General features: G+C 39.5%; 3 protein-coding genes across 3 annotated transcripts; 2 read left to right on the forward strand and 1 right to left on the reverse strand.

Annotated features, from left to right (window-relative positions):
* Positions 1-25,517: 25,517 nt before the first annotated feature.
* Positions 25,518-26,432, forward strand: LOC142446531 (olfactory receptor 4C11-like). The gene has a single exon (XM_075548280.1). The coding sequence runs from the start codon at positions 25,518-25,520 to the stop codon at positions 26,430-26,432; it is 915 nt and encodes a 304-aa protein (XP_075404395.1).
* A 14,900-nt stretch (positions 26,433-41,332) lies between these two features.
* Positions 41,333-42,247, forward strand: LOC142446532 (olfactory receptor 4C11-like). Its single transcript, XM_075548281.1, has one exon. The coding sequence runs from the start codon at positions 41,333-41,335 to the stop codon at positions 42,245-42,247; it is 915 nt and encodes a 304-aa protein (XP_075404396.1).
* Positions 42,248-64,945: 22,698 nt separating this feature from the next.
* On the reverse strand, positions 64,946-65,949 carry LOC142446533 (olfactory receptor 4C15-like). The gene has a single exon (XM_075548282.1). It carries the CDS (start codon positions 65,918-65,920, stop codon positions 64,946-64,948), a length of 975 nt encoding a protein of 324 aa, XP_075404397.1. The 5' UTR covers positions 65,921-65,949.
* Positions 65,950-72,089: the final 6,140 nt, after the last annotated feature.

The raw sequence follows: 72,089 nt of genomic DNA on the forward strand, positions 1-72,089 counted from the left end.
CCAAATCCTTATATATCTTTTTTTTTCATTTTCTTTCTTTCTTTTCTTTTTTAAAAAAAACACAATCATTTCACTCGGGGCTCATACAACTCATCACAATTCATACATACACCCATTGTATGTCACACATATTTGTACATTTGTTGTCATCATCATTCTCAAAACATTTGCTTTCTACTTGAGCCCTTTGTATCAGTTCCTCATTTTCCCTCCTTCCTCCCAGCTCCCCTCTTCCTCATGTACCCTTTATAATTTGTAAATTATTATTATTTTATTATATCTTATGCTTTTCGATGTCTCCCCTCACCCACTTTTCTGTTGTCCATCCACCCGGGAGGAGGTCATATGTAGAACCTTGTAATCGGTTCCCTCTTTTCACATCACCTTCCCTCCACCCTCCTGGTATCACCACACTCACCACTGGTCCTGAAGGGATCATCTGGCCTGGATTCCCTGTGTTTTCAGTTACTATCTGTACCAGTGTACATCCTCTGGTCTAGGCAGATTTGTAAGGTAGAATTTGGATCATGATATTGGGCGGGGGGGGGGGGTAGTATTTAAGAACTAGAACAGAGTTGTATGTTTCATCATTGCTACATTGCATTCTGTCATGTCTCCTCCCTGCAACCCTTCTGTAAAGGGATGTTCCCTTGCCTACAGATGGGCTTTGGGTCCCCAATCAACAATTCCCCTCCTTCACAATGGTATGATCTTTTTATTCTTTGATGCCTGGTACCTGATACCATCCACACCACGTGATCACACAGGCTGGTGTGCCTCTTTCCATGTGGGCTTTGTTGCTTCTCAACTACATGGTCACTTGTTTACCTTCAAGCTTTTAAGGTCCCAGGCAATATATCTTTTGATAGCTGGGCACCATCACGTTTCTTCACCACATTTGTTTATGTTCACATTTGTCTTCAGAGAGCATGTTGGGAAGGTGAGCCCCTTGAGGCTGGATAGGGCTTGATAAAGGGCAACATAACCGAGAGAAATCACTGAAACCCAAATGAAGGCTGAACAAGATATTGGGACAAGAGGAAAGTAAAAGGAAATAGAGGAGAACTCAGAGGCCAAGGGCATTTATAGAGGTCTAAATATAGGCATGTCCATATATTTATCTATGATAATTGGGAAATAGCTCTACATGCATATATTTATAGGTTTAGTATCTTTTATTTCTTATCAGTGAAACTTTTATCATATTTCATTGTGGTATTGAAAGCTTCATAGCTTCATTTGATTAAAATTTTGGCAAATCAGGCACACCAGTGAAGCTTCTTGGTGGCTTACAGTAGCCAAAATTCAATTATTTAACACTAGTTTTCTAATTATTTTAAAAGGTAATCCATGATATTATCTGTAAAAATGTATTAGTTGTATGTTTATTTGTCATAATAGGGATGAAGTAAACAAAATACAAAACCATTTATGTAATCGAAGCAGTGCAATTTCTGTTGCTAGAACCATTTTGTATGTGTGTGAACAATAGCACCCATGGCATCAGATATACCGAGCTTTTGCATAAGATGACAAAAGACCAACTAAAATACTAATGAAACTAATAAACTATGTTTTTTTTCAGCCAATATACTTTATATTAAATTTTCAAATCCCAAGCATTAATACACAATTAAAAATCAATCGTTATTTGTTTTCTGCTAGTTGGTCTGTTGCTGTTTGGGGGATAGTTGGTCTTATGGGGTTTTTAATTTGTCATAATATGACCAATAGGGTTTTGAATTTTTCATAATAAGACCACCAAAATGAACCAGAGTTATGCCTATGCCAGGGACAAGCAGATGGATTATGGGCCCCCACTAAAATCTAGCCCCAATCCAAGAACAGAGAATTCTGATAACATGGTTCTGCTTGATAAGCACCTTCATGAAATGATCACTGAAGATAAGGGTGCTACAGCAAAATGTGGGGAAGAAAGCAGATGGTGCCAGGCTATCAATTAGAATAGTATCTGTGGTCTTAAAAGCTTGTATTCAAACAAGCAGTCATCTAAGCAAGGAGTCGACTAATTCCACATGGAAGAAGCACATCAACTTGTGTGATCCAAAGACAAAAATAACAAAATTCAAATATGACAAACGGAAAGATATCAGAGGCTCAATTGCGAACAGCTAATTTGTAGAAGGTTCTGGAGGACAGTGGAAGTTCAAAGCTCATCTGCAGAGTATCTAGCCTGATTAAGCCACTGGCAGATCACCCCCCACACACACACACACGAGAGTCTTCTAGGTGTGAGTATTTCATGCTTGTTCAATGATAAGAATTGCTTCCTTGGCCTTTTAAATATCCACAACAGTCTTTTCTTTCTTACCCACTATTTGTATTTTTATCTTTCTATTATTATTTTTTTATCCTTACCACTTAATTTTTTCCTGTTTTTTTTTTTTTTACTATTTCTGTAAAGTTTTCCAGTTTGCGAAGCACAGAGGAGTAGAGGAATAGAGATAAGAACCGATGAAAGAGTTTATAGAGGGAGTTGGGGGCAGTTGGAGACAGGGAAAGTGAGGGGGTTGAGAGAGCAAACAATGTATGTGGGAGGGGGAGAAAGCATTCTCTAGAGCTGATGATTATCCTGCAACAATTTTTAAAAGTGATTTAACTAAGAGATGGGTGAGGGTGGGGGATGGAGTGGGGAGAAAACATTCTAAAATTGAATGTGGGAATGATTGTACATCTCTTCTTGTTATGGTTAAACTATTAAATTGTGTGATATGTGGATTAAATGCCCATAAAAACATTTTAACAAAAAACAATTAATAGCTTTACTTTAAAGTTAAAATTTGGCAACATTGGTTATACAAAGTAGGGACCCATATCCTTCTATTTTTGCCAAAGTTGTTGCTACACCTTTCTTACAGAGACAAACCCTGGAATTAATGGGTCTAACCAACTGCCACAGCAGAAAACCCATCCACTTAGGCTGAAAGTGACCAAAAAAGAAGACAAAATATCATCCACCTTTGGGAATTCTGCAAGTAGGAAACAGGAGAAAGGAGCTACATATTCTGTCATCCAAGAGCATCAGAGGACCATCCCAGGAACAACATGGAGAACAACTAGAATGTTCACAGGGCCACAGGAAACAGGGCATTCTTAGTTTCCAAGGGTAGAGTTAAAGTCTCCTATATTCCACTGAGTGAGATCTTCACTGGGTCAGCTGCACACTATGAAGCTGCCCTTCTATGAGTCAGCGAGATGAGGCTACTGCCAAAAACTGAGATGGCGGGCCTGCCACATCCCACATGCCTGCGACAGTATTAGGGTGAGCTGTCACACAACTAGAGTCTGGGCGAATACTAACTCACTGCTTTAGAGTCAATTTCAACTCCTAGCGACCCTGTAGGATAGGGTAGAACTACCTACCCTGTGTCCTATTAAAATAGCAATCATGTATAGCAGTGGTTCTCAGCCTTCCTAAAGCTGCGCCCCGTTAACACACTTTGTCATGTTGTGGTGATGCCACCGCCATAAAATTATTTTTGTTGCCGAGGGGTAGTGGGGAGGACATGAGTCACTCAGGGTTCAGTGTAGCAATAAGGAAACACAACTTTCCTCTTGTTCTTAAACGCTTCCCTCCCCCAACTATCATGGTCCCAATTCTACCTTGCAAACCTGGTTAGACCAGAGGATGCACAGTGGTGCAGATGGGAACTGGAAACACAGGGAATCCAGGACAGATGACCCCTTGAGGACCAGCAGTGAGAGTGGTGATACTGGGAGGGAAGGGGGGTTAGAAAGGGGGAACCGATCACAAGAATCTACATATAACCGCCTCCCTGGGGGATGGGCAACAGAAAAGTGGGTGAAGGGATACGCCGGGCAGTGTAAGATAAGATAAAATAATAATTTATAAATTATTTAGGGTTCATGAGGGAGGGGGAGCAGGGAGGGAGGGGGAGGGGGAAAAGGAAAATGAGGAGCTGATTCTAGGAACCCAAGTAGAACGCAATTTTGAGAATGATGAGGGCAACGAATGTACAAGTGTGCTTTACACAATTAATGTATGAATGGATTGTGATAAGAGTTGTATGAGGTTCAATATAATAATTAAAAATTATTTTCATTGCTACTTCATAACTGTAATTTTTCCACTGTTATGAATCTGACGACCCCTGTGAAAGGGTCCTTTGACACCTGAAGGGGTCGCATGCACAGGTAGAGAACTACTGTTTTATAGGAATAGAAAGCCAGGTCTTTCTCCTACTAAGCTGCAGGTGTTTTCAAATTGATGTCCTTGCTGCAGCCTAATGCACAAGTACTAAGTGACCAGGGCTCTGGAGGATGGGAAGGGGCAGATAACTCAACACCAAAGAAGCCAAATTGCCATTCTAGAGAACTTTAAAAGCAGTATGAAAACCAGGACGGATCTGGCTCATTCCAAAATCAAAAAAGTTGGTCAACAATTAGAGGCCACATGATGGGGCCATTATTACATTGTACCAGAGAGCAGAGGACTATTTTGAAGTATTGAAAGCTCATTAATTTGCTCTGTTAAATTCTGGACTTGTTTGGCGCCCCTTCTCACATTCAGTTAATCCCATTTATATTGGAAATATTTCTCACTGTATTTCAAGATTTTGTTTTCAGATGAAGAAGAATCTTGTCCCATCTTGGAGTATGCAAGATGTTACATCTTTCCCACTTGATGTGATTCAGGAGATGAGATTTTACACTGGGAGTAAATGTTAAACATTTGGGATATTGTGGTGGTTTGAGTGTGTTTGGCATGTGGCAAGGACATGAACTTTGATGGCCAAAGTATAGAATGTTATGGGTTGAATTGTAAACCTTAAACATGTGTTCTAAATCCTAGCTTCTATTTCATTGTATATTTATATAATCTGATTTAGTGGCGGTTGTCTTCATTGTGTGAATGAGTAAGATTAGTTAACTCAATCTATTTTAAGTAATCAGGGAAATTACACAAGTAAACCGGAGAAGAGGAGCTAAGGAAGGCCATATGAAGACAGTCCAAAAGCAGCACACTCGGAAGAGATGACGAGGACATTCCTCCAGAGCCAACCGGGATGAAAATACATTCACTTAGAGCCACCACTCCCATATGGACTCTACATTCCTGTCCTGTAGGAAAACAAATGTGCTCCTTCAAGTCACTCACTGTGGTATTTCCATTACAGAAGCACGAGACAATCAAGAAACCAGCAAAAGGATAAAAATCCTAGAAATAGGCATAACTAGGAATATAAAAGATTTCTACAAAGAAATGACAAGAAGTCAAGAAATGCATGCAAATTTAAATCCATCTATGCTCAAGGTCAGGAAGGATTAAAACTTTGAAAAATCTATAGATAGAATAGAATAGATAAAATACTAGAAGATAGCAAATAAATCTATATATAGAATGCAAACCCCAAGAACATTCCCTAATGAAACGAAAGAACTATTTCCCAACATCATATGGAAGGGAAAGAGGTCCTGACTGGCTAAAGTCATATGGAAGAGAAAGAAAACAAAATAGGAATTTTCAGATTTCTAGATTTCCAAACGTATTATACAGCCAGAGTGATCAAAATCATCTGGTACTGGTTAGATGGCACATACAGAGACCAGTGGAATAGAATTGAACACTATGGAGCAATTCCATCACCTACTGGCATCTGATCCTTGATAGAGTCGGTGTGCATTTAGTAGGGAAACTAGAGTCTCCTTAAGAAATGGAGCTGGGAACTCTGGTTCCCATTTGCTGACAAATGGGCATGCAATGCAACAAAATTAACTCAAAATAGTCCCAAAACTAAATTAAAATTATGGTACTCATGAGAGATAACATAGGTGCAAAACAATATATTGTATTCTTTTACATCAATTGCCTTTTAAACACAATTGAATATGTATACATATATGGATCTCTTCCAGGCATTTAGGCAAGTAGCTACCTTCCAAATTTCCTGCCATAGATAAGTGATTGTTTCCTGTGCTTCATCAGCTAATTGAAACATTTCATTTGGAATTCAATGACTTCTTGCAACCTTGTTTTTGCCTAATGCTTTCAGGGCATATTGAACGTCTTCCTTCAGTACCACTCATTCTTGCTTATAAGTTACTTCTGGAAAAGGTTGAATGTCTTCTATTTATTTTTGGTTATAGTGACTCTATTTTTTCCACATCTTCTTTGGATGCTTCATTATTTTGTCCCTAGAATTTTTCAATATATTTCAGGCTTGCTTTTTTTTCAGTTTTCTTTTTTAGTTATTTCAGTTAAGGATGCACTGAGCTTGTTTTTTTTCCTTTTTGGTTTTCTACTTCTAAGTCATTGCACATTTCATGATATTTGACTTTGTCTTCTTGAGCTGTCTTTTGAAATTTTTCTTTCAGCTCTTTTATCTCATTTTTTCTTCCTTGTAGTTACTCTATGAATAAGAGGAAGTTTCATCTTCTGACATGCATTTTGACCTCTTTAAAGCATTGAAGAGCAAGGATGTCACTGTAAGAATGAAACTGTGCCTGACTCAAGCCATGGCATTTTCACATGCATCAGATGCATGTGAAAATTGCATGGTGAATCAAGAAGGCAGAAGAAAAAATTATGTATTTGAATTATGAGGTTGGCAAAGAATACTGAACATACTGTGAATTGCTAAAAGAACAAACAAATCTGTCTTGGAAGAAATAGTCAGAATGCTTCTTAGAAGCAAAGTTGGAGAGACTTCTTCTCACATCCTTTAGCCATGTTATCAGCAGAGAACATCCTTCTTGGTAAAGCAGAGGGTCAGTTAAAAGAGGCATTCTCTTCAGAGATGACTGGGCACAGTGATGACAGCAATGGACTCCAACATGAGAACAGTTGTGAGGATGGCCCAGGAAGGATCAGTGTGTCCTGCTGTCATGTGCAGGGTTACCATGAATTGGAACTGATGCCAGGGAACCTGCCCACACCTGTACCCTATATTCTCCACAGCTACTTGAGTGCTTCATACAATATCCCTTCATGGAGCTGACTACGCTCTGCTAGATCATATTATGGGAGAATCTGGGCTTAGCCAAAATTACATCAAACCTAAGTATCTCATATAGAATAAATATTGTATGGCCATACTATTATAAAAAGTCAACCTTGGACACACATAGAGAATGCTCTTGGATAGTTCTCAGGACTGGAGGGGAGAAAAGGGGAGTCATTTTCTAGATAGACACGTGTTTTCCCTGATGGGAAAAATAATACTGCATGAGAGTGAAGTCGGCACAATTTGATCAAGGTAGAAGAAGACACGAAAATACAGAAGAAGAAAAACAACAATGTTAGTAAATGTTAAAACAAATAGAATTTTGGAAGAATAGTAGTGACAATAAAATATATATGGGAGCTGACTTGGGTGGTATGTATGGGCTTCAAAAATATCATGGAAACTTGAATTAAAAGATACTGAAAGTTGTGTATAGGAAAGCATATATAACTGGACAGATGTATCCCCCTCCCCCTCTGATCTGAGACGCAATCTGTGGTTCCAGATAGAATGGGAGAAAAATGGAGGACAAATTTCAAGTCCTGCAAATGGTCAGGCCTATGAGATTGATAGAAACTAATGAAATCTCCAGCACTACCATGATAGCCCTGTTTATTTCAGCCACATCGACAGGTAGGTTTACAAAATAAACAATATCACCTGTGATAAATGCATCCATGGAATAATCAATGATTGGGTGAAAATAGTTACATTTACCTCAAAATAAAGATAAGAAGGCAATGAGGTAGGGAGATGAAGATAGATCAATAGAAGCAGAATAAAATTAATAGAAATAATGAGAATATTGACATGTTGTGAAAATTGTAACCACTGTGCCAAAACAATTGGTATTAAATAAGAACCTAATTTAATGTGAAAACTTTCAAACACAACACAAGAAAAAACATCTTTTAAAGCCCCTCCAAATGTAAATGAGACCAGCATTGTTGGTCTGCTAACTGCAAGGTCAGCATTTGAAACCATAAGCACCTTTCCAGGAGAAAGATGTGGCTCTCTACTCCTATAAACACTCAGAGTCTCAGAAACTCACAGGGGCAATTCTCCCCTGCCCTATAGGGTCATCATGAAACAGCATCAACGCAATGCCAGTGATTTTGGCTGAGTTTTAGTCTCCTTTCTATACAATAATAAAATAAAATCCACGAAAGTTCAATCCTATGCTTGGAAGAAATGTGTCAGAGAAGTAAAATGCAAGTGTTTTCTACCAGAGTCAGAGTAAAATGGCGATGTATGTGAGTACTCTCAATTATGTCCTCAGTCACTAATATTCACTAATATACAAGTTATGAAATGTGATGCATGACAATGGAAGGTCTAAATCTAGTTACAGGGGACTTAAGCGGATCTACTCCCACTGTTCCAAGTCTAGGAATAATATCAGAGAGCCCATATTGTGAAGTGGATTCTAACATCTGTGGACAGGCTGAAATGTGACACCTGTTATTCTATCTCCCTTGTGACCCCTTTTAATGTATTTCATGTTTTTACTCATTTCTCCTTTCTTTTATACTGTGATTTTTTCCCAGTTTTATTTAGTCATTATTTCTGGGTCTTTTTTTATTTTTGTCGTGTTCTGTATGTTTTCTGTGTAGGGAAGTCGGGGTGGTGGATCTATGAAAGCTCAAATCGATTCATAATCACGTGGTGGCATGAAAGGGGAGGTTGGAAGAAATGGAGAGACCACAGCAATGGGTACAAGAAAAGGAGAATCTCCCGATGTTGCTGGTGGTGACGGTTGCACAACCCTCCTTACTATGATTAAACTATTGACTAGTATGATATGTTCATTATATCCCCATAAAACTAGAAACAGAAAAACAGAACATAAGCACAGGCTGAGATCCTAAATCCACAGATAGGAGCTGAGGGGATACAAAGTCCTATGAGCAGGCGATAGGAGGACCAGGGATAGGACATAAGCTGGCACAATTTGCCCAATAACATGATGAACATTTGCTCATTCCAGCCTATTGGGGACAGGCTCTACAAGACTCCCAACAGGGAACCTGGAGGGCAAACTAAACTGTAGCTCAGGTTGTTATAGCAGAGGCATCCCCAGTAGGAGTCTGAACACAAAGCAATAGGGAGGGAGGAAAGGGAGAATGCAGCATTCAGAGTAAGGCCTGTGGCGGCACAGTGAGGACCCAGATGGACCTGCACCACGAACAAAAAAAACTGCAAAAGGCTTACAGGCAACACACAGGGAAACGTCAGGGGAACTGTCAAAGCAGGGCACCTGAGGAGAACCTAGGGACTGGTGTTCACAACGAAAGACATGCCGAGATCTCCCTTCCTGCCCCAGGAAACCCCACCTCAACCACATGTGCTCCCTCTCCTTGCATTGTCTTCCAGTGACCAAGCACCCCAAACTCTTGAAGCCACCCGGAAAAAAAAAAAAAACTAAAACTAAAATTAATAGTGCCCTCTAGTGGAGAGATATGTACCTGTGCTTCATTGAATATGTAGAGGCATTTGACTGTGTGAATCAAAACAAACTATGGATGATATTGGGCAGGATGAGAATTTCAGAACCTTCACTGAGCTGATGTGAATCCTGTACCTAGGACAATAGCCAGCCCTTCATGGTTTAACATTCAGAAAGGTGTATCTTTTTCAACCTACATGCTGAGAATCTAATTTGAGAAGTTCAATTATCTTGAGACCTTGACATTGTGATTGGAGGTAGACTTATTAACAGGCTCTAGTATGCAGAGGCCATCAGCTGGCTTGGGGAAAGCAAGGAGGACTCGAAGAACTGGTTGATGAAAATCAAAGATTTCCACCTTCAGTTTGGATTAAACTCAGGTAAGGAAAACCACCTTCCTCACAACTGACTGCATTTAACGACGATATCATGAAAAACAGAAAAATGGAAATTGTCCCTATTTTAATTTTATTTGGATCCACAATCAGTGGTCTTTGGAACAGCAGTCAAAAATCAAACAATGTATTGCTTTGGGCAAATGAGGTTCATCACACCTCTTTAAAGTCTTTAGAGCAGCGATGTCATGTTATGGACTAAGGTGTACCTCTCCCAAGCCAGGGTATTCATGATCACCTCACAGACATGTGAAGGCTGGTCATGCATGAAGAGACTGAAGTAAGACTGGTACAATTGCATTCTGTGTTGGCAAAAATTATTGAAGGTTCCACAGAATGCCGAAAGAATAAACAAATCTGTCTTGGAGGAAGTACAGCCAGAATACTTGTCGGAGACAAGCCTTTGAACATGTTCTCAGAGGGGACCAGACGCTGAAAAACATCACATAAGGCAAAGTACTAGGACACTGACAGAGGAAGACCTTCAAAGAGATTGGTTGACACAGTGACTGGAACCATAGGCTCAGACGTGAGAACAATGGTGCGGTTGGCACAGGACCAGGCAGCGATTCATTGTGTGGTGAGTAGGGTTGCTAGGAATTGGAACTGACTTATTTCCATGTGTGTCAAGGGGGTGTTCTCTCACCATACTTCTTCCATCTGTGTGTTGAGCGAACCATCAATGAAGCTGGACTCTGTGAAGAAGAATGTGGCATTGGGATGGGAGGAAGGCTTATTAACAACCCTGGCATAGAGATGACACAAATTGATTGCTGACCGTGAGGAGGGATTGAAGTGCTTGTTTATGAGGATCAAAGATTGTAGGCTTCAGTAAGGATTACAATTCCATGTAAGGAAGACCAAAATCCTCACAACTGGACCAATAGGGAGCTTCATGTTAAATGGAGAAAAGGTTGAAGTCGTCAAGGATTTTGTCTTCCTTGAATGTTCATATCAATGCTCATGGAAAAAATAGTCGAGAGATAAAAAAGCATACGGCATTACATAAATCTGCTGCATAAGACCTCTTTAGAATATTCAAGAGCAAGAATGTTAACTTAAAGACTGAAGTATGCTTAACCAATCCCTAGTGTTCTCCAGTGTGTCATATGCTTGTGTAAATTGGTCCTGGAATAAGGAAGACCATAAAAGAAGAGATGCATTTGAATGGTGGCGCTGGAAAAGAATATTGAAATATCATGGACTGCTAAGAGGACTGACTGATCTACATTGGAACAATAAGATCAGAGTGCTGCTTAGAAGCAAGAATGGAAAGACTTTGTCTTCCACACTTTGGACACATTGTCAGGATAGACCGGTCCCTGAAGAAGCACATCATGTTTAGAAGAGTAAAAGGGCTGAGCAAAAGAGGAAGGCCCTCGGGAGACGAGTTGACACAATGGCTGCATCACTGGACTCTGGCATAGGAACAATGGTGATTATGATGCAGGATCATGCAGTGTCTTGTTCTGTTGTGCATCAGGTCACTATGCATAGGAACCCACTTGATGACACATAACACCGATTTTATGTACAAAATAAATGGTTCCCAAGCAGAGATACTGAGATGACTCTGGCCGGGTGTGATCCTGTCTCAGAAATCTCATAGATGGAACACAGTGACCCTTAAGTGTTCTGAGAGCTTTGCCTTGCTGACGTCATCCCCAAGTTTGCATGTGGGCATGGGGGTCTCAGCTGCTGGACCTCCAGGGCATCCAACCTAACACTTGTTCCACGTTAAATACAAAATTTAAAGCTAAAATAGAGCCAAATATCCCAAGATCAAGCAAAATTATGAACTATACAAATTCATAAGAGAAGATAGACCAATAGAAAGAAAAATATGAAGGAAATTTCTCTTATACAGGTAGACTAACATAAGGAGTTGGTCATTTCAGACTAAGAGGCTAAGTGAGAAAACGCTTTTGGAAGATTAGAACAATTGAATTGGAAGGAAAGAAGAGAACTAAAGGAAGACAGGTAGCTTCCTACTGACACACTTCATACAATTCTACAATGGAGACCTGAAAATCCTAGAGAATCACAGGTAGATAGATGATAATCTTGAGCATCAAACAGGAAGATGAATAATTGGATGACAAACCAATTAGAGAGATACAGAATGAAGACAAATATTTCAATTACATGTCTACAACTCTATTTTTCTAAGGAGACGTGAAGCATAATGTGATTTTAACAGATAAAGTGACAGCAACAAAGTAAGGAGTCTCTGGGTAGGGCAAGGCAATTGATTAATACTTACCTATTAATAGTTTCCTGACCTTTTGGATAAGGTCCCATGAAGTACTCACCTACTAATTGAGTGATACACTTGAGGCCTTGGAAGGCAGACTTGACAAAATGCTTCTGAAGGGTCTAATGAGAAACCCGAGGCATCAATTCCAATCTGCACACAAGAGCGACCTCAAAGGTACTAGGGGGAATGTTTGTCAAAGAAGACCACTGAACTGCCTTCAAGACAGGAAACTAAGTACATGATCCCCAGAGGCTCTTTGAAGACCTGAAGTGAACTGACCGTGCTCACCCACTATACCTCCTGCTGTGGAGTTGATTCTGACTAACTTTGAGTACTCATTAAGTATTATTAATTGTAATCTGAGTGATTGGATTACCTAATGACTTCAGTTTCTGCCATGTAAATACCAAGATGTTATTAAATGCAATGAATCATGGAAACATTCAATTATGGAAAATAGGGTTAGATAATATTATTTTAGATGTTTTTAATTTTCAATAAACTTGTCTCACATATGTAATTTTAAGATGGACTACTGTCCTACTTTAAACCTTGTACATATTTTAGAATGATGAAAGTGAGGCTTCTGAAGGATAATTCAGAAACTGGCAAAATTCAAAGTCACTAGTAATGATAAAAATTTGAATCAAGAGATGATTGTATTATTATCAAAATGCCTATTAGTATAAAAAAAGAATAAAATCCAAGTGATTAACAACAGCATCTTTTTGCAGGGCAAAGGATAAAGAACAGAGAGTGAGATAAACAAGGCTGAGAATATAATATTGATTTTCTTTTTTCAAAACTATAGGAACTAACTAGAATACCAAATTAATTAGAAACATCCTACTCTGTGTTATATTAAAGTTTGATCTATACATATTTTAAAGATCCAGGGACTAATCTCGATAATGACTACATTCATTTGCCAAAGTTGAAATGGAAGATATCTCATTTATTTTCATTTAGTCAACAAATATTTTTGAGTTTCTGGGTCAAGCTGTCCTGGACACTAGTGATACATCAGTGATAAAAATTACTTGCCTAACGGTGTAGGCTAGGAGAAGATGCGGAAAAATAAAATAAGTGAACTAGAGGGAAATAGGGGCTGTGGGAAACGAAGAGTGGGTTGTCTCATTATGAAAGCCAGGAAGCAGCATGGGAGATTGATTAAAACAAACAACCATATTGTTCACATGTGTCTGAATTTGAATGATCTCTATCAATAATAATACACATAGAATAACTTTGAATTTAGGAGACAAGTCAATAAGATTCAAATCATCAAAAAAATGGAATGAAATCCTTATAAGGCATCTCCTTTTTTTGCCCCTGTGATATCTGTCTATGTCCTCTTCATCCTGTGGTCGGTTCATTCACCTACAACTTGAGTATTTGTCTTACTAAGAATGTGGTCTCTCAAAAGAGCCCCTTGACTGAAATCAGACAGTCATAACGCTTGCCTTATGAAATCTACCTCCCTTCCTTTTTTATACACGATGGCATGGTCACCACATCTAAAGGAATCTATCCACAAACAGAAAATAGTCAGGTTTTATCCACAAGAAAGTCACTGAGTGACTCAGAGCTGTCGCTGACAGTAATGGGTCCATGTTAATTGGAAGACTTATGGGTTCCAAAAGCACCTACAGTTGAGTTCTAAGAATGATTTCGTCTCTGCCTTTTATGAACCATGATTGTTTTTCCATCATAATGACTGGGGACACCTCCGGTTGTTATTCAGCTGATTCTGATTCATAAAGACTTTTGAGGACATGAAGAATGGCACCATGATGCTTCAAAGTTAAAAAATTATATCAAAGCAGCCACATCTTTATTTCATGGAGCAATGGTTTGAGTTACACCTGATGCTCTTTCAATTTGCCAAGCAATAAGTCAAGCACTCAATCCCTGTGCCATTTGTTGTGCCTACTCTGAGATGATTCGCAGTAACTGCCTGAAGTGAATTTTTGAGGATTCTGAGGCACATTCTAGCTTTGAGGAAAAGCAGACTACAATGTATTGGTTAAACCCGCAGTTGACATGGTGTGAACCAGGATGAGTTACACGAGAAATGTACCCCTTGCCTGGACGCTGCATTAACTACAAAGAAAAGATAAGAGAAAATACGCTTCAAGAGATACTTGGAGAGAATACTTATCCTCACAAATATTACTTTTAAAGTCTAATCTAAAATAGGAATATAAGATGAATTAAATCATTCTCCATAGAACATAAAGACCTTAGCTAGTCTTGAACTAAGAAAATAATAAGAACATAATGTTTCGCTTGTTGTTGTTATTCGCTAGAAAAGTAAAACTGAAGTTGATAAAAATAATAGCAGCTACTTCAGCATATTGGTCTAATGACTAAGTGAAATATTTCTATTAAATTAATTGCTCAGTGCCTACTATATAGGGAACAGTTTATGTTAGGTCTTTTCTTTTTAATGATCGCAAACTCATTTTTTGAGAGTTTAAGTTTGGAAACTTAACAAAGTTGGATCTAGGATTTTTTGACTCTAAACCAAAATCTATTTTACTGGATCCATACAAAAATATTTGAGACTCTATCTCTTCTAGTGAGAACACCAAAGTAAGACTCCGCCCACTTTTCAAGGTTAAAACTTTCCTTTGTTCATAGATAATGAGACACCACGCGAAAAGAAATTACAAACTATTTTACTAACACACACATACAAATAGACCTCAACCATCTAGGTAAGAAAGAGAAACAAGATGCTGACTACAAACCAGTCTTAAGTGACAATTTACTTAGCAAATCTGGATCCCATTAAACAATTTCCATATATTTTTGTTCATTGACATTGGCTACATTTTTCACAGTATATCAACTTTTTTCTTTTGTGGGTTTTCTTAATATAGTATTCACAAATCACACACCTCCATGGTTAAATCCCTTTTGAAATGAGTTGTGTATACATAATCACAATCAGTTCCAATGTGAATATAAACCATTCGTAAGGCTTTATTAATTAGTAACCAATCGTTCAAACAGTATAGTCAAATATGATCAAGTACAGCTCCTCAACATACCTGTTTCAAAATCGTATGTCTTTATTATAAATTAATTCCAAAATAACATACCTGACGACCTCACAGATTATGTCAAGGGTCAATATGGAAATGTGTCAATGTAACTTATAAGTGTAAAAACAAAAACTATCACAATTGAAGGAGCATGGTGATGTAGTGATCATACATTGGGTTGATTTCCGCATGATTGGTGGTTCGAAACTGGGCTTCCTACCATAAACAGTTACCATCGAGGGAATCCACAGAATGTCAAGCCGAGTCGGCACTGACTGAACAGCAGTGAGTTTGGTTTTTCTGGACCCACCTTATTAGAGAGTGTGTTTGAAATCACCAACTTAGTTTCCTTGGGAGTGTGGTCTCAGCATTATCCATAATCTCTGATAGCTATGTTGAAACAAGAAGTAGCTCCCTTTTTATGCTGTTCTCTTAAAGATGAGCTTCCAGATTTCCACTCCATTAAAAAAACAGGAGGCTAGGGTCACAAAACTAGCAGAGACAAGAGACGGCTAAAAATGTGCAGAAGTGATTAGCATGTCCATTTAACATCTGACAATAAATGCAAAAATCATACTTCCATGGAAACAGCCACATGGGCAGGATGCTTTCTTTGTGGCCACCTCTAGCCAACTCATAATAGGGAGAGGACTGAGTGACCATGTGCTGAACGGCAATCAAACACCAGTCACCTGAATAAAACAACCCTGTCTCAGAACTGGGGGGTAACCCTCTGGGTCACTTGAATCCCTTTGTTCTGAGCTTAGCTAACCAAGTGGGAACTTCCCTTTTCACATTTGGTCATTGAGTGTCTGTAGCTCTGACTTTGGCATAGTTCACATGTCTTCCGCTGCATCCTGCGTCTGGCTCACCTCCATCCAATGCCTGGTTCTTGGGACTTGAGCTGGTGGACTATCAATTGAACTGATGTACCAACATCCCATTCGTTGACAGGACACAGCTTAATACGGCATGATTGAGAATGCTGCAGACTGATATCTGAACTACAGATCTGAGACTGTACCACTCCCACAGCTGCATGAGACATTGCCTCGATGGTCCGTGAGTTGTTTCAGATATAATGAATTGTAGCACTTTAGGAAAAGGGAAGGAATATTCAGAGATGGAGTGTTGATTGATATCGCATATGATGGAGTAGAAGAGAATTTTGGAAAAGTTGGACATTTAAGATATCTTTTGTCTACAGCTCACAGGCTCCAATCTTGGGCAGATCCTTCTAACATTGTCTTTTGACAGGCTTAGGAGTGTACTTAAAATCAGACAGCCCTATTATCTGTCAGACCAATGAAACCAAGTTACTTACTTTGTATGTGTCAGGGACGGTAAACTGAAGAAAGTGACAAATAAAGTGAGAACATTCATGCATGACTTGTGAGTCTTAAATGGGTTCATATAGTTGCTGCTTTTTAAAGTCTGGCCCAAACCTGTGGTAACTATGTCATTTAGAATAGTGAATGGTAGTAATACAAGTTTTATTAATCACTCTTATACAAATGTCAGGTTTGGAGAAAAGGGTTGACATGGTGAGATATTGTAGGAAAGCGGGAAATAATGAGTTCCTACAAATATTTATTTCTGTACTGATTTCTGTTTGGAGAAACACTTACAAAACTATGACCTCTCAGCTTAATTCACTCGTTTATTACCTATTCTGAAGGAATAGGATGGATGCCTTGACCATTGCTATTGAGGATATCAGGAGAGGGTCAAAGGGCATATGGCAGAGGGAAGGGTTTCCTCTCCTGGTCCAGGGTCTTTCAGCTAGTAATCCTTGTACTCCCCTTGTACATTGTCAACCGTGCTCTGCCCAGGGCTTGCCATGCTCCATTAAGCTGCACCATGACTCCCAGTGTCCTGACTACACCTGGACATTTATCCTCAGCCTCTTCCAGCTGCACCCAAGAGGTTGTTTCCCTACATCCTTCATCTTTGCGCATACACACTACCCCTGATACAGCCCTGCTGGTGAGCTAGTGAGCTGCTGAGCTGAGTCCCTGCCCTCCATCCGTGCAAACTCTGTGCCAGCACAGGTCTGTCTACATTCTGGGGACACTGCTCCTGCTTCCTTAGCATACATGGCAGTGTCTGCAGGGCTATGGCACCCCTCACTGAGATCTGATTTTTCTTGCTTTGGAGAAGGGTCTCCCATCTCAAGTTCCTCTTTTGGTTACTCTTCCTCAATCACAAAATAGTTTACACCCTTGATTGAAGTACAATTACAAGCAATAAATTGTGTATATTTAATCAGAGTAGCTCTCTCTCTCTTTCTTTCCACCCCTCCCACACCTGTCCGTGCCTGTATTCTAGAACTCTTTTAACTCTGTCATGCTTTTCAATATGAAGTATAAATCCTTTTGCACCTACCAAATGGTGAAGGACATTTGATTAAATTTTCATTTGTTTTTCATCGTTCTATTTTATTTTCTACAATTGACCTATCCACTTTCATAATGACAGTTCATTGTTGTTGAAGGCGTTTAATGGTCTAGAATACAGTGGGCAAGATCACTGACTTAGTTGCAAATCACTGATCAACTATCTGTATTCCTTGTTTTCATAACTATTATTGAGCTTCTGCATCTCTCTCTGATATTTCTGTGGTCCCTCTACAGAAACAGAACTACGCCCAGTGCAAAGCCAGTGTTTCCTCAGGGCTACACATGTTTCCCTCCTGCTTTCAAAGCAGGGGTTCACCGGAAGCTCATTGTTTCTGCACAGCAGCTCTGACCTCTAGAGGCACAGGGTCCAGAGTCCACTATGTGTAGAAGGAGAAAGCCAATTTACACCCTGTAATAAACTTTGTAAACCAGAAAATTCCCCAGAGGCTGAAGGACTAACATGGACAATTGAGTAGTGTTATTTGGTCAGGATCATTTAAGAAATTGCATTTGGGCAAATAAATTCTTGTATTATTTTGTTTAAAAATCTGATATTCTTTTCTCGATTTATACTTGTCTCTTCCAGTGGAAAATGCCTTTCATGTATGGAGATAAAGGAGATCGATACTACGGTTAATATAGACAACAGTGCTCATTTACCTGAGTAATTTGCAGCTCACGTGAAGCCTACTTAGAAATGTTGTGCAGTTTTTTATTTACCATGTGTTGGAATTCATCCTGCTAGTTTTCGGGAATGCATAGAGATATGATATTTCATAATTGGAACAATAACTAGACACATTCTGGTACAATATTTAATTTGATTCTAGATAGGCACCTTCCTTGCTTTACCTTTTCATTTTCATCCAGCTCTGTGTCTTTCTCCCTGTTCTGCCTACTGAGACTGGTTAGAAACTGTACACTATCCATAGACAGAAAGCATCTATTAGGTTTTATTTACCCGAGTGATGCAGATCTATAGCCAATAACAACGGACTTGTGTTAAATTATGGACTTATGTGTTCCAAGCAAATCTGGAGTGGAAGTTCTGATCATGACCTGGTTTCTGCCTTTCCTGAGTCTCAATGGTCTTCTCTGAGTTCATTAGTTGAATGGGATTGTCTCCCACTGCGGTTCAATGGAGATCAAGTCTGGGCAGAGACAGGCTTCTGCACAGAGCCCTTCAGCACAAAGGAAGCTAGGTGAAGGACAGAATCAACTCATTTCCTTATCAAGGGAAGAAACCATGGACATTGAGATAATAAAATGGCCTGGGGGGAGAAGACAAGCTGTTCATACAACCCCACAATGACTGCAAAGACTCTTGAGTCTGGGGTCTCAGACAAGAGCACAGCATGAAATCTGGGATGCTGGGGTACCTGAATGCACATATCTGAAAAGAGGAGGATACACCGCAGAGGACTAATGGATAACAGAAGACTTGCCAGAACACCAGCCCATGGTGGGCGGTCTGTCATTAGCAGAATGTAAAGTCCAGCTGCCAGTTTGCCAGATCTTGTAGACAGGCTGCGGGTCCTTTGAATTTCTTCTCCAAAATATTCCTCTTTCTGTGTCAACCTTTTCTCTGACTCATGTCTGAATATTGACCCTTGCCTAAAATCTTTCTTGCTAACAGGAAAAGGACCACGGAGTTGAGAGGCTTGAAAAATTGAGCGTCTTCTTGGTACAGCAACCCAAAAGGACAGAGTGAAGCTGCACTGTTTTGGTGCCAAAGTGATGGTCTTTACGGAGCAGGCTGCCCATCTGTCTGCCACATGAAGCAGCCGAGAGCTTAAACACTGCATCAGCGCCCTAAAAGTTACATTTTCAATTAAAATACCTTCCATAAGTTCGAATAGGCTAGAGTCACATAGAGAATACAACCTAAGATCTCAAAATGGTGTCAAATATTTATTCATGTGGTGAGATGCATGCCATAAAAATCTAGGCATGTTTGAAAATATTTCCTTCCTGGGCAAGGATGCCTTTTTTTACAGGCTGTAGATATGAATTGGTATATGTCATATGACCAATCAATAGATCTGTGTTAGTCAAATTTACGTAGTAATCAAGTCAGATTCCGTTTCTTTCCCTAAGGTGTCTAATACACATGAACTTGAAGGGTAATTTTCTGTCTTTTGGGTGTGGTGGCCTTCCCATAACAATCACCTGTGAGAACGGAAGGAGGGAGAGTCAAAGGACCTGTCATTTGAGCTAAGAAGGGAACTGCTGGCTGACCACATTTTGAACAAAACGATATCAAAGTGGCAGGTGTAAAACTGTTCACCGGTTGAATACAAGCCAAAGGTGTCAGAGATTGGAAAGTAGATTGAATGCTCTTCTAAAGAGAAACTCATTCAATATACTTGGTGATTGCAATTTTGTTGAAGGTATAAAAAGAATTCAATTTAAGCAATAGCGAATGAAATAAGCACTCATATTCAGACAGATCTGCACTCTGCCTATGTTTTCAAAAGTTCAGACTCCACCTTGGCTCTCATAAACTCTTCTGGCTACTTTTCACTTATCTAAAACAGTTATCAACTTCTGACATACCACATAATTATTCCCCCATTTCAAAAAATGTATTCATCTGCCTCAAGTAAATTATGAGGCAGATAATTAGTTTCTATGTAGCTCACTAATGTATTACTTTTGTCACAAAACCACAGTAAATATCTGTTCAGTAAATGAATATGTCTAATACCTTTGCTTATTCAAACTTAACTGTATCTATAAAGCAGTAAAACTCAAGTTTGTAAAGATAAACCTATCATCTTATTACAGAGTTATCAATGAGATATGTCCCTTGATTCTGAAAATCACTATAGTTTACATTTTTAATATATTGAGAATATTTCAAATAAGGGAAATACACAAGTTATGTCCCTATATCTAAATAAAAATTTTTAAGTTCCTATATATATACAAAAATAAAGATCTTGTGCTCTTTTTTGTCTCCATTCTTTCTCCTATTCCCTATGAAAATAAAATGTGTTATTATTGAAATTTTATTCAAAAAGCACTATAGGCATAATAAAATAGTTTCTTGCTTCACTTTGCATTTTATTGGTTGAGTGTAAAACTTGTCAGTTTCTGAATTATTCACTACCCAGCTCACATTGGTGAGATAAAAAATTAAAATTATATGCGAATCTATCTTAACATGCCTTCATCTCTTCTGAATTCCTGTCATGGAACATTTCCATGATCAGCTCCGCCCCACATTTCCATGTTGTCAGGCCCTCTCAGGTCTATCTGACTCATAGGGACCATGTGCAGCAGAAGGAGCCACACCCTCACCATTGTCCTGATGCTTGAGCTCCCTGCTGAAGCCACAGTGTCAACCCCTGTGGTCAAAGGTCTTCCTCTTATTGCTGCCCTTCTACTTTACCGAGCCTGTGTCCTTTTCTGGGGACTGACCTCTCCTGAGCACGCGTTCAAAGTTCATGAGACACAGTTCTGCTTCCTATTTAATTCATGGCGAAGTTGAGGCTCTTAGATGTTAAGTGACTCCCAAAGCCTTCCTCATAATTCTCCTTCCCTGCATGCACCAATAATCAGCCATATGTTCGGCATGATTTCCTGGAAGACATTTGAATCTGCTGATTGTCACTTGTTCCTTCAACTAAAGTGAAAAAGAGGTTTTGCAATCAGATATGCATGACACCCCACTTCCTTCATTGCTGTCTCTCATCTCTCTACCTCATTCTCACCTCGAAAATCACTTCATCCTCACTGTGTCAGGCATGAGGGTACTTGGGAGATGATTCTTAGGCCACAGCTTCCAAAGAGAAAAGTGATTTTGCAATATAATTTGTTCCATTGTTCATAATTATAATTATATTTAAACAAATCAAAAGTCCAGCTATGTTCCACTATAAGTTGTATTGTCTCAGTGCCTTTGAGTCAGTTCCAACTCATAGCAACCCTTTGTACAACAGCTCAAAGCACTGCCCGTCCTGTGTCACCCACACAAGTGTGGCTATGTTTGAACACACTATTGCTATGAGTGAGAACGCATGTATCTTGTAATTAAGACAAAGTATTCAAAATAAAACCAAATAATCCCACTGCTACCTAGTGGATTCCAACTCATGAATAAGACAAGTATTTAATAATTCCTAATCTTTGTCCTTTTTCATCCATCTTTCTTTCTGCACTGCCTTAGAATTTAGTTGGAATTATAAAGGGGAGAACATAATATTACTATTGCTAAAAATAATAAATGATAACTATTTCCAATTACCTACAACAGAGGAAATTGAAAACCAAAGAGGTTAACAAACATCCTTAATGAAGTGTACACAGTACAGAGTAGTGATCAGAATTCCCATCTACCACACAGATTTCATGATGTGAGCCTTTATTTGGCTTGGAAATGTTCATACTTCTAGAAGAAATGGGTTTAAGCCATCTTAAGGAGAAGAGATTGATGTTTTCTCACAAGGGCTCAGTGAGTTGGAGATTACCTAATTGGCCCCAGATTTGCTTTTGTCCTTGGACTAACTAACTGGTAGCTCATTGGACTGTCCTTTGGGATTGTGCTGAGGATCTTGGCATCTTTACAGCTCCCAAGGCTGAAAGCCTGCCATGGACATTTATAAACTAGTCTACAAATTGGCATGAGTACTGAGCACAGTATTTGTAAAGTGAAATATCACTCCTGTCCTTCTTAAATAACCTTTGGAAGGGAACTGGCCTTAGAAGTGTCTCTCTCTCTCAGTGTACTGAAATTGCTGCTCCATAAAGAATTTTGTCAAGAACCAGACACAAACAATTTACCTTCGCCCCATCTTCCATAAACCACACAGTGTTATGAACCCTTTGCCTCAGAAGCTGATTCTGGGGAAACCAGGTAAAGTTGGCAGATGCAGCCTCCTCTCTTCATAAAGCCTCCTCTCCATCACCTCCTGGAGGCGCATCAATGGCTTCTACTTCCTGATTTCAGGTGAGAGTCCCATGATTCACTGCCTAAGTAATTATAGCCAATGGCATGAAACACAATATCATATTGAAAGGCAGTCATGTGAACATAGGAAAAGAGGTAAGTGCTTAACCCGGTCTAAAAATTGTTCTTAACAATTCCTTTCCACGACAGATAAGGTGGCAGTTGTATTCAGTGGGAATTGTGCTCAGTGTGTACGGTGCTGCTAGGGAGTGCTTCCACCAGCAAGGGTGAAGGTAGACCAGGATGCCTACGCCTTCCCTGCCCTCAGAGCCTCTCCACCTTCTCCGTCAAAATCTCTCCTGCTCACACCAGGAGGAACAAACTCCACGATGATGTGAAAGTCAGCCTGGCAGAAATTGCAATTCTTACGGTCTCTGTTTTACAGAGTTTGAAGTTCAGTGGTGATTTTATATTTACTCACTTGTCCCAGATTTTCAAGACTCATGACAGCCCTTGCCCATGACTTCAATGGCACCTACTAGTAGATTTCAACGCAAATGAAATATGAAAACAAAAAAGAAAAACTCTGTGTTGCCATTGGGAGTCCCACTGCTCTCAGTAACTTTCTTTGTGCATCTTTTCTGTGTTTCTTTATGCGTCCCGTCCCCAGAGTCTTCTTCCTGCCCAGCCATTCTCTCACTGTCACTTCTCTCCTTCTTTACTTCCTTCCAGTCTCTACCTTTCCCCTTCATTCATCCATATTTTGCATGTAGCTCATTTTCTGCATTGGCATTTTTGTCCCACCATGAATTCACTATGTTAATCTTGGAGACAGGAAGATACTTTATGTGTTAATTGGTATCTTTCTTTGGTGTTATGGGACTTCATTTTTGGAGAACATAATTTACCTATGTGGTCATGACATGATGATTTATAAGAACTATGAGGTAAGGGGGTTGATTGCTGAAAAGCAAGGCTACCTGGAAGCATCCAATGCCCATTACAGCCTGACTGTACTTGGCAAAGCTCTACCACAGATCAATCTTAGCACATAAAGAAAACAAGACGAATGGCAGTATCTACACACCTGTCCAAAAAGTATGTAAGAAAATAGAATTTAATAAGTGACAGGCTGCCTACATTAAGCTCATGGAATGAAAAAGCATATATTATCAATACCTTATTCATTTCACAGCATAGTCAATAAAAGTGTTAGAAACCTGAGTTTAAGAAATTGAGGTAGATGGCTATTTGGGAATAGCAGGAGACTTTTGTGAACAAGGATAGAACTCAGAGAAGATATAATTAATACTATATTAATATTTCAATATAGCCTAAAATCAAAATGAGGGATAGTAAGCAAGTATTAATAACATGTTCCCATATTATGACATCCCACAGTAAAGGGTGGTAGGATAGTGTAACACTCAAGAGAATTAGAAAACATCGGTTGAACTCAAAGATATTCATTCAGCAAGGTTTGTCTACTTAGTTTCAGATGCCAAATATTCTCTCTGCTTATTTCACATAAAGAAAAAGAGAACTGTATAACTTGGCTGTTTGGTTTCTTGAGAGAACAGATTTTATGACAGCCATCCCTGTGTTTACCTGAAGCATTGCCTGTTTCCCTCTTTCTACTTTCTGACTGCATCTACTTAGTCCTGATTTGACACGTAGTGCATAAAACCAAGTAATACTTAATTCACTTCATCATTTTTCCATCAGCAGTAATTGAGATTTACACTTGTAGCTGCTGCATTCTATAACTGCTATTATCACACAGAGTTGGAGTTTTCTTCCTCTGCCATATTGTCAAGAAATAAGTTTAATTAGTTTCCTATAGCTCTCTTAGACTACTTTTGGAGTTACTGACCTTGAAATAATAATGTCAGTCTTTGAAGTTCAATGTATCCTTATTCAAAACCTTAATTCTAGAGAGCATTCTGGGAAATTTCAGATTCTCACCTTGAAATCTATAATTTTATTTCTGCCTCGGTTTTTTCAAAAAATAAGACTGGTATCAATGAGTGTTTTTAGACTTCTAATTTCCGTGAATTATAATGCAGGTAAAACTAAGAGTCAAAAGTTGGAGAAATACATTTTTTCTAAAAGTATAACAGAAACAAGACACTGAGAGTCCGGATATAACTCGCACATATTTTTATATGATAACCTCACTAAATAATCTTCAATTTAATATTGGAAGTAATGTGTTTTTTCAACTATCAATCCACACATATTTCATGTATCTGAATAAAACAACAATGAAGAACATTTCCCCTGAGCTGCCTCTGACACATATGACCCCTTAGGACAGAGCAGAACTGCTGCACAGGGATTTCAGGCTGTTCTTTTAGAGAAGCAGGCTCCCAGAGCTTTCTTTCACAGAGCAGTTGATGGGTTTCACCACCCATCATCCATAGCAGCCTAGTACTTAACCACTCCGACCCCCAGGGCTTCTTACATAACTTATTAAAGTGTCCACTTGAACTTAAGTTTTAGACAAAGAAAGCATTTCAAGTCATTAAAGTGGTTTCTTCAGGGTCATACAGCGATTCTCAGAATTCATCAACAGCACACTTCACACTCTCCTGCCCTTCTGCACAGAATATTGTGATACTGTAATGAAGACCCTGAGCCAATGCTTGTATGTAAAGTCTATGCATAGGCATCAACAATGAAAAGGCCTAGTGATTCCTTCTTTTTATTAGCTGCTATCAAGTTGCCTCTGAATCAATGAGTGTAATGTTTGTAATCCATAGGAGTGTCATTGATTTTTTTTATAGTAGATCATGAAAACTTTCTTCCTATTTCATCTATATTTAGAAAAGATATTGAAACATGCTCAAAATCATTGCTGCAAACAATCCTCCATGGACAGATGACTGGGAGCTACAAATGTGTTGTTTTGACTGAGAATCAATCAGATCATCTAGACCAAAGGAGAAATTCTCCAAGGACCTACTGCTACAGAGGAGAAACCTAAAGTTGTTTTCTGGTCCAAGTAAGCAGTCATTACCAAGTCATCGCTCTCATGCTTTTCTTTGCAGATAGACCATTTATCAGCTGCATCCATTTATCTAAATTATGACCATGGAGCTGAACAACAGCGTCACTGAGTTCATTCTACTTGGATTGACGCAGGATGCCCTGAAGGAGAAATTTGTGTTTGTTGTCTTCTTGTTTCTCTATCTTGCCACTCTACTGGCTAACTCATTTATTGTGATGACCGTCAGATACAGTCGGATGCTAGGGGGTCCCATGTATTTCTTCCTTTCCCACTTATCCTTTGCTGATGCCTGCCTTGCCACAACCATAGGCCCCAGACTGGTTGTAGATGCTCTCTCTAAGAAGAAAGTCATCTCCTTCAATGCATGCATGACTCAACTTTTTTCAGGCCATTTTTTTGGGTGCCTGGAGATCTTGGTGCTCATACTTATGTCCTTTGATCGCTATGTGGCAATTTGTAAGCCCCTGAGATACACAACCATCATGAACCAACGAGCCTGTGGTACAATGATGTATTTGGCCTGGGTGGGAGCTTGGATCCACTCATTAATACAGATGATGTTAGTTTTGCAATTACCCTTCTGTGGCCCCAATGTTATTGACCACTATCTCTGTGAATTAAATCCTTTGTTGAAACTTGCCTGCGCAGACACCTATGCTATAAATCTACTCATAGTGTTTAATAGTGGGGCAATTTGCATGATTAGTTTCATAATCCTGATTATCTCCTATATTTTCATCTTACACTCTTTGAGGAACAAGAGTGCAGAAGGAAGAAAGAAAGCGCTCTCCACCTGCACCTCCCACATCATCGTTGTCATCTTATTCTTTGTTCCATGTATCTTCACATACACTCGCCCTCCAATCACATTTCCTGTGGACAAGACAGTGGCTGTATTTTACACCATTTGCACACCCTTGCTCAACCCTCTTATTTACACTCTGAGGAATGCAGATGTGAAAAATGCCATGAGAAAACAATGGTGCAACCAGATGTGAGGAAAGAACAGAAGACTCTACTTGATCAATCTCCAACAATTCAAACTAAAATTGATTCACAGAGAAGGGAAGCTGTTCCATCCTGACGGGGACAGTGTAAGCTTCTGCTAGAAGTAGGTTTTGGTGAGGAAAGATGTAAAGAGAAAACAGATTTTTCATTTTATTCTGAGTCAATGCTATAGAAAGCAACAGAAAATCAAGTCCAGAAACATTTGTGGGGTCACAAACTCATTTCACCCTTGTGCTCTCTATATTGATATTCCTGTCCTTTTGCACTTTTTGAAATATACACACACACACACACACACACACATACTGTCAACTCACTCTTTTTTTAAGTTATTCTGGTTTGATCTTCTTTTCTCCATGCTTAATAAATTGTCTCTGTTTTTACTAGCTTATTTTGTTGGCAAGCTAGTCCTGGCAGTAATATCTGTGGTCTTTTCTGGTTGAAGAATCAATAAAATAAGATTACCATAAGGATGTGATATAAACAAAAGTACTAGCTATTTAAGCCACATGTGATGCTGTTGAATCATCCTTAAGATAAGACAAAGAAAGAATGGTAAAAAGTATGCTTTCACTTATCTCTTGGATACATACAGGAAGATAAGCCATGGTCTCATAGTGAAGTAAGGACAATACTAGTGCTCATACCTACAAACAGTATTCAGCTAATATTTCTTGCTATGTGTTTTAATATCTTTTCTTATTAATCATGTTAATATTTATTCACCTAACAATTTTGTTCCAGCTAAGTCTTTGTGGTTGTGAATTAAATCAATTAACACCGACCAAATCCTTTGTTTGGTGAACTGGTTACAATTTTATAAAATTGTGAGAGTTACATTAAAATAATTAGCATATGTATAACTAGCATGGATAATTACAATAATAATAAGCATATGTTTGGAGACATGTAATTCCAAAAATAGAACAACAACTGAAATATACAGGGAGAAAAAAACACATATTACAATAAACCACTTAGAGAGAAAATAGCCATAGGAATGAGACTCTTAACTTGGAAATGTGGACTAAGTATACCAAAGAAGCAAAATGCCCCATTAGTACGAGAGGTGGTCCCAATCCACGGGTACTTTTCACTGATTCGTAGCTTATCTACCTGCTCAGTTCATTTTTGTGTGAAGAGCAATATTTCTTCATAAGACTACAGAAGAACATAACCAATAATTTCACTTGTCAAATCTTAGGCATATCAAGGAAATATCAAATGGTATTGGGTTTCCTATAAGATATTTCTCTTTGGAGACCAGTTATTGATCAAAATCAAAACAAGCTTTTTGGTGCTCTTGAAATTTCCAAGGACTTCTAGAAAAACAGACAGCTCTGTCTTACAGGAAGTACAACCAGCGTACTCCTTAGAGGCTAGAATGGTGAATCTTCATCTTAGAGACTGTGGATATGTTATCAGGAGAGATCAGTCTGGAAATGAAATTCATGATTAACAAAGTAGAGGGTCAATGAAAAGGAAGAACACTATCACCAAGACGGGCTGACACATAGAGGGCTCAAGCATGATCATTGTGAAGATGCAACATGGCTGCATGGTGCTTTGTTCTGTGTTCTTAGTAAGAGAGAAGCAGGAACCAATGCAATAGCACCCAACGGCATCAATAACAGCAACGCATGTCTTTCAACTTGAAGGTGGTATTTGCATTCTCTAAACTTTTTCCTGAAGTATACTGTACTCTTCCATTTACACCACAACAGTTTTAATATCCCCACGGGATTTCAATCATATTCCCTTTAACTTTTTTTGTTTTGAGTTTTGAAATCAAAAAAGAAGTTTAACAGACCAGGAACAAGGTTGTAAGGTGGAAGGTATACCTTTTTCTAGCAAAATTTTATAGGACAACCCTTAATAACCCAAAGTATAATCAGGGACATTATCACATGCAAAAAAATTCCTTGACGCATTTCTTTCTGGAGCTTTTTTCACCAATGCTAATTGTCAAAAAATATTTTTGTCATAAGAAGCTTCACGATTGTCCTGTGTACTTTGAAGAAATCTGTCAAGATTATGCCTTTGGGATGCCTCGGAATGGCTATCAGAGCTGTATAAACAGACCTCTGTTTAAATGGCCCAGCCTGCCTAGTTCAAAGACACGGTTTTGATTGGACTTAGTTTTGAAAACACCTGTATGAGACTAAGAAAGGTGCATTATTGAGCCAACTGATTACTGAGACACACTTGAAGCTACTTTGTTTGGAATAAATCTGTGTTTATATGAATTGAAACCCTAGTAGTAATACTTTGTTTTAGTTAACCTCAGGGTGTGTGTGTGTGTGTGTGTGTGTGTGTGTGTGTGTGTGTGTGTGTTTTTCTAGGAGGATCCAAAAGTTCATGGAATACTTCCAGTATCATTAATTAATTTTGTCTCCTTGTTTTTGAAACCTCCATAGATTGTGTATATACATATGTGTGTATATATATATGTATATGTGTATATATATATTGCATATACCTATATAAATCAATATCACTTTGAACATTGAGAATTGTTGCATACGTCTTCCTTGGATGTGACTTCACTAGTAGACCTTCAGAAGTTGATACTTTGGTAAATTATTTTTAAGGAAAAATCTGGAAAACCTCCCAATGGTTTTATAGACAGTAAGTTTTATAGACAGTGAGAAAGGAATATTCTGGCACATATCATACTGAATCCACAAGTACCTTGACATGCCACAAGTTTAGCATTGCTATCCATTGGTATAGGTTACCAGGGTAATGAAACAGAAGGAAAGCAGGAGGAAAGATGGGGGCAAGCAGAAAAGGGGGATGGAAGAATTACTAATTGAGAGGAAGTACTAATACTTTCTATGGTACACAGACATGTAGCAAAGATAATGACAAGTTTGGGAACGTCTTCTGGGCAGAAGGACATTGATGAACTAGACATTTTACTTATTGATTAAGATTTGTAAGACTCCTCTGAACACATATACTTTTAGGGTACCAAAGGTCAGCGTAAACGTTCCATTGCAGAGCTAACGACGATGACTTCTAGGAAGAAGAAAGGTCCTGGGACAGATTTGGTGATGGTTGGACAACTTTTTGTTCTGTTCAAAATCATCTTATTGGGAGTTAAAACAGATATCATATCATTCCGTAGTTCAATCCTTATGACTGTGATTTAAGGATTGAAATGGATGTATGTGAATTGTGTGTCAGTGAAACTACTATTTATAAACAACCTAATTTTATAAACAACTCTTAAAATTGAAATCAATGGTCATAAAGGCTATCAATCAAGTTTCTATAATAATGACTATCATAATTATCTCTCCACTTCAAACCTCCTACTGTGGGCTCAACCTTCTTATTTGTCACAACCCCTTAATACAGTCATGTTGTGGTGATCCCCCAACAATAAAATTATTTTTTTGATACTTCATAACTATAATTTTGCTACTGTTATGAATTGGGAGACCCCTGTGAAAAGGTCAACTGACCCCAAAATGTGTCTCGGCCCCCAGCTTGAGGAAAGCTGTCCAGCAGGAACACCAGATTTCTGTATTGAATAACCTACTTGAGTTAGTTTATTGTTCCACCCTGGCTGATAAACACATGTGGGGTTAATTAAAGGGCAGAAGGATAAATGGCTCATTGAGCCTCGCCTTTTGAGTTCTCAGGTCCCTTGATTTCTGATGGTCGGACCAGGGTACAGCTGCCTTAGCAGTTCCCTGCTTTAGCTGGCAAGGCAGACTTTCTGCAAGACATCCCCAAGGAGAAGCCGTAAGGACCTACCCTGATACAGTCCTTGGTGCTGAAGTAGCCATGTAGTGACCCCTGCCAGTAATGAGATGTTTACACATTCAGTGACTCAGCTTTCCTCCTGCAGTTGGCATCTGTTTCGTGAGATGGAGTAGGACTTTTGGATTGGTGTTGGACATATGTGTTAATGGACTAATGTTGGACTTATGGGTTAATTGGTGTTGGGCATATGAGTTAATGGCTTAATGTTGAATTTGTGGGCTTGGGCAGCACAGGGTTGGGATGTTTTCTTGATGCGCACTTAACCTTTATATAAAACTCTCTCTTACACATGGGTTTCTGTGGATTTCTTTCTCTAATGTGTCAAGACTAATACATTATGTTACCAGGAGTGGGGTACTGCAGAAACAAATCATAAGTTGGAGAGTAAATGTTTGATCTCTCCCTCATGGTAGTTTTTCTTTGGCCAGAGGTCAGATAAAGCCACACTTTACTCGGTTGTTTTCTGGGAAAAACAGGGGAATTAAGAAAATAGAAAGTTTGTTATCCCACTTGCTTTGAGCCATTAAAATTTGATCTTTAGATGGGTTTAGGCCATGCCTGCAAAGAAAGCTATGCAAAGAAAGAGATGCCCCAGCCAGTGCTCTGGAGTACTCAGGAACCAATGGTTTTTGTCAGAAGCTGGAAATAATCTGAAACCACGAAGAAAACTCCTCTCTGGGACTGAATTTTAAAGGGAGCCCGAGAACAGGCTAAACTGCTTGCTAGGTGACCACCTGGATCTACTTATTGAGTGGAAGTGGGAGAAATGCAGCAATAAAGAGATGGGTTGAGTTTGCCTACTGACACCTGTAGAGTTGGTTTACAAGAAAAATGGAGAAGATGAGAGCAGGTTGACTGGTCTAAAGTTCATGAGCTAGCACGAAGGGGCTAGGCTTGTTGAGTATTGGTGAGAGCCCATGGTCTAAAGGCAAGGCGACCAATGGGCACCCTGTGGAGGCTGAGTGAGGCAGCCCACACTGAGTTAACCAAAACCAGACCAGGTGGAGATTTTTGAGCCTGTGAGCTGGTGCATATTGATGCTGACTTTATGAATGGCCTGTCCGGATTTGACTTTGCTTATGGATGCAGACTTCACAAGGTTCCAATGGGAATGAAGGCACGTCATGTCAAAAAATATAATTGTCTTCTCAGAGAACTGTGCTGATGTAAGTGGGCAGTATATAAATTGGACACTCAAAATTGAGGGGATAAAGGCATGAAGTGGTTGGCTTGCAAACTTTTATAGGTGGGGGGAAATTCACAGGATTACAGGGGTAAGGTGTAGGTGTTACTTAATTGAAATTTTGGGGCTAAAGAATGTTGTACAAGTGCCAAGTTGGTAACAGGTGGATTGAGTTCGTTTATTGTGCCAACTTGGCCGATAAACACATATGGGGTTAATTGAAGGGCAGAGGGATAAATGGCTTGGTGAGCCTCGCCTCTCGATTTCTCTCATCTCTTGCTTTCTCATGGTCGGACCAGGGTGCAGCTGCCTTAGCAGTTCCCTGCTTTAGCTGGCAAGGCAGACTGCCTGGAAGGCATCCCCAAGGAGAAGCCGCAAGGACCTACCCTGATGCAGCCCTGGGTGCTGAAGCAGCCATGTGCACACCCCTGCAAGCGCTGAGATGTTTACACATTTACTGACTCAGCTATACTCCTGAAGTTGGCATCATTGCATCTGTTTTGTGAGATGGAGGAGGACTTTGTGAATTGATATAGGACATATGGGTTAATGCTGAACTGTGGGCTTGGGCTGCACTGGGTTGGGATGTTTTCTTGATGAACACTTAACCTTTATATAAAACTCTCTCTTTTACATGAGTTTCTGTGGATTTGTTTTTCTAATGTACTCAGACTAACACACAACTTGACATCTATCTTTATACGTGTAGTACCTGTTCTAGTAATTAATGAGTGATCCTCCTTGCCCAAACATGTTCTATTTGCAGTCTTCACCTGGAAAATTTATTCTACCAGTTTCTCAATTTGAAAATTGGAAATAAAATTATTTTATGACACAGCTGTCCACACATTGCCTTTAGGAAAAACAATACTGACCATCAAAAGATATGTAAGTTGAAGTTATTGTATTCTCTCAACAACTCCCCTAGAATTTTGGCCTGAGCTGCCATCATCACTTAGGTCATAGGAATAGGCTCCAGTACGTCTTCAATTTCTACTCTGATCCTGTAATACACATTTTGCACACAGCAGGAAAGACTCGTTTGAAATACAAGCCTAAAACTTCACAGCCCAAACCCACACGGTGGTGTCTCAGATGACAAGACTCAGAGCCTGCTTCTGAAAATGCTACTAAGCAGTTCTTTTCTGAAACACATAGGGGGCCGTGAGCTGCCACCAACTAGATGATAACCAGCAACATGACATTTTGAGTTGCCTGATAACCTACAAATGTCCATATGCACACCACATAATTTTAGTGTCTGAGAGTGCACGGTGGGTAAGTGTTCAGGTGCTAACTGAAAAGTGAGCAATTTGAACTCACCCGACCTCTACCAGGCAGAGATGGTAGGACACATGCGTAAAGATTACAGCCTTAGGACATGATGAGGCAGTTATCTTATGACCCATGGGGTTCCTATGAGTTGGAATTCCCATTGCAGGAATGGATTTGGACCCTGTTCCTCGTGCACTGCTTCCAATCACTGCTGTGCTGTGGTTGATGGCTAACTGGGTGGTGGGTGATTGAGGACCACTTTCAATATGTGAGTGTTAAATTAGGGTACAGTGACAGTTGTAGAGCACAGAATAACAATTTCAAAATAAGTTGAAAGAGAAAATCTATATCAACATTGGCTTGCCACACCTGACCTTACCTTTACTGTATGTCTTTGTATATGTTGATTTTTAATAACAAAATTATTTACATAAATAAATATAAATTATTTATATATATAAAACCCCCAAACAAATGGTCGTTGATTTGTTTCTGAGTCCTATTGACCCTCCATGGTATTTCTGACTCTGCAAATCTTGAGCAGAGCTGGCAGCCTCGTCTTTCTCCTGACAGATTGGTTGGATTGGAGCAGTAATCACATAGTGAACAGCCCAATGCCTGACCCATGGCATCACCAATGCTCCTTAAACAAATAAACCAGAAACCTCTCATGCCATCATGTGAATTCTGACTTGTGGTGATCCTGTCAGTCAGGGTGGAATTTGCCCTGTGTGTTTCTGAGACGCGAGCTCTGTACAGAATTAAAAAGCCTCGCCTTACTCTGTGGAGTGGTTGGTGGTTTCAAACTGCTGACCCTGCAGCCCAGGGCTCCTCACTTCATGTTAACACAAATTCCAAAACAAACACTGCCATCAAGTCAAGTGTAATTCATTCCAAACCCATCAGAGAGTGGATTTCTGAGGTTGTAACTGTTGATGGGGCAGAAAGCCGCAGCTTTCTCAGAGTGGCTGTTGGGGTTGAACTGCTGACCTAGAACCACCAGAGCTCTGAGCTATGTTAATGGTAAACTTTTTTTGCTAAGGTTTACTGTTGTTGTAATACTTCCATTGATTTCAAAAGAAGGTTTATATGATCATAAAATGATGTTTAGTTCTTTCATGTGGATTTATGCTATTAACTCAAATAAAATACTATGATACAGCATTAAAATATACTAATGATTTTTAATTTGGTGTTACACTTGTATAAAAGTTATAAGCATACCAAAAATCTAAACACAGAGCCAACAGCTGATTCTGGCAGATATTGGCTCTGTAAGATAATCCTTCATTCACTGCTATTGAGTTGATGTCGAATTATAGCGACCCCGTAGCACAAGACAGAACTGTCCCTGTGAGTTTCCAAGACTGTTTCTCTCCGTGGGAGGAGAAAGCCCATCTTCCTTTCTCAGAGCAGCTGGTGGTCTCAGGCTGCTCACCCTGCAGTTAGCAGCCAGATGTGCAACCACTGCAGCACAGCCCCATAAAGTTTCTGAGAAGATCAGTCTTCATGGGTACAGACTGCCACATCTTTCTTGACACTTACGTGGCCTCCAACTTCTGGTTTCTGGTTAGTGCTGAATTCTGTGTTCTTTTTCCTTCTTTTTGTAAATCATTTTATTAGGGGCATATACAAGTTGTATCATAATCCATATATACAACAATTGTGCAAAGCATGTTTGTACATTTGTTGCCCTCATCATTCTTAAAACATTTGGTCTCCACATCAGCCCCTGGCATAAGCTCCTGATTTTTCCCTCTCCTTCTCCACTGCCCCTTCTTCTTGAACCCTTGATAATTTATAAATTATTGTTTTGTCAAATATTACACCATCCAACTTCTCCCTTCAAAAATTTTCTGTAGTTCATCCCCAGGGAGGAGGTTATATGTAGATCCATAAAATCAGTTCCCCCTCTCTACCCCACCCTCCTGGTGCTGCCACTCTCACCACTGGTCCTCAAGGAATCATCTGCCCTGGATTCTCTGTGTTTCCCATTCCTATCTGTACCAGTGTACATCCTCTGGTCTAGTCAGATTTGTGAGGTAGAATTGGGATCATGACAGTTGGAGGAGAGGAAACATTTAGAAACTAGAGGAAAGTTGTATGTTTCATCGTTGCTACAGTGCACCCTGACTAACTTGTCTCTTCCCCACAACCCTTACTTAAGGGCACGTCCAATTGCCTATAGATGGTCTTTGGGTCTCTACTCTGCACTGCCCCTCATTCACAATGATATGATATTTGAGTCTGATGATATCTGATACCTGATTCCTTCCACACCTCGTGATCACAGAGGCTAGTGTACTTCTTCCATATGGCTTTGTTGCTTCTCAGCTAGATGCCTACTTGATTACCTTCAAGCCTTTAAGACCCCAGACTCTCTATCTTTTGATAGCTGAGCACCATCAGCTTACTTCAACACATTTGCTTAAGAGCCTGCTTTGTCTTCAGTGATTATGTTGGGAGGGTGAACATCACACAAAGCCAGGTTGTTAGAACAAAATATTCTTGCATTGACAGAGGGCTTGAGTGGAGGCCGAATGTCCATCTGATGGCTGTGTGAGTTAGTTTATTGTGCCAACCTGGCCAATTAACACATGAAGTGTTAATTGAAGGGCGGAGAGATATATGGTTTGGTGAGCCTCGCCTTTTGAGTTCTCAGGTCTCTGGCTTTCTGATGGTCGCACCAGGGTGAAGTTGCCTTGGCCAGTTCCCTGCTCTAGCAAGTGGGGCTCCTTTTCTGCAGGACGTCCCCGAGGAGAAGCCTCATGGACCTACCCTGATGCAGCACTGGGTGCTGGAGCAGCCACATGGAGACCCCTGCCAACGCTGAGATGCTTACACGTTCCCTGACTCGGCTTTCCTCCTGCAGTAGGCATTATTGTGTCAGATTTGTGAGATGGCGGAGGATTTTGTGGATTGGTGTTGGGCATATGGGTTAATGGATTAATGTTGGGACTTGTGGACTTTGGTAGCACTGTGTTGGGATGTTTTCTTGAGGCACACTTAACCTTTACATAAAACTCTCTCTTACACATGAGTTTCTGTGTATTTGTTTATCTAAAATACCCACACCCAGACTAACACACCATTCACCATCAGCTTTCTTCACCATATTTGTTTATGCACACAATTGTCTTCAGCGATCACACTGGGGAGGTGAGCACACAATTTTGATTTTTGTTGTTGTTGTTGTTCTTTGATGCCTGATAACTGATCTCTTCGTAACCTCGTGATCACGCAAGCTGGTGTGCGACTTCCGTGTGGGCTTTGGTGCTTCTCAGCTAGATGGCTGCTTGTTTGCCTTCAAGCATTTAAAATCAAGATGCTATATCTTTTGATAGCCGGCCACCATCAGCTTTCTTCTATACATTTACTTATGCACCACTTTGTCTTCAGTGATTGTGTCAGAAGGTGAGCATCCTGGAATGCCAGTTTAATAGAACAAAGCATTATTGCATTGAGGGAGTACTTGAGTGGAGGGCCAATGTCCATCTGCTACCTTAATACTAAACGTATACATATATGCACATAGATCTATTTCCACATCCTTATATATAAATGTATTTACATATGTACATGCTTTTATTTAGACCTCTCTTTATTTCCTTTGCCTCCTAGCTCTTTCCTCTATTTCTATTTACTTTCCTCTTGCCCCACTATCAGGTTCATCCTTCATTTGGGGTCAGTAATTCCTCTCAGTTACAATTCCCTTGGTCACACCCTACCAGGCCTCCTACAGCCTCCTCACTACCAATTTGGATCATTTTGTTGTTACCTTGTCCCTGGATTTGTTAACACCACTTCCTTTCCCACCACCTCCCCTTCTCCGATATTCCCCCGGAAATGATGGTCCTCTTGTTTTCTCCTCCAAATTGTTCATTCAGCCTATCTTATTTAGACAGACCTGCGGAGATAATAACATGCACAAACAAGACAGAGTAAAATCAAGCAACAAAAGAAAATAAAACAAAACCAACAAGCCAATGACAAAACAAAACAAAACTTAGCAACATAGGAAAAGCTTTTAATTTGTTCAAGGACTGTTTGTTGGTCTTTAGGAGTGTTTTCCAGTCGAGTCTGATGAGGAACTGAGCCCTGGCCCCAAAGTCTATATTTGGAATTCCCTGAGGACTTCATTGCTCTGGTCCCCTTGTTCTTCTGTTGTATGCCTTTAGTGTTTTGCCTTGGTTTGGTTAGATCTGATGGGGCAGAATTCCCACACTCTGTCTCCAGTGTTGTCCCCTGTAGGCTTATGGGTCAGTGAGGGATGTCATGTCCCATGGTAGGGTCAGTAGTGCTGAATTCTTAACCATTGCCCACCCATGTTCCAAGTATAAGAATAAGGCTCTTTGCTTGTAATGTTTACCCATGCATTACTAAAATTATGTCAAAACTGAATTTTATTATATTCTCCCTTTAAAAGTGTTATGCATGTTATTCAAAATATTTAAAGGGTTCTCTATTCCTTAAAAAAGCATATGTAGTAGAAAAAGACTTTTAACTAAATTGTATATGAACTTTGGAATATAAAAATAAAACAAGATTTAACCATAAGGACGGTGATCTAGATAGTGTATAAGATTCTCAGCAAGACAATTATTATTGTCTAATGCTAGATCATCACTGCCATATAAGAGATCTTGTTCCTCTTAATGCTTTTAAAACTATTCTTTCCCAACTAAGAAAGCTTCCTCTGCTCATTTACATAGATAAGAAGATCCCTTTTCCACAGAAAGTCATGATTTGATTCATGACTGGGGTAAATGCAGTGCAAAGTTATCACCGCCTCTACTAATTCATGCTCTGGAAGGCCTTTGCCTTGACTGTGGGCGGGGCTTGTCCTTTTTTATCAGTAACTGAAACCAGTGAAGGGAGATGCACTTCCGTCATTATCTTACATCCAATGGCAATAGCTACCCGCCTCACTGTCCCTGTCGAGATGGCTCTGATGAAGTACTGTGTGACCTGACATGTCCCTTTGAAACACACAGGCACGTGCCTCCTCTGAGGACAAACCTGGCTGGGGACAACCTTGTCTGGGATGAGTGGCCCCCAGCTTAGCTGTGCTCCCATCCTAACTGCGCTAAGTATCTCAGTGAGCAAATCCTTTGGGACGTTGGGGACGAGGATGGCCATTGAACTCTGGAGCTCAAGCACAAGTCTGGGTGTCTGTGCATTGCTATGACATCTGTATAAATACCTAACGGGCTCACTAGGAAGGGATGCTTCTCTGTAGACCGTGTTCTATCCCCAGAGCTCATCACGGAAGCAAGCGTGTCCCTCCCACAGCCAGGCTGCATGTTGCCAGACACGGGACGTGATCAGTCTGTAAAGTAAATTCCGACCGAAAGAGAGAAGACTATGAGCTCGCTCCTGAATGCCATCTTTTCATTTACCAGAAAAACGGTAAGTTTTCAACGCTGACTAGAGCATTTCTGTTTCTTGCCTCCCATCAAAGGGCTGTTTCTGTACAATTTTCCTGCACAGCCCCTTTGCTAGAGCAGTTGCCTCCATCTCATTTGTTCTCCCTCTTAAGCAACCTGAAAGTTCAGGAGCGTATTTCCCCCAGTGAGAGGGTGTTTCTGTTCTTTCAGAACCTCTGCCTTCCACTTTTTTTCAGGGCTGCTTAGAGGCCAACTGCGATGAAACAAAACAAAACAAAACAAAAAGTGAGAGTAGGCAGGGAAGCAAATGCCTTCTGTGATCAAAATCAATTTGACAAAGTATCTTTCCACCAGATTCTCTTTTTTGTTTATTTAATTATTTTGTGGAGGAGAGGAGCAGGGTTTAAATTTTGGAAACATGTGGGGATGTATAAGTTAATATAAATGGTGGGGGTTCAGGATTCACCGTCGTTGCTTATGCACAAAATACACCCCACTTTTAGAGTTGTAGGAAAGGGTAACAAGGGACATGGAAAAGGGTAAGAAAACTTTATTTCTCCTTTATTTCTACCCCTTACCTCTCCTCACTAATATATTTCAACTACATTGAGGAGCTTGTAAAAATTGTTGGAAAAATTGGATTAAAAGATATTGACATATGTCTATAAACTTTGACATCCCCTCATATAAATATCTTCGGGTCTCTTTGTGACCCATCGATGACAGTACTAGCGGCTTTTTTCTTTACTCATTGATCATTTCAGGGTTTGAGTTGAAGCTAATTTGATGGCTCCAGTCTCATGAACTGAAAGAACTGGGAAAATCGAGCCTTGAGTTGTAATATTGAAGGAATCTAAGGAAACAATATTGTACAACGTAAGAAGCATCAGAAGAAGATGTTAAAGAAGATATTCCTTTGAAATTCAAAGTACCTCTAGCCTACATCTGGACAATGAAAAACAAAGACCACCAAAAATGGACGCCTTTGAATTATGGTGTTAGTGCACAATATTAAATATCTTATGGACTGCAATAAGAATAATCAGATCTGTCTGGATAAAAGTAGTTAGAATGCTCCGTAGAAACAAGGATGATGAGACTTCATCTTAGCGTACATTAGACATGTTTTCAGGAGAGTTTAGATCCTGGGAAAGGGCATCATGCTTAGTAAAGCAAGAGTCAGTCACAAAGAAGAAGAGCCTCAATAAGGGACTCAAACATAATAATTCCGACGATTAGGAAATATTTTGTTCCATTGTACACAGAATTGACATGAGTCAGAGCTGGCGCCATGGATTTTGACATCATTATCATTATCTTAAAAAATCTACTAAAAATATAATGCAATCTTGTAGTTGCATCCTGTCTCATTGCTCAAATCCTGCCTTATTAACATCTTGAGATGTGGGTTTACAAAGCACAGCTAATTATATCGATTCAAATTTGGAGGATAATTTCATAATAGAGAAAGTTGAAGTCCACAGAGGTTGACAAATATTTTGTGGAATCACAATTAAATCTTTAACACTTCTATTGACAGTTGTAAAGATGTTTAATGAGTAAAAGGGAGAAACATCAATACAAATATGAAAAAGGATCACTGTCACTACTAGGGGCCCTTGAAGAGGGGAAAGTGGTAATAAAGTAAGTTCTTTAAAGATTAAATGCTGACATAGTAAAAACCAAAGAAATAAGAGTATTTGGATGAGTGTAATGGCATCAGCACTTCAATGGAGATGAACAGACACATTTCAGGAGAATGGATCAGTATGAAACCTCCAACTTAATCAGACTCAATTATTGTAGAAAATCTGGATAAGGAAACTGAAGGTCATAAACGCCAGGCTATAACGTTATAATATATTCTCTGGGCAATGTACAAAATTTAGAGGCACAAAAATAAATGCAAGCGCACCTTCTATTTATATTTATTCACACCTATTGACATACGCATTAAATATTGGACTGCAGATCAAATTCATTTTTCCTTCATTTTATCCAATGTCTTATCTTCACACATATATGTGGCAATTGAAAATATAATGTCTTTGGTTATAGACATATAAATAACAATGTATAGGTTAAGTTCACAGGTAAAGGGGTTCCTATTCAATCATAAATTTGAGAAAAGAGATAAATTCAAGAGAGATATTAATAGTTGTTCTTGTCCTATGCCAACTCAAAGCATTATTAGAGATAATTTTGTGCTCCTTAAAGATAAGTTTGTGACTACTAGCGGATATGCCCATGGTTATATCCCAATTTGGAAATAGATCCTTGAGTTATTTTAATGAGGCAGAACTCCAATAGCATGGGTGTTGAGCCTTTTGTGATATAAAATAAATTAAACAAGCAAGTTAAAAGAGATGCCAAGCAAGGATGATCACTTAGGAACAAGTAATGACTGTCATTAGATTGGGTAGAGTTGTCAAATTTTCCATAGAACTGAAACCCTAAAATTGGACTTCTACCATGTGTTTGTTAAATAAATACATATCTGTTAATCCATCCTCTTGTCTTATTTCGGCTACAGTAACATAGATAACTAAGGCAAGCATCATTCAGATATATGTTTGTCAGGGATGTTAGTAAACTACAGCACTACAGGCATAGGTAATGCTGCCAAAATAGATTGTTTATAAAGAAAGTGTCACTCAAGATCATGAAGTGCCAGAAGTAATAGATGCAAAAGTGAATGAACAGAACTAGCATGACTTTCTTATAGAAGGTACTCTCCAATGCCTGGTGCCTGTTTATTAGTGCCTAATTATGGTGGAATAGTGCCGTTCAGATTACAAAGCACATATATACTATCAATAATTCACGATATACACATATAATCATGTATGTATATGAATACAAACTTTAATAATTTATTATAATTTGGAGTAAGATAGCACAGATATTGATTTTTCATATAACAAGAACAAATGCCAAAGCCAAATGATAGAACAACCGCTGGAATTTCAATTTTTGTAAGAATAAAAATTTGTGAAGATTATTTATTGATTTCATTGCACAAATAAAAAAGAGTAGGTCCAATTTGTCAATTTCTGAATCAATAGTTAAATCCAAGAGAAACTTAAGTGTGGACGGCTTTATGTAGATTGCTGAGGCATTCCGATGCAAACCACAGACAGTTGGATGTAACAGAACACAAAATAAAGCTAACCGATTCAAAGCTTAATTGACTGATTGTACTAAGACGTCATTTTTTTCTCCTCTCTTCAGATTAAAAATTGTCAACAATATTTCACCTGCAGTTGCTGATATGGTGATGAATAACAGTGTGACTGAATTTATTTTGTTTGGGTTGACACAGGATCCTGAAAAGCAGAAAGTAATTTTTGGGGTCTTCTTGATTCTTTACCTTTGGACTCTGCTGGGAAACTTTCTCATTGTGTTGACTATTAAGACAAGTGTGACCCTCGGGAGCCCAATGTACTTCTTCCTTTTCTACCTGTCCTTTGCCGATGCCTGCTTTTCTACAACGACTGCGCCAAGATTGATTGTGGATGCTCTATCTCAGAAGAAGACGATTTCCTATAACGAGTGTATGACTCAGGTCTTTGCAGCCCATTTTTTTGGCTGCATGGAGATTTTTGTGCTCATTCTCATGGCTTTCGATCGCTATGTGGCCATTTGCAAACCCCTCCGGTACACAACCATCATGAACCGCCGTGTCTGTGGCGTGCTGGTGATTCTGGCCTGGGCGGGATCTTGTATCCATTCTTCAGCACAGATTTTCCTGGCTTTGAATTTGCCCTTCTGTGGTCCCAATGTGATTGATCACTATTTCTGTGACTTGCAGCCCTTGTTGAAACTCGCCTGCATGGACACTTATGAGATAAATTTGCTTGTTGTTTCCAATAGTGGGGCCATATGCATGATCTGTTTCATACTATTGCTTATATCATATGCTGTCATTTTGTACTCCCTGCGAAACCACAGTGCAGAAGGGCGGCGAAAAGCTCTTTCCACCTGCACCTCCCATTTTATTGTGGTTGTCATATTTTTCGGTCCATGTATCTTCATATATACACGTCCACCAATGACATTTCCAGTAGACAAGATGGTGGCTGTGTTTTATACAATTGGGACACCCTTGCTGAACCCCCTGATCTATACACTGAGGAATGCAGAAGTGAAAAATGCCATGAAAAAGCTATGGTGTTGTAAATTGTGACTTTATTTGATAAGTTAATGTATGGTGGGAACTTAATTTACATTTCCATAACATCTTAGTTTTGGTTATGTGGACAGGAAAGGTAAAATATTCCCATCTGTAAATAATTAATGTAGGTGGACATGTACCTTGGTTACACTCACACTTCAGATTCTGTGAAGATTGCATCGAACTGTGATTACCTCAAGGAACCCTGGTGACAGCAGAGAGGAGACTCACCGACCCGGGTCACGAGGTCAGCATTAGCTACTGAAATGCACCCGCTTTTGCACGGAGAGAGATGTGGCTGCAAGCTCTTATGAAGAGTTTAAGTTTTCTGATCCCCAAAGGAAACACTTCAACTCTGTTCTGTAGTTGCTATGAGGAAGAACGGACTCCATGACAGAGGGTATTGGTTTGGTATGATCACTTAAAGCTGACAGCCCTTTCTTTTTTTAAAATCATTTTTTTGAAGCTCTTACAGCTCTTATACCAATCCATACATCAATTGTCTCAAGCACATTTGAACATATATTGCTATCATCGTTTTATAAACATATTATTTTTGCTTGAGCTCTTGTGGAGAAGGAGGAAAACAGAGCTTGTAACCCTTTCTGACAAACGAGAATGACCCTTCCTTGAGTTCTTTTTATAGCCAATAATCTTTAGCTGGGAAATTCAATCCCTGTAGAAGTTCTTTGAAAAAAAATGTACTCACTGATGGCAGAATGAATGCATGTATGTGTTTGTTCACCAAATTTTTTTCTGAATCTTACTTTATTACTTTGTAAATTTGGCTAACATGAGTTAATTCATTAAAATAAACTAGAAATTTATAGTATCAAGGTTGTTTTGCCAATATGAGAAGTTGATGAAGCATTCTAGGAGATGGTAATTTGGAAATCTGTGTTTGAACCTGCTTCCCTGAAAAATCCTACATGGATATTACTAAGTCAGCTAGTTTCTCTTTCTGCCTAGGAGTTCTTATCTCAGTTCCATGTACACACTAATGAAGAGGATCACATGCTAGTCTACTAGAATTCACTGAAAACCACGTTCACGCTCATTGAATTAATGCAGACTCAGCAACTCTATAGAACAGGGTAAAACTCTCCCCAAGAGTTTTAGAGACTGTGTTTTTTTTATGGGAGTAGAAAGGCCCATATTTCTTCTGGGGTTTCTAACTACTGCCCTTGCTGACTGCAGCCTCCCTTCTAACCACTAAGCCACCAGAGGTGTACCGGGCTGTAAGAAGAGTACTGTGAAAGATGCCCTTACAGCATGAATGTGTACATGTATGTGCAAGTACACGAATGCATTTCATTTAACTGGAATCTTTAGTTATGAATCCTGTTGGCATCATTGAAAACCAAAGTATGAGGATGATGCCAGCCCATTGACAGGCTAGGCAGTGCCAAACACATGACACTTCACAGAAACAGACTGAAATACACAAACACACTCATGCACAAAACCGAGTACTGGCATAAAAGGGAGGCATGCATGCCTCTATTCCTATGGTGAGCTAAGGGGTGGGGCTCGTTCCAGAGAGACTTTACAAAGCTATTCCCACAAACCATTCTTCTACTTTGTACTCAGACTAGGTTCATACCCTTTACCCAGTTATGAGGATTCATGTAATCGTCATTGTCTTTGCTCGGGAAACTGGTATGGGATTTGGACCACAGTTTGTACTGTCATTTCTATTGTGCACTACCAATACCTTTTCACAATGACAAGGGCTAAATGGGAATTTCTACCATTGCTGGAGTTTGTTCCTTACTCTGATTTCAGACACACTTGTTTGCACACATACTAAGGCACACTTTATAGCAAAATTTGTACAACTAAATTTTATCTGTGAGCAGCAAAAACTACAAAAATAATTATATCCTTTAGATCTAATAATGCTGCTCTTGAAGTGAGAGATGAGGGTGGAGTTTCAAGAAGGCAAGAGAGGACAGGAGATGCAGGATGAGGCTCGTGGCATCTCAAGGGGCCTCCAGGGGATGAAAATTGCCTCAGATAACACTGTCAGGGAGGTGACACTACAATGACTGTATATAAAAATTGTGTGCAACGTTTTAGTGGAATTTATTATTTTAAATTAAAAACATCCCTATGATTGTTACAAACAAAAATATTGCTGTAAACTAGTTTATATATATCTTCATATGTATACGTGTACCTACCAGGCTAAAACTCTATGCTAATTCCCCTTTAAACATTCCCCTTTAAACAGCTGTCATTTTAACTAATTAAAAGGATATTTGAAAGTATGTCTGCATGTGTTCATGTCTGTTGGTTCAGTTGTTGCTAGTGTTTTCAAAGTTTGTCATTTATTCAAATATTTTAATGTGTTAGGTAAAATATTGTGTTAATTAATATTTATAAACCCATGTCAATTTTTATATAATGAAATAACATGTAAAGGAAAAGAAGGATAAATATTCAAAAATTAGTGACTAATGTTTGTATTCAATGTAGAAAGATTTTACAAAGTAATTTTGTTAGTATTCATTTCATCTAAGAAGCATAATACTTAGACAATTTACAACTATAACCATCACATATTATTTTGTACTTGATCTCAGTAATAAATATTACTAAGCAGTCCATGTATCTAAATGGTAATCAAAGTCAATTTCGGTTTCTCCACCTATTCATTTGAATGTGAGGCCTCTTGAACAACAAATTCAAGATCCTGGTAGTAAATTTACTAGGGTGTCAACACACAACATGGTGAGTTGCAGTTGAAGGGATTTGTCCACTAATCACTTTAAATAACTGGGTCACTCTGGGCTTTATGGAATCCAAGAGAAGAACATAGAGCCCCAAGGTTTTTTGGAATAGTGTACAGTTCTCTCCTCCCTACACCACTCCACCGTGAGTCAGATGAAAGGATCAGAGAAGGAATAGCAGTCATGCCCTAGGTTCTAAAAGTATCCAGGACCCCCAGCCTGGGAAAGAGAAATATTGAACACATGTTCATTAAAAAATAAAATATTTGGGGTAGAAAAACATTGCACACATGTTCATTAAAATATTACTTACATGTACACTAAAACACATACCTGTTCATATACCCATAACACATTGCATGCATGTTCATAATAGCTCATTGTATATGTGTTCATTAATAGTTAAATAGTAGAATATTGTACATATGTTCATTGAAATATTGCATGCATGTTCATTAAAATATCTGTTAATAAAAAGCATATTGGATGAATTCTGAGCAAAGACTATGTAATAATTAAATTATTTATAAGGCATGCATAATAAAGCCAAATAATTGATAGATTTCAATACTCAAAGTCTTTTAGGTCCTTCATCCTTAAACCATATTTTGGGGCCAAATACATGTGAACATGTTTGTAATTCAAAAACACTAAGAATGATTTTAGGATCCTATAGTTTTGTGTTTCAAAAAAAAGAAGAAGAAATCATGTAAAATGGGACCTTTTTCCAAAAGGAAATATTTTCAAACATGCCTAGATTTTTGTGCCATGCATCTCACCACAAGAATAGACATTTGACACGCTTTTAAGATATTGTAGATATTATTCTCTATTCTCTATGTGACTCTAGCTTATTGGTTTGATTCATGTATTGTTAAATACCATATATATTATATGTAATATATAATGGAAATGCATATGGCACATGTATATGTGTCTATGTGTGTGTATACAGATGTGGCTGTTGTAGTTAGCTGCCTTTGAATTGGTTCTGAGTCATAGCAACAAGACAAAATACTTCCCAGTCTCATGTACTGTTGTCATGTTTTTAGGAGATACCAATCCCAGGAGAAGGGCATCATGCTTAATGAATTGTGGGGGCAGCAAGAAAGAGGAAGACTCTTGACAAAATGGATTGACACAGCGGCTGCAACAATGGGCTCAAACCAAAGAACGATCGTGAGGATGGCGCAAGACCAGTGTTTTCTTCTGTTGCGCATAGGGTCACTGTGAGTCAGAGCCTACTCCATGGCCCCTGAAAATGACAATAACCTGTCTTCAAAAACAGAATTATATCTCCCTTTATTTAACTTGTATTTGTGAAGATGTTTACCATTCTTTATAATAACTTTACACATTTTGTTGTTTACATACTTTATATCTGCCTTTATATACTGCTATATATGTACTTTGCATGATATAAAAAAAATTAGTAAAAAATTCAACTTCAGAAAGCAAAACTGTGGCAAGCATTTACTGTGTCTCAAAGTGAAAAAACTGAGGGGGTGAAGCCCTGAACTGAAAGGTTGTATGATTCCATGGACCAAAATAAATTTGGATGACCCAGGACATACAAGTAATATAAGCAGTCACTGGAAAAATCATTTCAAGAGATAGTATGTGATCAAGGATTCATGGTATGGAATTAATTAGTCCAGGATGCAGTGAAGGCATTGGTAAAAGACAAGGAACCAGGAATTGACCAATCGAGATGTTTCAAAACATAGATGGGCTTGAGGCTATACCAACAAATTGGGGGTGAAACTACCTAACAAATCAACTGAAGAGATTTGTATAGGTTCTCAATCCAAGCACAGAGAACCCAAAGTCAAACAGAAATTATCAAACAGTATCACTAACATGATATGAAAGTAAAATTTAGGTAAAGCTAATTCAAAATGGTTGCTCCAGTACAGTGACCAAGAGTCCAAATACAATTCAGAACCTCACTGGTGAAACCAGATGTCTCTAGGCTGAAAGCAAAGAATATCAGAAAGACATTTCCCTGTGTTGCATTGAGAAATAAAAGGCATCAACCTTGTGCATCATAAAAAGTTATGGATACTCCTGTGACTAACGGAAATACCAGAACACTGAAATATACTCATGCAGAACCTATGTGTAGAACAAGAGACCGTGGTTCCAACAGAACAAAGGAATGTTCTTGGGAATAATATTCAGAAGGGTGTGCATCAGGAGAGTATACTTTCATTATACTTATATGCCGAGCAAATACAAGAAGCAGGGCAACATGTAGAAAAGCATGGTGTCAGGATTAGAGGAAGACTCATTAACAACATGAATTATGCAGATAACAAGACTCTGCTTGCTTAAAGGCAAGAGGACTTGAAGTGCTTAGTGATGAAGGTGAACGAGTATAGCATTTAGTTTAGCTAATACGTAATTAGAATGCAAACACAATCCTGAATAACTAACCCAATAGCTATTATTGTCAATGGAGACAATATTGACATTGTCAAGGGTTGTATTTTACTTGGCTCCACAATCAATGTCCATGGAAGCAGTGGTCAGGAAAGAAAATGATGTATTGCATAGGGTCAATCGGCTTGAAATGGTCTCTTAAAGTGCTAAAAGACCAAACTGTTCCTTTGAATATAAACCGATATGGGCATATGAATGCTATATTTATCCCTAAAATCTGATTTTAGGGGACACATTTGGATAGATGTACATTCATATAAAGCCACATCAGACCAGGCTGAATTGTGGAGGATATTTAAGGATGTCGGGACTTGCTCCATTTCAAGAGGCCATACTCCTGTGACCCCTTAAAGTTTTCACGTACACTGACTTTGCTCATTGGTTTTCTTTGGCTGTCTTCAGTCTGCATTAGACCACGTTAGAACCTTCAGTATAGTATATCCAAACTCACTGCCACGGAGTCAGTTCTGGCTGAAAGCATCTTATATGACAAAATAAAATTGCTCCTTTAAGTTTCCAAGGTAGTAAATCTTTACAGAAGAAAACCTAATTTTTCTTCTGAGGCGTGGCTAGTGGATTTGAACTATTGACCTGTGGTTAGTATCCCATAATGTTTCCCACCCACCATGCCACCAGATTGCCTTCATAGAAATCACGGTAAATAATAACAAAGAATTAAAAAAACAAAACCCCATTTCACTGAGCTGATACTTACTTCTGGCAACCATATGTGTGTCAGAGAAGAACTGTGATCCATACATAGAGTTTCAGTCACTGCGACCTTTAGGAAGGTGAATGACTGACTTCCAAAGTGCTTCTGGGTAGATGCAACCTGCCAGTCGCTGAGTTCATAGGAAATTGTTTAACTGTTTGTCTACTGTAATAAATGATGACCTTGTCTTGTTACTAAATGTTATGTAGTATTTTGCAGTTAAATTTGATGTTGTTTTTATGTTACTGAAAGTATCAAGTTAAATAAATTATTTTTACATTTACTATGATGTGCTTTTACCACAATTCAGACTAATATATACTAAATCTCAGTTTGCATCTTAGAATTGATTGTATATTCCTAACACATATTTTATTAACAGAAAATTCTAGTGACAAGAATTAGTGAAACAAAGTTATGCCAGAGAGCAGAATATATATATAGATGATAGATAGATAGAGATATCACTAAATGATAAAACAACATAATTAAATCTTATTTTATTAAATCTCATATATTACACATACACAACGTTATGGAATTTACACTAGATTTTCCCAAGTGCGTACACAATATGATTATAATATAATGAAGCTCATCTAAGGTATTTACAATGGTCAAAGTTATCCTATTATGATAACATATTTTCAATAATGATGAAAAGTGGGAAAGTAAATACATCTAAAGTTAATGTAGGTACTTTGAAATAATTTAAGAAAAGTATTATAAAGTCTATATTATAATTGAAAATTAAAGATATACACTCATAAACATAAAGCAATCTCGATAAGCTTTGTACACCATAGTGTTCAATAACGCTACACTATAAAATTAGGGATTTTTAATTTAATTTGAATTGGAGTAGAATACAGCAAGCAAAACACATGCTACTGTCAAGTCCATTTTGACACACAATGACCGCATACAGGGGAGTAGAACAGCCTCTCTGGATTTCAGAGACTGTGCACCTTTACAGCAGTAGAAAGCCTTGTCTTCCTGCTGAGAATTTGAGTAGGTAATAATAAAATCCATGCTGTTTCAGAGAAGGCCTGAACTTTCTATATGTATACACTACATTTTCTCATCTGTCTACCTTCCTGACATTCCGTCTGGTTAATCTTCACTTTAATGGTGATATTCCAACCAGTGTGTTTTGTCCTTGTGTTATATTTCCTAGAAAATGCCATGGTAGCTCCTGCCTTAGGATAACTCTATGTATTTTCTCCCCCTACAATCTTTATCCAGCTAATCCTCACGTTGATATTTCTTTCTGATTATTTTTGTCAGTTATCAAAGTGCTTATCATTATTATTTGAAGCCTGGTACATAATAGGTTGTATGGTGGGCAGGTAACTACAAAGTCAGCCCTTCAAATCCTCCAGCTGCTCAATGGAAAAAGAGTGAGGTTGAACAGCTACCGTAACTTCACAGCCTTGACAATCCTATGTGGGGTCACTACGAGGTGGAATCAGCTGAATTGCAATGATTTATCATGATTATGAGTCATACTAATTAATCCATTTAATCTGTCTTTCTAATTAATCCATTTAATCTCTTTCATAAGTAAATGTCAGGATATTGAAAAATCAACTTGAAATGTAACTTGCACATAGAAATGCTTCTCCCAGAAATAGACATAGCACTCCAGTTAAAAAAATTTTTTTTCAGTGCTTTATTTTGTTGGTTTGGTTTTTAACTCCTTCACATTTTGCAAAAATACAACAACAAGAAAACAAACTTGAATTAGCAAAACTGCTTGTGCTGTGCTCAGCAGAAAACCAGTTTAATAGTGCCTTAAATAATAATAAAATACTATTTTCTCATAAGTAAGATATTAGAGACAGGGCCATTCCAGGACTGGTTAATTAATTCAAGGACTTATAATTAGGGACGCACCATCTATAATTCATAAAAACTTGGCTTGGTTCTTGAGTTGGTCGCTCTTGACGCTAAAGAGAGTTGCAGCAGCTTCAGGTAGCAGCCACAAACACAGATATACCTAGGAGTAACAACGATACCTTCTGACAACAGACTTTTAAAAATTACTTTATTGGGTACTCATACAACCCATCACAATCCATACATACATCCATTGTGTCAAGCAACTTTGTCCATGTGTAGCCAGCATCTTTCTCAAAACATTTTCTTTCTACTTGAGTCTTTGGTATCAGTTCATTTCCCCCTTCCCCCTCCATCCCATGATAATGTGTAATTGTTATTTTCATATCTTACATCATCTGCTGTCTCCCTTTGCCCACTTTTCTGTTGTCTGTCCTCCTGGCAGGGGGATATATGTTGATCATTGTGATCAGTTCCCCCTTTCTTACTTCACCTTACCCTTACCCTCCTGATTTCCCTACTCCCATTATTGCTCCTGAGGGGTTTATCTGTCCTGGATTCTGTATTTCCAGCTCTTATCTGTACTAGTGTACATGCTCTGGTCTAGCCAGATTTGTAAAGTAGAATTTGAGCCTTGACAGTGGGAGGGGGGGCATTTTGGGTGGGAGGAAGCATCAAAAACTAGAGGAAATTTGTATGTTTCTTCAGTGTTATTGTGCACCCCGACTCACTCATCTCTTCCTTGTGACCCTTCTGTAAGGGGATGTCCAATTGTCTATATCCCGGCGTGGAGGAGGGAACCGGTGGAGAGGTCTGGGAGGCTGGCCCCAGCACCATAAATTAAGTGGATTCCTGTCCCTCCCCCGAAAAGAATTTGTTCCAAAGGACGACATTGACTCTGCAGCTATGGGAGATGGACATATTTGATCAGAGCACACGGGAGCGGATGAAGGGGCAGGAGGAGAGAGTGGAGCACAGCCTGGCCCACCAGGCCGTGAGGATGATGTTCCTGAGTAGAGCAGCCAGTCCAAAGAGAGAACAACATGGCTGGCCCTACTATGAGACATGATGCCCCTCAGTGACTAAGGGCGATACAGGGGACAGCACCGGAGACACAGTGTGGGAATTGCACCTGACCTGATCCCACCACACCGAGGCAAATCACTGGGGGAGTGCAGCGGAACAGCAAGGGAATGGAGTGGCAAGGTCCCCAGGGAATGCTGAAAGTGGACTTTGTGGCCAGGGCGTGGTGCCCCAACAGACTGGACTGGAAAACGCTCCTAAGGGCCAGCAAAGATCCCTGAACTAACTACAAGCTTTTCTCTTGTGAACTGTTTTGTTCTGTTCTTTTTCAGTGGTTTGTTTTGGTTGTTTTGTTGTCTGGTTGTATACTGTTGCTTTGTGTTCCTCTGTCTAGTTTTCGTGCATGTTAGTGACTCCACAGGTCTGTCTGAATAGGACAGGCTGGATGAACTATCTGGATGAAAAACAACGGGACCGACAGTTCCGGGGGGACTTGGGGTGGGGGGGTAGGGGGAGAAGGAAGTGGTGTTAACAAACCCAGGGACAAGGGAAAAACATGGGACCCCAAATGGTAGAGAAGGGGGAGTGGCAGGCCTGGCGGGAAATGATCAAGGGTAAGGTTGCTTAGAGAAGAGGTATACTCTAGCCCAGGTGGCGATGAAGCATGGTAGTAGGGCAGGAGGAAGGTCAAGGGAGATGGAGGAAAGAGCTAGGAGTCAAAGGGCATTCATGGAGGTCTAGACAAAGACATGTACATGCAAATATATATAGGAGGTTGGGGAAATAGATTTTTGTGTCTATATTTATAGGTCAAGTATTAAGGTGGCGGAAGGACCTTGGGCCTCTACTCAAACACTCCCTCAATGCATGAATACCTTCTTTTATTAAATTGGAACTCTATGATGCTCACTCTCCCAACACAACAGCTGGAGCCAAAATGGGTGAACAAGTAAATGTGGTGAAGAAAGCTGATGGTGCCCGGCTATCAAAAGAGATAGTGACTGGGGTCTTAAAGGCTTGAAGATAAACAAGCGACCATCTAGCTCAGAAGCAACAAAGTCCACATGGAAGAACACACCAGCCTGTGTGATCGAGTGGTCCCAAAGGGATCAGTTACCAGGCATCAAAGAACAAAAAATCATATCATTGACTGCACACCTCCATGATAGGATCGCTGAAGACAAAGGGGTGCACAAGCAAATGTGGTGAAGAAAGCTGATGGTGCCCGGCTATCAAAAGAGATAGTGTCTGGGGTCTTAAAGGCTTGAAGGTGAACAAGCGGCCATCTAGCTCAGAAGCAAATAAGCCCACATGGAAGAAGCACACCGGCCAGTGCGATTACGAGGTGCCCAAGGGACCAGATATAAGACATCATGCAAAAAAAAAAGATATAAGTGTGTGTATGTATGTGTATATATGTGTATATGTATATATGTATGTGCATATATATATTATATTAAATGAAGGGGGAAGTGCAGAGTGGAGACCCAAGGCCCAAGTGTCGGCCAATGGAGATCCCCTCATAGAGGGGCTTAGGAGAGGAGATGGGTTAATTAGGGTGTGAGGTAGTATCGATGAAGAACACAGCTTTCCCCCAGATCCTGGATGCTTCCTCCCCCCAACTACCATGATCCGAATTCTACCTTGCAGGGCTGGATAGAACAGAGGCTGTACACTGGTACATATTAGGGTTGGAGGTACAGGGAATCCAGGGTGGATGATACCTTCAGGACCAAGGGTGTGAGGGTCGATGCTGGGAGAGTGGAGGGTGAGTGGGTTGGAAAGGGGGAACTGATTACAAGGATCCACATGTGACCTCTTCCCTGGGAGAGGTACAGCAGAGAAGGGGGGAAGGGAGACCCCGGGTAGGGCAAGATATGACAAAATAACGAGGTATAAATTACCAAGGGCATATGAGGGAGGGGGGAAAAGGGGGGGGAGGGGAAAAAAAAAAGAGGACCTGATGCAAGGGGCTTAAGTGGAGAGCAAATCCCTTGAGAATGATTGGGGCAGGGAATGTATGGATGTGCTTTATACAATTGATGTATGTATATGTATGGATTGTGGTAAGAGTTGTTTGAGTCCCTAATAAACTGTAAAAGAGGAAAAGAGAAAAAAATGATTAGGGCAAAGACTGTACAGATGTGCTTTATACAATTGATGTATGTATATGTATGAACTGTGAAAAGAATTGTATCAGCCCCAATAAATTGTTAAAATAAAAAAAAAAGGATAAACCTCCTGGAAATGGCAAAACTAGGAATATAAAAATTTCTACAAAGAAATGACAAGAAGTTAAGATACGTATGCACAAGTAAATCCATTTATGCTCAAGAATAGGAATAATTGAAGTTGCAAAAGATAGAATAGAAATAGAATAGATAGAATAAAAATAACAAAGAAATCTATATAGAGAATTAAATCCTAATCCAAACCCCAACAACATTTCTTAATGAAACAAAAGAAATATTTCTCAGCAACACATGGGAGGGAAAGAGGTCCTGAATGGCTAAAATCATATGAAAGAGAAAGAAAATAATATAGGAGTCTCAAAATATATTATACCACCAGAGTGATAAAAACATCTGATACTACTTCGATGGCACATACGTAGACCAATGGAATAGAATTGAACACTATTGAGCAATTCCATCACTTACTGTCATCTGATCCTTGATAGAGTTGGTGTGCATTTAGTAGGGAAAATAGATTCTCCTTAAGAAAGGGAGCTGGGAACTCTGGATTCCATTTGCTGACAAATGGGCATGCCATGCAACAAAATTAACTCAGAATAGTCCAAAAACTAAAATTAAAAGTATGGTACTCATGGGAGATAACATAAGCACACAACAACAGAATGTATTTTTTTACATAAATTGCCTTTTAAACACAATTGAAAATGTATACATATATGGATCTCTTCCAGTCATTTAGCCAAATAGCTACCTTATAAATTTCCTGGCATAGATAAGTGACTGCTTCCTGTGCTTCATCAGCTAATTGAAACATTTCATTTGGAATTCAATGACTTCTTAGAACCTTGCTTTTGCCTAATGCTTTCAGGGCATATTGAATGTCTTCCTTCAGTACCACCCATTCTCAATCATATGCTATTTCTTGAAATGGTTGAATGTTTTCTATTTATTTTTGGTAACGTGACTCTATTTTTTCCCATATTTTTTGGATGCTTCCTACATTGGTCAGTATTTTGTCCATAGATTTTTTTCAATATATATCAGATTATTTTTCCTTTTTCTTTTTTAGTTATTTCAGTGAAAGATACACTGAGCTCGTTTTTCCTTTGCGGTTTTCTACCTCTAAGCTGTTGCACATTTCATTATATTTGACTTTGTCTTGTTGAGCTGTCCTTTGAAAATTTTCGTTTAGCTTCTTTACCTCATTACTTCTTTGTTGTAAAGAGCCGGAAGCTACTCTATGAATAAGAGGAATTTTCATTTCTGACATCCATTTTGACCTATTGAAAGTGTTGAAGAGCAAGGATGCCACTGTAACAATGAACCTGTGCCTGACTCAAGCCATGGTATTTTCAGATGCATGGGAAAATTGCATGGTGAATCAAGAAGGCAGAAGAAAAACAATGTATTTGAATGGTGAAGTTGGCAAAGAATCCTGAAAGTACTGTGAATTGCTAAATGAACAAACAAATCTGCCTTAGAAGTAGTCAGAATGCTTCTTAGAGGCCTAGTTGGAGAAACTTCTTCTCACATCCTTTAGCCATGTTATCAGTAGAGAACATCCTTCCTGGTAAAGCAGAGTGTCAGTTAAAAGAGGCATTCTCTTCAGAGATGACTGGGCACAGTGACGACAGCAACAGACTCAAACATGAAAACAATTGTGAGGTTGGTCGCGCAAGTATCAGTGTGCCCTTCTGTCGTACACAGGGTGACTGAGTTGGAACTGACCCCAGGGCACTTGCACCCTATTTTCTCTGCAGCTACTAGAGTGCTTTGTACAATATCCCTTCATACAGTTGACCACACTCTGCTAGATCATATCATGGGAGAATCCTGGCCTAGTTAAAATTATATCAAGCCTAGCTATCCCATATGTCAATCCCCAAAGAATAAATATTGTGTGCCCACAGTATGATAAAAAGTCAACCTTGGACACACATAGAGAATGCTCTTTGATAGTTCTCAGGACTGGAGGGGAGAGAAGGGGAGTCATTTTCTAGGTAGACACTCGTTTTTATTGATGGGAAAAATGATACCGAATGAGAGGGAAGTTGGCACAATTTGATCAAGGTAGAAGAAGACACGAAAATACAGAAGAAGAAAAACAACAATGTTGGTAAATGCTAAAACAAATAGAATTTTGGAAAAATAGTAATAACAATAAAATGTATATGGGTGCTGACTTGGGTAGTATGTATGGGCTTCAAAAACTTCGTGGAAAACTTGAATTAAAAGATACTGAAATTTGTGATAGAAAAGCATGAGCGACTGGAATGGTGCATCCCCATCACCCCTTCTGGTCTGAGACACAATCCGTGGTTCCAGATAGAAAAGGAGAAAAATGTAGGACAAATTTCAGATCATGCAAAAAGGCCAGGCTAAGAGCTTGATGATAGAGACTAATGAAATCTCCAGCACTACCTTGATCCCCCTGTGTATATCAGCCACATCAACAGATAAGTTTACCAAATAAACACTATCACCTGTGATAAAGGTTCCCTGAAATAATCAACAATGAGAGTGCAAATAGCTAAAATTTACCCAAAAACAAAGATTAGAAGGCAAAGAGATTAAAAAAGCAAACAAAACCCTTCCAAATATAAATGAGACCATCATTGTTGGTCTGCTAACTGCAAGGTCAGCAGTTTTTAAACCATATGCTCCTTTGCAGTAGAAAGATGTGGCTCTCTACGCTGACAACAATTCAGAGTCTCAGAAACTCACGAGGGCAATTCTCCTCTGTCCTTTTGGGTTTTCATGAGACAGAATCAACGCAATACCAGTGAGTTTGTTTGAGTTTTATTCTCCTTTTTATACAATAATAAAATAAAACCTATGAAAGTTCGATCCTATGTTAGGAAGAAATCTGTCAGAGAATAAAAATAAAAATATCTTCTACTAGAGTCAGAGTTACATGGCAATGTGTGTGAGTGTTCTCAATTTCCTCAGTCACGAATACACGCACCCAATGGTGAATAAACAAGTTATGGGATGTTAGGGATGACAATGGAAGCTCTAAATCTAGCTACAGGGGACTTAAGCGGACTAACTCCCACTGTTCCTAGTCTAGGGATGATATCAGAGAGCCCATATTGTGAAGTGGATTCTAACATCTGTAGATGGGCTGAAATGTGACACCTTATTATTCTATCTCACTTTTACCTCTTTTTAATGTATTCCATGTTTTTAGTTGTTTCTGCTTTCTTTTCTACTGTGATTCCCCCAACGCCCCTGCATTATTTAGTCATTGTTGCTGGGTCTCTATTGATTTTGCTCTTCATTTTGTATGTTTTCTGTGTAGGGAAGTCAGGGTGGTGGATCTAAGAACCACAAATGGATTCATAATCACCTGGGGGCATAAAAGGGACGTTGGAAGAAACGGAGAGGCCACAGCAATGGGTACAAGAAAAGGAGAATTTCCCAATGTTAATGGTGGTGATAATTGCATAACCCTTCTTAATATGATTAAATTATTGATTTGTATGATATGTTCATTATATCTCCATAAAATTATTTTTAAAATTAGCCCAGGTGGAGATCTTCGATCCCCAGATAGCAGCTGAGGGGTTACAGAGTCCTAAGAGCAGGCGATAGGAGGACCGGGATGACAAGTAAGTTGTTACAATTTCCCCAATAACATGATGAACACATGCTCATTCCAGCCATTTGGGGACAGGCTCTACAAGACTCGCGACAGGGAACCTGGAGGGCAAAGTAAACTGCAGCTCAGGTTGTTATAGCAGCGTCATTCCCAGTAGGAGTCTGAACAAGCAATAGGGAGGGAGGAAAGGGAGAATGTGGCATTCAGAGTAAGTCCTGTGGCGGCACAGTGAGGACCCAGATGGACATGAACCATGAACAAGAAAAACTGCAAAAGACTGACAGGCAACATCCAGGGAAACAGGGAAACTGTCGAAGCAGGCCTCCTGAGCAGAACCTCGGACTGATGATCACAAGGAAAGGCATGGAGAGTTCTCCCTTTGTGCCCCAGGAAAACTCACTCCCACTGCATGTGCTTCCAGTCTGTGCATTGTATTCCAGTGACTAAGCACCCCAAACTCTTGAAGCAGCATGGAAAAAGACAAACAAAAACTAAAATTAAAAGTGCCCTCTAGTGGAGAGATATGTACCTGTGCTTCATTGAATATGTAGAGGTATTTGACTGTGTGAATCAAAACAAACTATGGATGATATTGGGCAGGATGAGAATTTCAGAACCTTCACTGAGCTGATGTGAATCCTGTACCTAGGACAGTAGCCAGCCCTTCATGGTTTAACATTCAGGAAGGTGTATCTCACCCTGCTTTTTCAACCTACATGCTGAGAATCTAATTTGAGAAGCTCAATTATCTTGAGACCTTGACATTGTGATTGGAGGTAGACTTATTAACAGGCTCTAGTATGCAGAGGCCATCAGCTGGCTTGGGGAAAGCAAGGAGGACTCGAAGAACTGGTTGATGAAAATCAAAGATTTCCACCTTCAGTTTGGATTAAACTCAGGTAAGGAAAACCACCTTCCTCACAACTGACTGCACTTAACGACGATATCATGAAAAACTAAAATCAGTAAAATTGTCCATAGTTTAATTTTATTTCAACCCATAATCAGTGGTCTTTGAAGAAGTAGTCAAGAATGAAACAATGCTTTGCTTTAGACAAATGAGGTCCATCACACCTCGTTAAAGTCTTTAGAGCAGCAATGTCATGTTATGGACTAAGGTGTACCTCTCCCAAGCCAGGGTATTCATGATCACCCCACAGACATGTGAAAGCTGGACATGCATGAAGAGACTGAAGTAAGAATGGTACAATTGGATTATGCTTTGGCAATGAATATTGAAAGCTCCACAGACTGCCAAAATATAAACAAATCTGTCAACAGCCGGAATGCTTGTTAGAGGCAAGTCTTTGAACATGTTCTCAGAAGGGACCAGACGCTGAAAAGCATCACATAAGGCAAAGTACAAGGACAGTGACAGACGAAGACCTTCAAAGAGATTGGTTGACACAGGGACTGGAATCATACGCTCAGACATGAGAATAGTGGTGAGGTTGGCACAGGACCAGGCAGCGATCCATTGTGTGGTAGCTATAGGGTTGCTAGGAATTGGAACTGACATAATTTCATGTGTGTCAGGGGGGTGTCCTCTCACCCTACTTGTTCTATCTGTGTGTTGAGTGAACCATCAAGGAAGCTGGACTATGTGAAGAGGAATGTGGCGTTGGGATGGGAGGAAGGCTTATTAACAACTCATGAATACAGGTGACACACCTTTATTGCTGAAAGTGAGGAGGAATTGAAGTGCTTGTTTATGAAGATCAAAGATTGTAGGTTTCAGTACGGATTACAATTCCATGTAAGGACGAACAAAATCCTCACAACTGGACCGATAGGGAGCTTCACGATAAATATACAAAGGTTGAAGTTGTCAAGGATTTTATCTTCCATGATTCCCCAATAAGTGCTCATGGAAGCAGTAGTCAAGAGATCAAAAGCATATTGTATTAGGTACATTGACTGCACAAGACCTCCTTAGTATTGAAGAGCAAGGATGTTAGTTTGAAGAATAAAGTAAGCTTGATCAAGCCCTAGTGTTCTCCAGTGTGTCATATGCTTGTGTAAGTTGGTCCTGGAATAAGGAAGACCATAAATGAAGAGATGCATTTGAATGGTGGCGCTGGAGAAGAATATTGAAATATCATGGACTGCTAAGAGGACTGACTGATCTGCATTGGAACAATAAGATCAGAGTGCTGCTTAGAAGCAAGGATGGAAAGACTTTGTCTTCCACATTTTGGACAAAGTCCCTGAAGAAGCACATCATGTTTGGTAGAGTAAACGGGCTGAGCAAAAGAGGAAGGCCCTCGGGAGACGGGTTGACACAATTTTTGCATCAATGGACTCTGGTATAGGAGCAATGGCGAGGATGGCGCAGGATCATGCAGTGTCTTGTTCTGTTGTGCATCAGGTCACTCTGTGTTGGAACCCACTTGATGGTACCTAACACCGATTATGTGCAGAAAATAAGTGGTTCTCAAGCAGAGATACTGAGATCACTGTGGCCGGGTTTGATCCTGTCTCAGAAATCTCATAGATGGAACACAGCAGCCCTAAAGTGTTCGGAGAGCTTAGCCTTGCTGATGTCATCCCCAAAATTGCATGTGGGTGTGGGGGCTCAGCTGCTGGACCTCCAGGGCATCCAACCTAACCCCCTCTTCCACAAAGATCAGAATGCAACATTTAAAGCTAAAATAGAGCCGAATATCTCAAGATCAAGGAAAAATAGCTCGCTACACAAAACCATGAGAGAAGATAGACCAATAGAAAGATAAGTATGAAGGAAATTTCTCTTATAAAGTTCAGAATATCAAAAGGAGTTGATCATTTCAAACTAAGAGGCTAAATGAGAAAGAACCCTTTTGGAAGATTAAAACGATTGCATTATAAAGAACCAAGAGAACTAAAGGAAGATATGCAGCATCCTGCTGACACACTGCAACAATGGAGACCTGGAAATGCAAGAGAAACACGTAGATGATAATTTTGAGCATCAAGCGGTTAGCTAAAGAATTGGATGGGGCACCAATTAGAGTGATACAGAATGAAGGCAAATATGTCAATTACATGTCTAAAACTCTATTTTTCTAATGAGACACTGTATTAGCTAAAAGCAACAGAGAAAATATGATCAAGAGATACTTGGAAAGAACCCTTATCCTGTCAAATATTATTTTTAAAGTCTGAACTAAAGTAGGAATATAAGATGAATTAAATCATTCCCTATAGAATATAAAGACCTATAGAAAAGTCTCTAGATCTGAACTAAGAAAATAATAAAAACAGATTATTTGGCTTTCTGTTGGTATTTTTAATTAACCCTTTGAAAAGTAAAGCTGAAGTTGATAAAAATAATAGCAGCTACTTCAGAATGTTGGTCTAATGACTAAGTGAAATATTTCAATTAAAATAATTGCTCAGTGCCTACTATATAGGATTCAGTTTATGTTAGGTCTTTTCTTTTTAATGATAACAAACTCATTTGTTGAGAAGTTAAGTTTAGAAAATTAATAAAAGTTGGATCTATGATTTTCTGACTCAAAACCCAAATCTATTCTACTGGATCCATACAAACATGCATGAGACTATCTATATCTCTTCCAGAGAGAACAGCAAAGCAAGACTCAGCCCACTTTTCAAGGCTAAAACTTTCCTTTGTTCATAGGTAATGAGAAAGCACAGGAAAAGATATTCCAAAGTGTTTTACAAACACACACATACAAATTGACATCACCCATCTAGGTAAGAAAGAGAAACAAGATGTTGAATAGAAACCAGTTTTTGGTGAGAGTTTACATAGCAAATTAGGATCCCATTAAACAATTTCCATATATTTTGTTCAATGACAATGGCTACATCTCTCACAGAATATCAACATTCTTTGTTTCTTTAGTTGGTTTTCTTGATGTAGTATTCAGAAATAACATACCTCCGTGGTTAAATCACTTTTAAAATGCATTGGATATACGTAATCACAATCAGTTCCAGTGTGAATATAAACCTTTCTTACTGCTTTATTAAATTATTTAAATAATATGGTCAAATATGATCAAGTAAAGCTCCTCAACATATCTCTTTCAATATTTTGTCTTTATTATAAATTAATTACAATGTAATATAACTGATCTTCTCACAGATCATGTCGAGGGCCATTTTGGAAATGTGTCAACCTAACTTATAAGAGTTAAAACCAAAACTATGACAAATTGAAGGAACCCTGGGTATGTAGTGATCATACATTGGGCTGATTTCCACATGATTGGCAGTTGAAATCTGACCTTTCTAACTTAAGCAGTTACAATCTCAGAAACCCACAGGGGGGCACTCTGAGTGAGCATTGACTGAATAGCAGTGAGTGGTCTGCTTCCCTTGAATCCCTTTGTTCTGAGCTTGTCTAACCAAGTGGGAACTTGCCCTTTCACATTTGGGCATTGTGTCTCTGTAGCTCTGACTTTGGCAAAGTTCAAGGTCTTCCACTGCATCCTGTGTCTGGCTCACCTCCATGCAACCTCTAGTTCTTGGGACTTGATCTGGGGGCCTATCAATTAAACTGATTTGCCAACATCCCTTTCCTTGTGAGTACACAGCTTAAAGGGGCATGATTGAGGAGAATCCTGCAGACTGACATCTGAAGTACAGATCTGAGACCGCACAACTTCCACAACTGTGTCAGCCATTGCCTTGATGGTCCTTGAGTTCTTTGCTATATAATGAATTGTAGAACTTTAGGACAAGGGAAAGAATATTCAGAGGGGAGTGTTGATTGATATCACATATGATGGAGCAGAAGAGAATTTTGGAAAAGTTGGACATGTGGGATATCTTAAGTCTGCAAATCATAGGCACCAATCTTGTACAGATCTTTCTAACATTTTCTTTTGACAGGCTTAAGAGTGTACTCAAAATCAGACAGTTCTATTATCTGTAAGATCAATGAAAAAAAGTTACTTTGTATGTATCAGGAACGGTAAACCGAAGAATTATGAATAAAGTGACAATTTCATTAATGCATGACTTGTGAGCCTTAAATGGATTTGAGCAGTTGCTACTCCCAATGGTAACAATGTCGTTTAGAATAATGAATGGTAAGAATAAATGTTTTATTAATCACTCTTATGTAAGTGTCAGGTTTGGAGAAAAAGGCTGGACATGGTAAGATATTGCATGAAAGCCAGAAATAATGAGTTCATACAAATATTTATTTCTGTATTGATTTCTGTTTGGAGAAACAGTTACAAAACTATTAACTCTCAGCTTAATTCACTCTGTTATTACCTATTCTGAAGGAATAGTATGGATCCCTTGACAATTTCTATAGAGGCTGTGAGGAGAGGGTCAAAGGGCATATGGCAGAGGGAAGGGTTTCTTCTCCTGGTCCAGGGACTTTCAGCTAGTAATCCTTTTTTTCCCCCTTGTACATTGTCAACCGTGCTCTGCCCAGGGCTTGCCATGCTCCATTAAGCTGTACCATGACTCCCAGTGTCCTGACTACACCTGGACTTTTATCCTCAGCCTCTCCCAGCTGCACCCAAGAGGTTGTTTCCCTACATCCTTCATCTTTGCACATACACACTGCCCCTGATACAGTCCTGCTGGTGAGCTAGTGAGCTGCTGAGCTGGGTATCTTCCCTCCATCCATCACACTCGGTGTCATCATGGGTCTGTCTAAATTCTGGTGACACTGTTCAGCTCCCTTAGCATACATGGCAGTTCCTGCAGGGCTACAGCACCCTCCACTGAATTCTGATTTTTACTTTGGAGAAGCAAAAATGGTCACTCTTCCTCAATCACAAATTAATTTAAAACCTTGATCGAAGTATAATTGACAAACAATAAATTGCTTATATTTAATCAGAGTAGCTCTGACTCCCTCTTTCTCTCCACCCCTCCCACACTCTGTCCATGTCTGTATTCTAGAACTCTTTTAACTCTGTCATTCTTTTCAACATGAAGTGTAAATCCTTTCCCACCTACCAAATGGAGCAGGGAATTTGATAAAACTTTCATTTGTTTTTCTTCATTCTCTTTTGCTTTCTACAATTCACCTATCCATTTTAATAATGGCAGTTTGTTGTGGTTGAGGGTGTATAATGGTCTAGAATACAGCGGGCAAAATCACTGACTTAGTTGCAAACCAATGATCAACTATCTGCCTTCCTTGTTTTCATAACTATTATTGAATTGAGATTCTGCCTCTCTCTCTTTGATATTTCTGTGGGCCCTCTACAGAAACAGAACTAAACCCAGGGCAAAGCCAGTGTTCCCTCAGGGCTGCACACGTTTCCCTCCTGCTTTCAAAGCAGGGGCTGGCCGGGAGCTCATTGTGTCTGAATAGCAGCTCTGACCTCTAGAGACACAGGATCCAGAGTCCACTATGTGATGAAGGGAAAAGTCAATTTACAGCCTGGAATAAACTTTGTAAACCAGAAAATTCCCCAGAGGCTGAAGGACTAATCTGGACAATTGATTAGTGTTAGTTGGTCAGAATCATTTAAGGAATTGCATTTGGATAAATAGATCATTGTATTATTTAGTTTTAAAACCTGATATTCTTTTCTCAATTTATATTTGACTCTTCCAGAGAAAATGCCTTTCACGTATGTGCATAAAGGAGATTGATGCTATGGTTAATGTAGACAAAACTGCTCATTTTCCTGAGTAACTTACAGCTCACGTGAAGGCTACTTAGAAATGATGTGCAGTTTTTTATTAGCCATGTTTTAGAATTTATCCTGCTAGTTTTAGGGGATGCATGGAGATGTGACATATCATAATTGGAATAATAATTGGAAAGATTCTGATACAATATTTAAATTGTATAATTGACTCTAGATAGCACCTCCCTTGCTTTACATTTTCATACACCTCTGCCTTTGCCTCCCAGTCCTGCCTACTGAGACTGGTGAGAAGCAGTGCGCCATCCATAGACAGAAAATGCCTATCAGGTTTTATTTCCCCGAATGATGCAGATCTATAACCAATAAGAATGGACTCACGTTAAATTATGGACTTATGTGTTCCAAGCAAATTTAGAGTGGAAGTTCTGATCATGACCTGGTTTCTACCTTTCCTGAGTCTCAATGGTCTTCTCTGAGTTCATTAGTTGAATGGGATTTTCTCCCACTGCGGTTCAATGGAGATCAAGTCTGGGCAGAGACAGGCTTCTGCACAGAGCCCTTCAGCACAAAGGAAGCTAGGTGAAGGACAGAATCAACTCATTTCCTTATCAAGGGAAGAAACCATGGACATTGACATAATAAAATGGCCTGGTGAAGAAGACAGGTTGTTCATACACCCCCACAATGACTGCAGAGACTCTTGAGTCTGGGGTCTCAGACAAGAGCACAGCATGAAATCTGGGGTGCTGGGGTACCCGAATGAACATATCTGAAAAGAGGAGGATACACTGCAGAGGACTAATGGATAACAGAAGGCCTGCCAGAACGCCAGCCCATGGTGGGTGGTCTGTATTAGCAGAATGTAAAGTCCTGCTGTCAGTTTGACAGGCCTTGTAGACACGCTAAGAATCCTTCGAATTTCTTCTCCAAAATATTCCTCTTTCTGTGCCAACCTTTTCTCTGACTCGTGTCTGAATATTGACCCATGCCTAAAATCTTTCTTGCTAACAGGACAAGGACCACGGAGTTGAGAGGCTTGAACATTTGAGCCTCTTCTGGGTAGCAGCCACCCAAAAGAACAGAGTGAAGCTGCACTGTGTTGGTGCCAAAGTGATGGTCTTCACGGGAGCAGGTTGCCCATCTGTCTGCCACATGAAGCAGCCGAGAGCTTAAACACTGTGCCACAGGGCTCTGTAATTGACACCATGGTCTTATTTTTAATGAAAATACTTTCCATGAGTTCCTATTCCTAAGTTGTATGATATTTTCTCTTCCTTCCATATCATGGTGGAAATCGTAAGCAATTTGATAGATAATATGGTTCTTCTCTTTACTGAAGCATTAGGATTTTCATATTCCAAGTATGCATGAAACTCAAGTCTCTTTGGTTAACATATATGATCACTTGACTGCGAGCTCCGAGATGATGAGTTACCTGAGGGTAGAATAACATTCCCTGAACCCCACATTAGTGTTTTGCTGTTTTATTACCTTCTAACTTACAAGACCCGTTTTCTATTAATTGCTTATTGAAGTCCATTCTGCTTTCTCTCTTCTTGAATCTCTTGGTTTTGTTTATGAGTTTAATATTTTATTTTCCCTCAGAAACTAAATATAATCTGGTCCACAATTTCCTCATGGCATTTTTCACCTCCTTATTCCTGGAAGTGTAAATCAAAGGATTGAGCAGGGGAGCTAGCATGGTGAAAAACAGGGCAACCATCTTGTCAAAGGAGAACGAAGCTGGGGGTCGTGCGTAGGTCAGAATGCAGGGGACAAAGAACAACACCACAACAGCAATGTGAGAACCACAGGTCGAGAGAGCTTTCCTCCGACCTGCAGAGCTGTGAGACCTAAGTGTCCCTAGGATGACACCATAGGAGTTAAGCACCAAGAAGAAGATTATGAGGCAGATAAGCCCACTGTTGGCCACCACAAAAAGGCCAAGGAGGTGAGTGTCAGTGCAGGCAAGCTCCAATAATGGGTATAAATCACATAAAAAGTGGTCAATGACGTTGGGGCCACAGAAGGGCAGCTGGAAAGTGAAGAGAATTTGTATCACAGAGTGCAAGAAGCCCCCGGTCCAGGCTACCACCATGAGGATGCCACAGAGCCTCCAGTTCATGATAGAGGGGTAGTGCAGGGGCTTGCAAATAGCCACATAGCGGTCAAAGGCCATGGCAGTGAGGACGATCACCTCCACTCCAGCAAAGAAGTGCTCAGCAAAAAGCTGGGTCATGCAGCCCGCAAAGGAGATGGTTTTCTTCTCATAAAGAGTGTCTACTACCATCTTTGGGGCAAAGGCAGAGGAGAAGCATGCATCCAGGAAGGACAGGAAAGCCAGAAAGAAGTACATGGGGGAGCCCAGGAGTGCTGGGCTGCTGACAATCGTCACAACGACGAGCAAATTGGCCCCAACAGTTGCAATGTAGCTGAACAAAAATACAACAAATAAGATTTTCTGAACATTTGGATCCTGTGACAGTCCCAAGAGGATGAACTCTGTCACAACACTTTGGTTTTTCATGTCTTCAGAGGAAAAAGTCGAAGCTACCACAATGACCATGCCATGTAGATTCTGAAATTATGAAGAGAGAGAGAGAGAGAGAGAGAGAGAGAGAGAGAGAGAGAGAGAGAGAGAGAGAGATGACTCAGACTAACTTTGCTGTTAGCATAGTCACCCACAGACTGGTGCCTCCATAAACAAATGGATTCTGCAGTATTGAAAGCACAAAGTTAGGAATGTATTGTTGGTAGCCGTGTGATACCAATGAATATGGAGGTAAAACACTTAAAAATAGAACTTCAATGTAGACAGTGAAAACACTCATATGGGGTAAGAATGGGAAGTAGTTTTTATCTTGGCTATCAACTCTAATTAGGCAATTGCAGCTGCCTAGAGTGAATTGGTAAAGATACCGAAGAACATCAGAGGTCTAGGAAAGGGCTGCGGTGCATTAGGTATGGCTCTTGTTGGCTTGGTATTGGAGCCCGGAGGATTGCCTGGCAATGTATCTCTCATCAGGAGACTGCCGGATCTATAAACAGAAGGATAAAACATGCACTTCAAGAGCCACTTGCAAGTGGTACTTACTCCTCCAAATAGTTTTTAGAAATATGAGCTGAATAAAATGATGTCATACACAAAATCTATGGAAATGCGCCTAGCTCTATGCCTACCAAATATTAAGACCCCATTAATGTTTGGTTTCTTGATTTTTTAAATTAACCATTTTAAAAGGAAAATAGAAGTTGATAAAAATGTGAATGGCTACCTCTGTGTGGGGCTGATGACTCAGTGAAATATAACAAGGGAATTAATTGCTTAATGTCTATTATCTAGGATACAATTCATGATAGGTCTGTTTATCCCTGCTTTAGCAGGAGCGAACCCATGCTTTGAGAGGTTAAGTTAGAAAATTTACAAGAGGCATATATAGTATTTACTGACTTCAAAATCCAAGTCCCCCCCCCCCCCCCGGATAAATATAGACATGGCCAAAGCTGTGATTTTAGCAAGGATTCCACAATAAGAATGGTCTTTTCTCTGCGTCTAACAACCTCTCAGTTCAAACCTTCAGATTTCTTTGTTCATGTGTAATGAGACACATCAGGGAAAAAAAAACTGCAAATGATTTGCTGTCAGCTGAAACCATTTGACATCACTACCTTGGTAAGGAATAGAAACAACATATGGAATACTGACCAGTTTAAGGTTTTAGGAATTTTTAACCAAATATTTATACAATATGGCCAATATAATCAACTATAGTGTCTCAATATATATGTCCATGTACATATAAAATTTTATTGGATTAATTCTGATATAGCCTACATGTCCATCTCACAAGATTGTGTTGAGGGCTAATTTTGGAAATAAAATAATTTTGCTTATGGTTAAAAAAACGGTTGAAGCTATGCTTATTATTATCTCACTTAATAAGCTAGATATTTTACCCGCATGAGGCATTTCCAGGAGTACCCCAGATAATTGCTTCAACTTTTGACTTCATTGTCCACAGGTAGACGCAGCTTTGAAAGATGACTGTGTCCTTGCCTGTACATATCACAGAAAGAGACCACTTATGTAATTAGGTGTTTACATAATTATGTGTTTGCTAAAGGAGTGAACTAAATCACTTGAAAACCAAACTCGTATCTAATGAGTTGATTCTAACCCACTGTGAACTTTATAGACAGAATAGAATTGCAGTTGTTGTGGGTACCCCTGACTGTCACTCTTTATTGGAGTGGAAAATCCTCCTCTCTCATCTGAGGATTCGCTAGTGGTTTTCTACTGCTGACCTGGTGGCGAGCAGCCCAACACTGAACCACTACACCTCCAGAGTTCCTGGAGTGAAGGAATCATGAAGGGAGTTTATTCTAAGTATTATCAATAAACTCACCTAATCAATTATAATCCAGTTAGAATTAACAAATAAAACCAATATGTATACAATTGTAAAGAATAGCATCTTCTGTTTGCTTGCTTTAAAACAATCATTTCTTTATGCTAAGTAGTCTTAAATTATGCCCAGAAAAGAAAAGTATGTCAACCATCATTGGTTAGAAAAATAAATACTATTAAAATAGAACACAAAGGTCATCAGGTTAGCTTAGGGCAAAATAAATAGAGAAAATGAAGTGAAATGAGTAAGAACATCAAGTCTAGACTCATATAGGATTCAGTTCAAAGCCACCCTCTTCTATATAGTGATGTGTCATGGGATATGTTACTAAAAATCCTTACCTTCCACTTCTCGAAAGTGAGTAGAATCTATTAATAGAAATAGATAATTCGATATACACTAAAATAATAGAACCTACAGTAGAAACTAATATTCCAGACTACTTCTGACACAGAGAAGTATAGTTCACATCGGCATATACCCTTCATTCCTACTTTACCATGAACTGGGTTGAAAATTGCATTTTACTGATAAGTTCTTCTACTTATCCTTTTAAAATTGATATATGTGGGCTATTTTATTTGGTCACAGCATACATGTGCTAATTTTTAAAAGTCATATCACTTTGAAATGACTTTGTAATTTATAGCAATTCTCATACCCACATGTGTCCCCCTCAACTGTAGGTAGTTGATTTATGCAAAGAATATCAAATTGACTCTATATTAATATTCATGACTCTAGCACATTTCTAGTAGCATGATCTGATAAGATCTGGACTGTTAATAGTAAGGTCAGTGCCTCTGAGAGGGCCCATAATTAAAGTCTCAGAAACCATCTATGATAGCAACTCTGAGTCCAAATCACTTCATCCCAATTGGTTTGCATTTGAGGAGTCCAGTAAGACAGTTATTATGAGAGTGGTGAAAGGACTATAAATAAGTGCCAAAATATGTAACCTAAGATAGACCCCACTATTAAATTTGGGAGTCTCACCTCAATACTCATACTTTTAAGCACTATATTAAACTTTGGAAACCCCTCAGAAAATTCAAAGATATATGAATCGTGAATCTCACCATTTATCATTTCCTTGGAAATTCTTGTGATGGGAATTTAATCTTCTTTGTTGAAAAAACATATTGATTGGGTCGATATAAACAGACTCTGTCTTCCAAGACTTCATACTCCACCTAAGAGAGAGAGGAAGTCTCACAGGCACCCAACGTGGTAAACATTCTTCACTGCTTTTCAAGTGCCGCAACCAGCATGGTCTTGGGGAACAAAGAGAGAGGAAACAAATGTTTCCACCATTACTTCCAGCCGGAATTTAAGAGGTTTCCTTGAGAGGTCATGGATCTGCCGAACTGCCCCTCAGGTGTCCCCAGGGCTTGACATTTCCCATCAGTATGATTCTCCAAGACACAGTTTTATGTTGTTTGACTTGCGTAAGTATTTGCCAAACATTCATGTCTCTGAACATTAAAGTTTTTTTTCTTTGTTTTAATTAATGATTTTAAAGGAAAAGAAGCTGGTAAATATAATAGCTACTTGAGAGTGTTGGTTTGGTGACCAAATGAAAATATTTTTAGTGTTTTAATTTTCTTTTTCTTTTTAAATCATTTTATTGGGGTCTCATACAATTCTTTTAAAAAAATTTTAAAAATCATTTTATTGGGGCTCATACAACTCTTATCACAATCCATATATACATCCATTGTGTAAAGCACATTTGTACATTCGTTGCCCTCATCATTCTCAAAACATTTGCTCTCCACTGAAGCCCCTGGCATCTGCTCCCCATTTTCCCCCTCTGTCTCTACTCCCCCTCCCTCATAAATCCTTGATAATTTATAAATTATTATTTTTTCATAACTTACACTGTCTAAAAAGTGGGTCACCCTTCACCCACTTTTCTGTTGTCTGTCCCCCAGGAAGAGGTTATATGTAGATCCCTGTAATTAGTTCCCCCTTTCCACCCCACCCTGCCTCCACCCTACTGGTATTGCCACTGGTCTTGAAGGGATCATCTGCCCTGGATTCCCTGTGTTTCCAATTCCTATCTGTACCAGTGTACATCCTCTGGCCTAGCCAGATTTGTAAAGTAGAATTAGGATCATGATAGTGGGGGTGGGGGAGGAAGAATTTAAGAACTAGAGGAAAATTGTACGTTTCATTGTTGCTACATCATACCCTGACTAGCTTGTCTCCTCCTGCAACCCTTGTGTAAGGGGATGTCCAGTTCCCTACAGATGGGTCTAGGGTCCCCACCCTGCATTCCCCATGCTATGATTTTTTTTGTTCTTTAATGCCTAATACTTGAGCCATTTGACACCTCATGATCACACAGGCTGGTGTGGATTTTCCATGTGGGCTTTGTTGCTTCTGAGCTAGATGGTCGCTTGTTTACCTTCAAGCCTTTAAGACCCCAGATGCTCTTTCTTTTGATAGTCAGGCACCATCAGCTTTCTTCACCACATTTGCTTATGTACCCACAGTGTCTTCAGCGACTGTGTTGGGAAGGTGACCGCCGTGGAATGTCAGTTTAATAGAACAAGGTATTCTAGAAATTAAGGGAGTCATTGAGTGGAGGACCAATGTCATCTGCAACCTTAATATTAAACCTATACATATATGCACATATATCTATTTCCACATCTTCATATACAAATATATTTACATATGGACATGCCTTTATTTAGACCTCTATAAATGCCCTTTGCCTCCTAGCTCTTTCTTGTATTTCATTGTACTTTCCTCTTGTCCCACTATCATGCTTAGTCTTCATATGGGTTTCAGTAATTCCTCTCAGTTACATTACCCTTGGTAATGCCATACTGGGCTTCCTACACCCGCCTCACCACCAATTTGGATCACTTGTTGTTCCCTTGTCCCTGGGTTTGTTAACACCACTTCCTTTCCGCCCACCTCCCCCTCTCCCCTGTCCCAGAACTGTCAGTCCCATTGTTTTCTCCTGCAGATTATTCATCCAGCCTATCTTATTCAGACAGACCTGGATTGTCTGTGCTGCAGGGTCCTCTGAGCCCCAAAGGCATCTCTCCTTTTATTTCTTTTTTTACATTTTATTAGGGACCCATACAACTCTTATCACCATCCATACATATACATACATCAATTGTATAAAGCACATCCATACATTCCCTGCCCCAATTTTTCTCAAAGCATTTGCTCTCCACTTAAGCCCCTTGCATTAGGTCCTCTTTTTTTTCCCCCTCCCTCCCCTTTCCCCCCTCCCTCATGTGCCCTTGGTAATTTATACCTTGTTATTTTGTCATATCTTGCCCTATCCGGAGTCTCCTTCCCCCCTTCTCTGCTGTCCCTCTCCCAGGGAAGAGGTCACATGTGGATCCTTGTAATCAGTTCCCCCCTTCCAACCCACTCACCCTCCAATCTCCCAGCATCGCCCCTCACACCCTTGGTCCTGAAGGTATCATCCACCCTGGATTCCCTGTACCTCCAGCCCTCATATGTACCAGTGTACAGCCTCTGCCCTATCCAGTCCTGCAAGGTAGAATTCGGATCATGGTAGTTGGGGGGAGGAAGCATCCAGGATCTGGGGGAAAGCTGTGTTCTTCATCGGTACTACCTCGCACCCTAATTAACCCATCTCCTCTCCTAAGCCCCTCTATGAGGGGATCTCCATTGGCCGACACTTGGGCCTTGGGTCTCCACTCTGCACTTCCCCCTTCATTTAATATGGTATATATATACATATACACATATATACACATACATACACACACATATCGGGGTTTTTTTTGCATGATGCCTTATACCTGGTCCCTTGGCACCTCGTGATCGCACTGGCCGGTGTGCTTCTTCCATGTGGGCTTTTTTGCTTCTGAGCTAGATGGCCGCTTGTTCACCTTCAAGCCTTTAAGACCCCAGACACTATCTCTTTTGATAGCCGGGCACCATCAGCTTTCATCACCACATTTGCTTATGCACCTATTTGTCTTCAGCGATCCTATCATGGAGGTGTGCAGTCAATGATATGATTTTTTGTTCTTTGATGCCTGGTAACTGATCCCTTCGGGACCACTCGATCACACAGGCTGGTGTGTTCTTCCATGTGGACTTTGTTGCTTCTGAGCTAGATGGCCGCTTGTTTATCTTCAAGCCTTTAAGACCCCAGTCACTATCTCTTTTGTTAGCCGGGCACCATCAGCTTTCTTCACCACATTTACTTGTTCACCCACTTTGGCTCCAGCCGTTGTGTCGGGAGAGTGAGCATCATAGAGTTCCAATTTAATAAAAGAAGGTATTCATGCATTGAGGGAGTGTTTGAGTAGAGGCCCAAGGTCC

Source organism: Tenrec ecaudatus, chromosome 4 (assembly GCF_050624435.1).
Source record: "Tenrec ecaudatus isolate mTenEca1 chromosome 4, mTenEca1.hap1, whole genome shotgun sequence".
NCBI classification, from domain to species: Eukaryota; Metazoa; Chordata; class Mammalia; order Afrosoricida; family Tenrecidae; genus Tenrec; species Tenrec ecaudatus.

Bases quoted from the DNA above. Each gene is read 5' to 3' on its own strand.
- LOC142446531 (XM_075548280.1), top strand. From the start codon at position 25,518: ATGGAGCTGAACAACAGCGTCACTGAGTTCATTCTACTTGGATTGACG.
- LOC142446533 (XM_075548282.1), bottom strand. From the start codon at position 65,920: ATGGTCATTGTGGTAGCTTCGACTTTTTCCTCTGAAGACATGAAAAAC.
- LOC142446532 (XM_075548281.1), top strand. From the start codon at position 41,333: ATGGTGATGAATAACAGTGTGACTGAATTTATTTTGTTTGGGTTGACA.